Source organism: Nannobrachium achirus (assembly GCF_963921795.1).
Source record: "Nannobrachium achirus genome assembly, chromosome: 3".
In the NCBI taxonomy this organism is placed as follows: Eukaryota; Metazoa; Chordata; class Actinopteri; order Myctophiformes; family Myctophidae; genus Nannobrachium; species Nannobrachium achirus.
Genome location: NC_137812.1, coordinates 74,516,063 through 74,588,151, shown reverse-complemented (window position 1 = coordinate 74,588,151; position 72,089 = coordinate 74,516,063). Strand labels below are relative to the sequence as shown.

Sequence of the window (72,089 nt, the reverse complement as noted above, 5' to 3'; positions counted from 1 at the left end):
GGTGCCGAGCGACTCGGAGCGACTTTTATATAAAAGCATTGTTTAAGATTTTAATATGTGTTTATAGACGGAGCGAAATGGTTAGCTTACCTCAGCTAATGTCCACACGTAAACCGTGAAAAAAAAGGATACGATTATGACGTCACCTTTAAACCAGGGCTTCCTGTTGACAACAGGCCTCTGCTAGCGTTAGCCTCAATGCAACCATCCGACCCTCACGTAGCTTCACTAGGTCGGATTTTGATTCTGAAACTTTCTGTGTGGCATCTATATACGTCCCGATGCCCATACCAATGGTGGTTTGAGACGATCAAGCACGAATTGAACAGTATTGAGCTGAAATGGTGACCGGCGGCCCGTCCATGTTAAGTCAATGAGGACCAAGTCAGCGTCTCATCCTGTTATGTGGATTTAAACAGGCTTAACACGGGACCATGTCAGTGTATGGTGTATGGTGGTCTCTAGTGGTCATCTGGTGGTATGGTATGATGAACGTGCATTCGTTAAGGTGGTCTGGTTAAGGTGGTCTGGGGGGATACAAAATAGCTATTTCCTGGCGTTATAAGCGCACATTCATATTCATATTTTGGAAATCTGGCCCTGTATGAGTTAATGGCATGCATGTGAAAATAATAACAAACTTAATGCTTCCTATGGTTAATATGAGCATCAAATCAATATTTCAAATGTGTTTGTGTTTTGTTTTTTTGCACATGCATGCCATAAAAATTACACATGACATTTATGACATCATCAACTTGCGACAGGCATTTCCCCTACTGAGTGAAAGATTAGCTATTTCCAGAAGAAATAAAATATTTAAGGTGTTTTTAATTTTACATTGTAGTTATAGAGGACAATTATAATGTTTTAAGACATATTTGTTGTATTAATCAGGGATCACTTTAATATCGGTTATCGGCCTCTTTGATCACAACAAATCGATATCGAGATCGAATATGAAAATCCCATATCGGTCAACCCCTAGTATATATCAGAACAAATGGTCCCAGGATATATTGCACAAAAACCAAAATTGAGAACATTTGTTATGATAAAAAGCAGTTATGCTTGTGAAAAGTATGTGAAAACATGAAAACATGTGAGGTATATTTATTTTGTTTTGGCATTTTCTTTTCTTTTCTTCCTTTTTCTTTTCTTTGTATTATTATTGTTGTGCAGTCTCCAATCTCCAGTGATTGAATGTGGTATTGTTTATTCATGTTTGGTGTCTTATAATCCTTAGTCTTGGAGGATTTAACTTGATATCACCTATAGGCGTCCCTGTTTTCACTGTTCTTTTGTTTTCTATGTTATTGTAGGTGTTTTTAATTTATTGGTGTCTTCTCTGCAACTGTAGAGCTTATTTTTTACCTTGTATCTCTGCAATTGTAGAGCTTACTTACTTTTTTATGTTTATTTTATTGAGTATTGTGTATCTGTAAAGCACTCTGTGCACTCGTGCTGTGAAGATGTGCTATATAAATAAAGTTCATTCATTCATTCATTCATTCATATGTGGGCTTTTGGAGACATAGGTAACCCCCTCCATTTGTGCCTCTGGTTACCCATACTTGTAGCCTGATTTCAGACTCAGCGCTGGAGCTTGAGTCTGACATTGTCCCCATTGTAAGCGATTTCTCAAACTGGTTCACAGCTTTAATGGGTCCCTGATTGGCTTGTCTCGTTAGGCCCACCACCACCTCCGAGGCTCTGACTCTCATTGGCCTGGTACTGCCTTATACCAGAGAAACTATAGGTTCATATTACAACACCAGACCAAGAGAAGCAGTCCGCTCAGAGAGTGGGCGGGTCTATGGTCTGGAGCCAGGCAACCATACTTGTACAACTTCCTTCTACTCAGATTCTGAGCTGGGCTGACTTCTGGCCCAGAGATATAAAGGGTTCTGCCCAGAAGTTCTTCTCGCCCCCCTAGTGAGGAAAAAAAGAACTTCTGGGAACTCAAATTATATAATCCCATAAGGAATAGACAGACAGACAGTTCTAAATAGTATCTACATTATCATTTGAGGTCAGGATTAAACTCTTTTTCACAATATGTTCATCTATAGTAACATGACCCAAATGGAGATTCCAGGGTTTAAGGAGTTAAAAAATAAACATTTAAAGATCAAATAAATCATTGTAAATGTGTTGAATGACATGTTGTTTATTTCTACAGGTTCTGGTATCCTGGTTACCCTACAGGCAAAGGAGGCCATGACTGTGTTGGCTATGCTAATAGTGGAGGGTCTAATAGAGGATGGTATGACTATCCATGTTCTACCTCTTACCGTTGGATGTGTGAAAGAGTTGTTCAGTGAAATCCTCATGGTCACTGTATCACCTCTGTACTGAAACATGGATTAATATCATTGTTAAATCAACACTGAAACATGGATTAATATCATTGTTAAATAAACACTGAAACATGGATTAATATCATTGTTTAATAAACAGAGGTTGAATAAAGGTTTTACCGTGTTCAATCAATCATTATTGTAACATTATTATTACCATTATTTTTATGTAATGGTTCTCTTTTTGGGCTTTTATGCCTTTATTGAAAGGACAGTAGACTGACAGGAAATGGGGGGAGAGAAAGGGAGTGACACGTGGCAAAGGCAAGTCCCCAGACACCAGGGGGAGGCCTGAAGCCAAATTGACATGGTGGCCGTTTGAGGTACTGCAGCTTTTTAATGGTTGGGGCCAGAAACATGAACACGCATCTAGGCTTCTTTGTATTGACAGCGCATCCATGAACACAAATGATGACGCAAAACGCATCACTTAGGCCCCACTACGCCACGTTTCAACCCCGTCACATAGGCCCCACTATGTCACGTTTCAACCCCGTCACATAGGCCCCACTACGTCACGTTTCAACCCCGTCACATAGGCCCCACTACGTCACGTTTCAACCCCGTCACATAGGCCCCACTACGTCACGTTTCAACCCCGTCACATAGGCCCCACTACGTCACGTTTCAACCCCGTCACATAGGCCCCACTACGTCACGTTTCAACCCCGTCACATAGGCCCCACTACGTCACGTTTCAACCCCGTCACATAGGCCCCACTACGTCACGTTTCAACCCCGTCACATAGGCCCCACTACGTCACGTTTCAACCCCGTCACATAGGCCCCACTACGTCACGTTTCAACCCCGGAAGAAGGGGTTGAAATTTGGCTTCATGCGCTGGGTGAGCAACTCAATACAAGTGGACAGAAGGGGATATCTGGTGTCCTCTCTATTCTTCTTATAACTCTATGGGCAAAGGTCATCCACATTGGGAATCGAACCGGCGACGCCACCATGCATCCATGCCTATGTGACAATGACTAAGTGGTATGAGCCCGGACCAGTAGGCCAGCTCAGTGGTTCTCTAAATGGGGTCTGGGGACCTCAAGGGGTCCTTGGAGGGGATTCCTGGGGGTCCCCAGCTAAATTGGTTGATACAGCCTCACAATCATGTTGGATGTTCAGACATAGCAGATCTACAAGCTCACAGCATGTCACTTTGTGACACACTGAGCTTGTAGATCTGCCAATTTTTAATTTCTTAAAACATCTTCACACTAAAAAAATAAATAAAAAACAACCCAATTTGGGTTGTATTATACCTCAACCGCTGGGTAACTATTGCACCAACCCAGCAGTAGTAAATCTGACCCAGCAAGATGGGTAGGTCCATTTTAACCCAGTTATATATTTTACCATATCCTGGGTCAAATTAACTGCACATCTGAGTAAATCCAACCACTATCATTTAGTATATACTCCTCCTAAATGCTGGGTCAAATAAGGAACAATTATGGGTTGTTTCAATCACTTAATTGTGTTATATATTTTACCCAATCATAGCTTAAACTAGAAAAGAAAATTTCCAAGAAATTTTAAGTGTGCCTGCAGCTCGCTAAGTCTGTGCAACCTTGTGTAGCGGTTGGTGTTAGCATTAGCGTTACATTTTTTAACATTAGCATTTTTTGCATAAGCTTTAACATAACAGAGGGGGCGGGGCTTAATCAATTACAGCTCATCCCTATTGGCCGGAAAAAGACCAAAGTTGTGTGTGCATTTTAAAGTTTAAATCACGTTGCTAGGCAAAAGTATGGCAGAGTTATGTGGCGCCAAAGTTTCTGGGTTTTTGGGCGTAGTTTTTTGCGAATTACATCGCAATCGTATCGCGGATCGGAAAGAAAAGTAATAGCACACCATTCCCGGCCGAGCCGCACATTTTGATGTATATATTGCGGGGGTGGCGTAAATCGTGCGGCAGTTATTACATGCCGAAGTTTCCCCCATTCTAAGTCAATGGGGTTTTTTGGCGTCATTTTTTGCGAATTACGTCGCAATGGTAACGCGGATCGGAAAGAAAAGTAATAGCACCCCATTCCCGGCCGAGCCGCACGTTTTGATGTATATATTGCGGCAGTGGCGTAAATCGTGCAGCACTTATTACGTGCCGAAATTCTGTCGGAACATATATATATATATATATATATATATATATATATATATATATATATAAGTATGGCGGATTACAATAAGTGTTTTGCCATTGCTTTGCATGGCAGGCACACTTAATAAAACAATTCTGGGTTTATTCAAGCACAATACATTTGTTATTACTTTACGGTCAAACCACAGTTTAACTACAAACCTATAGCAAAATACCATAAATACCATAAAACCATCGGTACTAGAGGTCCTGGTAGGAGATAAAACCATCAGTACTAGAGGTCCTGGTAGGAGATAAAACCATCAGTACTAGAGGTCCTGGTAGGAGATAAAACCATCAGTACTAGAGGTCCTGGTAGGAGATAAAACCATCAGTACCAGAGGTCCTGGTAGGAGATAAAACCATCAGTACTAGAGGTCCTGGTAGGAGATAAAACCATCAGTACTAGAGGTCCTGGTAGGAGGTAAAAAATCATCACGTCATGATGATGAGGGGGAAAAAATGCTGCTGGCCTGCTACTAGGCTGCAAGTTCTGCCCTGCAAACATAAGATCAACTCTCACGTTCTGTTCAAGCACAAACTAGTGACATGACCTGTTATGCCAATAATAGCCTATATGATCTAGCCTGTTATACAGTAGATATATTTTTGATGGAATTTAAAATCATATTCCATATGGATACAGTTTTCCCCAATCATAATAAAATACTCCACACAAGAAATGAGACCACACAGTGTAATTCCGTTTTGTGTTGAAGTTTAGTCAGAGTTCAAAGTTAACTAGAAAAGAAAATTTCTACGAAATTTTAAGTGTGCCTGCAGCTTGCTAAGTGTGTGCAACCTTGTATGTGTTAACATTAGCATATTTGTTAGCATTAGCATTTGTTAGCATTAGCATGTGTTAGCATTAGCATTTGTTAGCATTAGCATTTGTTAGCATTAGCATTAGCGGTTACGTTTTGCGCGTTTGTGGTGCCCCCTATGGGTCGAAGTGGAAATGCTTTTGGGTATATGTTCAGTATAGCGCCCCCCACTTGTGGTTAAAATTTGGTGTTGACTGGATGTTTCGTTTGTGATTTATGGCTACTTCTTACAAAACGGGCTCCTCCCGCTAACTTTGGAACCCTGTTACGGAAGAACGGTATGGACTATCAAAATATCGTTTAAATATATTTATCGCATGAGTCCATAGATCGTGTGTATCGATTTTTGTGACATTTGGAGAAAATATGTAGGAAAAGGAGCAAAAAGTGTGTTTTGAAGAAAATTCAAAATGGCGGAAAATCTATCCTGACGCAAATGGGCGTGGCCTATATGAGGAGATGCGTCATGACCCAAGGAATCCAGGGAAAAAGGAATTTTAATTTTCCGACCCACGGTTCAAGAGTTACAGGCCGAAAGGTAAAGTGGACTGTTATAGCGCCACCATGAGGCCAACTGACGAAATGATTTTTCATTTAATCCTTGATATCATTATAAATCTCCTCTCCAAGTTTTGAAACTGTAGCCCCTATGGTTTGCGAGAGAAAAAATATTGAATGTGAGTTTTTGCGATTCCCATTATAAGTCAATGGGTAAAATTAATTCACTAATAAATTAATATCAATTAAACGATACAACTTTTCTCTTAGAAAAGTAATAGCACACCATTCCCGGCCGAGCCGCACGTTTTGATGTATATATTGCGGCGGTGGCGTATATTGTGCGGCAGTTATTAGCGCACCAAATTTGTGGCGTCATTAATTAATTAAGTATGGCGGATTACAATAAGTGTTTTGCCATTGCATGGCAGGCACACTTAATTATACTGTAGGCTACCGCAGGCCTACAGTAGAGAGCATTTTTTCACCCATGGTTTTCTCTCTCTGAGTACAAGGCATAATGAATTCACATATATAAGTGAGTGTACAGCATAAAATACATTAGTCACATTATGATTGGACAAAGTTAAACATAACACAGTGGGCATCAGATGTTTTCGTGTTGTTGGCCCCAGTAGCAAGGCCAGATATCATGGCTTGGTAATATCATTTTGTTATCCTGTATCCTGGGCATAATGACCTGCAGCAGACAGATCTATTTGTCCCAACACAGTATGGCATTGACGTTTAACACTGAAAATGATATCTTATACATTTTAATCTTAACAATAACAGATATATTCTCAGATCATTATAGCCGACCCTTGTTTTCCATACTTAAGCTAACTAGCCAAAGTTCTAATTGCATGCAGAATAATTTTTGCATGTAGGCTAATGTTCATACTTCACCCATTCATAATAGTCCTATACTACTTATTTTTTCTCCTGTTCTACTTCCTATGTATATATGCTTGACTCCTCTTGCGCATTTGCTTGCTATTGATTAGTAATTATATATTCTGCACACCTGCACATATTTAAGCTGCTACTAAAAATATAAGGTAGTGTTTTATTGTGTTTTATTATACTGTTTTATATTGGCTTGGGAGGCTCTAGTCAGAGTTCTGTTGTCTCTTTCACTTGCTGGTGGCTGGACTTTGTTTCCAGAGCTACTATTTGTGTTGTTGTAAAACCTAACCTAACCTGCATGTGACTGCACGCCGTGGAGCGTAGGAGGCGCCCGCGATTAGGCCAAAATAACTGCTAAAAAACATCCAAAAACACGTGGGCGGGGGGGGGGGGGGGGGGGGGGGACCACCACTAAAGGAGAACAAAAAGGAGAACAAAACCACTCCACAAAAATCTTAATTGATAAAAGGTGGCATATTTTACTCTATTCCAAAATGTACAATTTGAGTTCAACAGCGTTCCACGGATGATTGATTTTTGATTGAATATTTATTAGCAGTTTGCACAGGAAAAGCACAAGCACATAGACATCGAAGGGGGCTTGAGCCCCTGCCCCTTTAACTGTCTGTAAAAGGTTCCCTCTCCAGACCATAATGCACCATTTACTATGGTGAAAGAAATGCAAATGCCTTCTTCTTTCCATGCCATACCTGAAGGCAGCATTCAAGAGAATTGCTTCGTCCAAACTCTGCTGAACTTGAATTCAGCGTCTCATGTTGAAAGAATTGCCACATCTCCAGTATTGACTTGATTATGCTTAGTTCAGTGTGGTATCAAGCACCGGAAATAGCCGACCTCCAAGCTCACAATGTGTCGCAGCGTGATGCGTTGTGAGCTTGGAGGTCTGGTATTTAGAAATGTCCCTTTTAGAAATGTCAGCCCCTGCCTCTCTAACATTCTCTGCACGTCCCTGCCCAAGACACACATCAGATACAAGGTCTGCTAATAGGATTTAAACCCAAGACATTGGGGACCTTGGTACTCAATGTATTGAGAAATGTATTGAAATGTATTGAGAAATGCAGGCAACTGTATTTACTCTAATGGTAAACATCAAATGTTTATAATTGTGAAACAGTTCTGCCTTGAGTCACAAAGACCTCTGAAAAACAGTTTGTGCCAGCAGGACATTGTGTTGTTAAAATGTTTCATAAATATCCCCCAATAGCAAGTAATGAATTTCTGCAGCATGTTTAACAGTGTGGACCTGCCTCCAAACATACCAGGCCTCAGAGAGGATCCCAGACCTCAGGTTGGAAACATCATTCCAGCCTTACAGACTACCTTTGCCAAACCCCTGAAATACATAGAATAGTTATGACTAGGACAACATATTGTGTAGGCTCTGTTATCGTATGTTTTGCAGTTTGAAATTGGCAAATGTTTCCAAAAAATGTAAAAGTAAATTTTATGAATATCCTACCTGACCTGGCGGAGACCTGTTTTTGCCAGGTCATTCAAGATTTGTGTTGTTAAAATACTTAAAAAAATATTTCCAAAAATGTTCAAATCGTTTTCAAGACATTTTGAAAATGGCAGATCTACAAGCTCACAACGTGTCAGATTGCAACACATTGTGAGCTTACAATACCTCTCCCTGTGTTATTTTGTCCTACTCCTGAATGACAGCTGAATTTCCCTCCCGGGGACCAATAGAGGTTGATCTGATCTCATGTCACCTTATTGTATCTGATCTTGACCTGGTAGTAGGGTTGCCACCCGTTCCGTAAAATACTGATTCGTCCCGTATTTGAGAAGGAAATGTTGCGTTCTGTATTGAACCAATACGGAACGCAGTTTGTTCCGTATTTTCCAAATGCCCATAAAGGTCCCTTCATTTAACAATAATGAACTGGCAGCCAGGGGCATCATAGCCTCTTACAGAGTGGAGGGGCGCGTGCATCTATTTCCAAGATGGCGCCGTGGCATGGCGACACGCTGAGAGCTGCTCTTGCCTTGTTGCTGGTTTTTATGTTGTATGTCACTGTTTTTGCACGTAATGCGTCCTGTACGATGACCTACGATCGCCAGACGTTACTGGACTTGAGATTTGTTGCCTCGGACGTTTTCAGACCGGATTTGCCGGGAGAACTGTATAACAACAACAGCAGCACGGTTCCACCATGGCGTGGCCATAGGAGGAAGAGAGGGAAGCGAGGGGGTTCACTAGTGAAGCTACGTGGACGCCCTTCGCGACCACCCATCCCCAGCATACTGTTGGCAAACGTCCAAGCGATCGACAACAAGATGGACGACCTCCGAACCCGGCTACGCGTTGAAAGGGATATAAAGAACTGCTGTGTGCTCTGTTTCACGGAGACGTGGCTGAAGGCTGACGTTCCTGACAGGGCGGTACAGCTAGATGGCTTCTCTGTGTTCCGCACGGACCGTTCGATGGCAAACACGGGGAAGACGAAAGCGGGCGGTGTTCTGTTTTACATCAACGACTCTTGGTGCACTAATGTGGATATAGTCTCACACCACTGCTCGTCGGTGCTGGAGCACTTAACACTACGGTGCAGACCGTTTTACCTACCCAGAGAATTTCCTTGTGTGTTGCTGACGGCTGTATACATCCCACCAGAAGTGAATGCATCCGAAGCTATGGATGAGCTAAGCGATGTCATTTGTAAGCAGGAAAATAAGCACCCGGAAGCCATTTCAATCGTGGCGGGGGACTTTAACCACTGCAACTTGAAATCGGTGTTGCCGCACTTCTACCAGCACGTTAAGTGCCCAACAAGGAAGGTAAGGACGCTGGATCACTGTTATTCCACCATCAAGGATGCCTACAAAGCGGTCCAACGGCCCCACTTTGGGAGATCTGACCACCATGCGGTGCTACTACTACCTGCCTACAAGCAGAGAATGAAGAGCGAGCAACCCAGGGTGAGGTCTGTACAGTGCTGGTCCACAGATAATGTATCTAAACTCCAGGGCTGCTTTGAATCGACAGAATGGTCCATCTTCAAAGACTCAGCCACAAGTTTGGATAACTATGCTGACACTGTCACCAGCTATGTTAAATTCTGTGTGGATAATTGCATCCCAGCGCGAACCGTTCGCTCCTATCCCAACGAGAAGCCGTGGATGAACCAGGATACTCGTCTGAAGTTGAGGGAGCGCCGAGCCGCCTTTCAATCTGGGGATGAGGAACGGTACAAAAAATCCAGATACGACCTGAGGAGGGCGATCAGAGACGCTAAGAGACAATATAGGGACAAACTGGAGAACAACTATAGTGGCTGTGACGCACGGCGTATGTGGAGAGGGCTGCAGGCGATTACGGATTACAAACCGAAGCCGGCTGTTATTAACACCTCGGACTCTCTACCGGACGAATTGAATAACTTTTTCGCCCGCTTTGAATCTCACAACACGGACCCAGTTACACCGGTGCGGGGTACACCCGGTGCGGTGGAGCTGCAGGTGACACAACGAGATGTGAGTAAAACTTTTAAAAGCGTTGGGACTCATAAGGCGGCCGGTCCTGATGGGATTGCCTCACGTGTCCTTAAGTTGTGTTTTGACCAGCTTTCGGGAGTCTTTACTGACATTTTCAATATGTCCCTGTCATTGTGTGTGGTACCGTTGTGTTTCAAGGAAACCATAATTGTACCCAGAGCAAAGAAAAAACCTGTCACCTGTCTTAATGATTATCGCCCTGTGGCTTTGACCTCTGTTCTTATGAAGTGTCTGGAAAAAATGGTTATATCACATATAACGCACATTATCCCTGCCAATACTGATCCATTACAGTTTGCATACTGTGCAAATAGATCAGTCGATGATGCTATTTCTCTCGCACTACACATTGCCTTGAAACATCTGGAGAATAAGAACTCTTATGTCAGACTACTCTTCATAGATTATAGCTCTGCCTTTAACACGATTGTACCATCTAAGCTTGTGTTGAAACTCAGGGGTCTTGGTCTGGGCAGTAGTATCTGCAACTGGCTGTTTGACTTTTTGACAGGCAGGCCACAATCTGTACGAATAGGGAACAAGCATTCATCTAAGATATTGACCAGGACTGGAGCGCCCCAGGGCTGTTGCCTCAGTCCCTTGTTGTATAGTCTGTTCACCTATGACTGTGTTGCCAGGTGTGGCAATAATTCTATTCTCAAATTTGCAGATGACACCACGGTTATAGGACTAATATCCAACGATGATGAGAGGGCCTATAGGAGGGAAATTGAAGAGCTAACCCTATGGTGCCAGAATAACAATCTCTCTCTAAATGTTAGTAAAACAAAAGAGATCATCGTTGACTTTAGGAAATCTGAAGTCAATCACAGTCCCGTAACCATAAATGGTTCACCTGTAGACATAGTGGACAGTTTCAAATTCCTGGGTGTTCACATAACAAACTCACTCACATGGTCTCAAAACAGCGAAGGTATCCTTAAGAAAGCGCAGCAGCGATTGTACTTTCTGCGGCGCCTCAGGAGATTTGGCCTAAGCACCAAGGCTCTTGTTAATTTCTATCGCTGTACCATAGAAAGTGTATTGACAGGATGCATAACAGTGTGGTTTGGTAACGTGACTGCTCAAGACAGTAAACAGTTACAGAGAATTGTGAAGAGAGCTGCCAAAATCATTGGCACAGAATTACCACAGCTACACACAATCTATAACACACGCTGTAAGAAAAAGACAGAGAACATCTTAAAGGACAGCTGTCATCCCGCCCATTCCCTGTTCTATCTCCTCCCATCAAAAAAACGTTACCAGAGCATCAAATCTCACACCACCCGTTTCAGTAATAGTTTTTATGCTCAAGCAATCAGGTTGCTTAACGAAGAGATGGAAGCGAGACGTAGGTAGTCATGTGCAATATACGCAGTTTTTAAACTGTACACTGTCACACTGTATGGTTGTTTTGTTGTTTTTTGGGTTGTCCTGGGTGACCTGTTGTTGTCGTATTGTTTTGTGTGCAATAAGGCTGAGAGTGCTCTTGGCACAAGCATTTCATTGTTTGTCTGTACTTGTATGGATACGCATTTGACTAATAAACCGAACCTGAACCTGCATGAGCCGCGCAGCGCGCGCGCGAAAATTGGTTAACAATCGGGAACGGCACACAACACTTTCCCTTTGCCTCTCTCCACATGCACCAGCCAGCAAGATAGTCTATAGTAGATGGAATTCTTGGTACCAACACTCCAACAGACAGACAACACCAGTGTCATATAATCATTCAGTTCCAAAAGCTTTTCAGTTAATCTACTTAATTTTACACCACTCTGTCTACTACAGCAAGCAAAACCAAACGTTTTAGCCCGTGAACCAAGAGAAACTAAACCCAAACAAGTAGAAGTGAAAATAGCCAATCTACAAGCTCACAACGAGTCGCTTCGCGCTGCGTTGTGAACTTCTAGATCTGCTATTTTCAGGACCCATACAATGTGTCCGCGACGCGACCCACGAATCGATCCCGACCCCAGTGTTAGGAAACAGTGGTTCTGGTTCACGTAGCCACTAGCCCACAACAGTGTACATTAGCCAGCAGGCAGCATAGCATTAGCATCCATCATCATTACTCTAACTCTAATATATAGCCACGACTCACCAAGTGTTGAGTTAGGATGAGAGGATGAGAGGAGCAGAGGACGATGTTTAATGCCTTTATAGCCTACATGGTCTTGTCTTGGTGTTCTGTTTATATTCCTTTATGCCTGTGTTGTTAATTTCACCATGAGTCCATGACGCATGACGACAGAGAGGTAAAGGTGCTTCCTATGAAAGCCATTTCCTCTCTGCACAGAAGCGCATTTCAAAACAAGAGTCTTTATTTTATTTTTTTCATATACAATCGATCATTCAACATGTTTATTTTGAAATTGTCCTGGAAATAGAAGCCTCTACTACGCGTTTGTGTTGATGAGAGCCATCTTGCAGCGCAGAAAAAAAAAAAAAAAAAAAAAAAAAGCACCCGGCCGGCCAAAAAGGTGGGGGGGATGAGATCACGTTTTTATGAAAGTGGGGGTGTCCCGTCGTACTCACAATGAATGGTGGTGACGCGCCTGCTGGCAGCACTCGCGGGAGGCAAGCAGGACATCCACATCCAGTGGCTCGGTGGCTAGAGTTCTCAACGGGCCTGGAAATTAAGGCCCGGCCCTAAATGGGTCGGCCCGAGGCCCTACCCGGCCCTACCTAAATGTCGGGTTGGGTTCGGGTATGGTCGGGTTCGGGCAGAATTTGAGAACTCTAGTGGTGGCAGCACCTGGTCACCGTCTTTCAGTCTGTGTCCATGGACTGGAGTCCACTTGTAGCCCGGCCCGGCCGGCGGCCGCTGCCTGCAGTCATTTACGCTGCGTTGCGGTGAGCACCGCGGATTTACCACACAAGCGAGCCGCTCTGCAAGCTTGAGTGTTTCGTTATGTAATAACAACACTCTAATAGTTCACAGAAGAGATGTGTAAATTCAATAGGAGACGTTTAAAAACACAAAAAGCGTGAGCGCACCAAACTCTCTGTGTGCCTCATGTCAGGTTGGTGGGAGGAACCAGCAGCAACCAGCAGCAACCCCTCTACCAGGTCAAGATAAGATACACTGTCAGGTTGGTGGGAGGAACCAGCAGCCAGCAGCAACCCCTCTACCAGGTCAAGATCAGATACAATAAGGTGACATGAGATGAGATAAACCTCTATTGATCCTGAGAAGAAATAACACAGGGAGAGGTATTATAAGCTCACAACGTGTTGCAATGTGACACGTTGTGAGCTTGTAGATCTGCCATTTTAAAAATGTCTTTGAATTTGAATATTTTATTTTTTAAACATTTCAACAACACAAATCTTGAATGATCTGGCAAAAATGTATATGAACTAGAAAAATGCTCCTCGGAGCACAGGTCTCCGCCAGGTCAGGTAGGATATTCATACAATTACAGTTGTCATATTTTGGAAAACAATTGCCGATTTCAAACTGCAAAAAGCTTACACAATATTGTGTGTTAGTTATAATTACATAGGGCGCCCGGAATGCACGCCACCGTGCGACCAGAAGAGGCGTCCCTTATTTCAGTTTCTGAAAGGTGGCAAGTTAACCCTACCTGGTAGAGGGGTTGCTGGTAGTTGCTGGTTCCTCCCACCAACCTGACACAGGCGCACACAGAGAGTGTTTGGTGTGCTCGTGCTTTTTTGTGTTTTTTAAACATCTATTGAAGTTACACATCTCTATTAACTATTAGGACACCATCACACATATGCGTGAGACATCTTCTCCGTATTGTTTGAGAATGGGGGGGGGGGGGGGGGGGGGGTCACGTTGTTTCATGTCTCTTCCAAGTCGCTTGGCTTGAATCTTCTTGTCTCTTGGCTAAGAGATTTGCAAGAGACAAAAAACCATGTGACTTACATAGAAAATGAATTGGACCTCCCCCCTCATTCTCAAACAGGGTCCGCTCAATATCCCGACACCCGCTGTTCCGACTAGCGTCGGCAGGTTAGTTACTCGTCACGGTTACTGAGGTTATGTTTAGAGTTAGGGTTAGTTTTAGGAATACCGGCCCGTCGGCACACTGATGCGGACCCTTCTCAAACGATACGGAGAAGATGTCTCACTCATATGTGTGATGGCGGCCTTAGAGTGTGGCGCTTGTAGAGCGGCTTGCGGGGTAAATGCACTGTGCTCAGTGCAGTGTATATGACAGACAGTGCAGTGTATATGACAGACAGTGCAGCGTATAATTATGACAGCAGGTTGCATTGGGAAAAGTACAGTTTCATGACATTACAAATGTACAAGGTGGTCGACTAAAAGGAGATCCTATAGTCTCTTAAGCTTTTTGGTTTATTTGGAACCACCTGATGTATCTCATATAACATTGAAAGACAGATGGATAGAACAGAGTACTTTGCATTGATTAGCATCAATAACAAAAAGGGGGGGGGGGAGGGAGCAGTCATTAAAAAAAGGGGAATTTGGGAAATACGGAACAAACCGCGTTCCATTCCAAGGAACAATTTCAAAGCCCGATGCGACCCAAAGCCCGACAGATATGTGAAAAAATGTGCGGGTCGGATCGGGCTGAGAGGTCGTCTCGGGATAAATCTTTAAACTCTAACCCAGAGCACACTTCTCCACGCCTCCATCCAATAAGATAATACCTCTGTCACTGCCCCCTGGACCAATCAATCAATACCTCTGTCACTGCCCCTGGACCAATCAATCAATACCTCTGTCACTGCCCCCTGGACCATATCCAACCAATCAATGTTCTGAACATCCAATAAATACTCATGCTTAATGCTTCTCTTCAGTCCAGGCTTCAGTTCACCATGAAGGGTGCTTTGCTTCTCCTGCTGCTCTGTGTGTCTGCAGAGGCTGACGACCTCCGCTGGGAGGTCAATGAACTGTTCCAACAGCTGAAGAGCCAACTGGAAGGACAGACTGCAGGTCAGTTTACCTTTCAGCGGTGGTGGAGAAAGTACTCACATTTTTTTTTTGTACTTTTTCTTGAGAAAAAGTATCAATACTACAATGTAGAAATAGCCTACTCCGTTACAAGTGCAAGTCCAGAATTCAAAATGTACTTGAGTAAAAGTTTGATGTTTGAAAATAGCCTAGGTATAGAATAGGGCTAAAGTGGATTAATCTCTGTTTTATAATATAAACATTTATATCTGCAAAGTAACTAGTAACTAAAGTTTTCAAATAATTGTGGTAAAAGTGCAATATTTTGAGGTGTAGAGTAGAATAAAAGTACTAAAAACTGCAAATACTCAAGTAAAGTACAAATACCTCAAAACTGTACTTAAGTACTGTTGTACTTAGTTACTCTACACCACTGCCTTTCAGACTAGCCGCAAATTGCAACACTCTCCAATTTTTGCAATATGTCCCATTGGCAGCCAACGCATCCAAACAGTCTGATTGCGTTAAACCAGTCAGTGGATCTCAACCTGTGGGTCGGGACCCCCAAGGGGGTCCCCAAATTATTTTGGGGGGTCCCCAGATGATTAGCTTAATGGGAAACAAAACCAACTAAAAGTTTAAGTGCACATTTCTAAAGTGACAATTGATGGACTTTTTTTTAATTAATACCTATGAAATGACAAATTAAACATTGGCCAAATTGCCAAATATTAGAGGCAGAAATGTTGAAAATAGTAGATCTACATGCTCACAACGCCTCGCAACTATTTTCAGGCTACTTTTTAAATCAACTACAATTATTTTTTGACTAATATTACAAGACATACTGTACATTAAAGGAGTACTAGTCCTGTACCCGGGGGGTGTGTACAGTATGAGGGATTCAATGTAGGAGTCTCAGAAGTAATGTTGGAGCAGATCTTTATGCCCATATATGGTGGTCCATGTTGGAGTGCCCGTTGGGCAGATATTTATGCCCATATATGGTGGTCCATGTTGGAGTGCCCGTTGGGAGGATATTTATGCCCATATATGGTGGTCCATGTTGGAGTGCCCGTTGGGCAGATATTTATGCCCATACATGGTGGTCCGTGTCCAGGCCAGTCTGTGATGTCAGTACTATGACGTCAGAGTACCATGCAGACAGACGGTTACCATGGCGGCGAAACTGTGTAGTATCAGTGATGTCAGCATGCAGATGGTCAGACGGACGGACAAACGGACAGACATTCGCTAAATGAATAGTTAGATAGTACACCATTAGTAGTACGACATTTTATTTCACAAGACTTCTTGTTACTTAGGGGAGGCCATGAGGCTGGCTGTAGTTTCCTCCCCCTTGCTGACGTCAGCAGGGTTTAACACCATGGAGAATTGAGTTCACTAATATATATATACTAGAGGGTCGCGGCCCTTCGGCCGCTCACATCTAGTTAAAAAAATAATAATAATACAAAAAAAAAAAATTGGGGGGGGGGGGGGGGGGGGGAACTATTGTGGCGGAACTATTGTGCCGCAGCACGTTTCCGGTCGGACATATTTGACCGCCGGACGCACTTCTCGGAGGGGCTGCGCCCAAGAGGGCGATAGCAAGAGGGTGCAAAAGACCTGTACTTCCCGTTTCTGCATGACGTAGGGGAGACACCTTTTTAGGAGGCAGAAGCAGGTTGGAGTCTATTCATTTACAATGGGAGAGCTAACGTGAACACAGAGCAAAATAATAGTTCAGAAGCTATAGTCACTGAACTAAATATTGGACCAGATCATCACAAGCCACATAATATTAACAAAATTGTCATACTAAAGTGGCTTTTTTTAGCGACACAACTGAGAAAATCAACTTTATTATTGCTCTTTAGCTGTCCCAGCCAATAGCACCCACACACTCTCGCGGGATCTATAGCACCAGTAAACAGGACGTGTGCGAGATTTGCCGTCAGAGCCGGCGCCCACTTAGGAGTCTATTTGTAGGATTTGTGTACCATGTCGCACTCTAGTGGATCCAATGAGGATGAGCTATCTTCATTAATTAAATATCTTTGGCTGCGCTCTCTAGCACTTGGGTGACTGAAAATAAAAAACTACCACTACGCCTGCATTTATCGTTCATTTTGACCGTTATATTCTCTCCCTTTTTTGGCCAGGAGCGCAACACTTCCTCCCCCTGCTGCCAGCGGGGGTTCTATTGTCTTCCTCCCCCTGCTGCCAGCGGGGGTTCTATTGTCTTCAGAATTTGAATTAGCATTTCAATTGACCTCTCAAATAGGCCTACTCTCGCAGCGCAGCCCAGCATCCGCGCCGAGGGCGAGGCGCTTTGTATTATAGCAGACTAAATTGTTGAGTTTTGAAAGTCACTTTAAAACAGTTCGGTTTTGCATGCAGGAATAAATCAATGATCAGCGTCTTTGCGCACAGTGCGCCATGCAGTTTGAGTGGTTATAGACACGTTTGTTTATCCAGAAACATATCTTTTATGGCTTTGTTTTATTTACGGTTTGGGAGATTCAAGGCCAACACAGCAGGGCGCACCGCGCTATTGATTATGCGGTGAAAGGCAAGGTAATGTTATGTCCCGACATCACGCACGCATGCATGCATGAGAGAGAGAGATATGCATTATATCCATTATGTAAAAGAATGACGCTTTTATTTGTCCCCACAGTGTGAGAGAGATGTAACTCCTGTGAGCGTAAAATGAAACCAAATGGACCCGTACGGTTCCATTTGGCTTAGTTTTGTTCATTGACAATATAGGGTATTTTGTTACACAAATAGCCAATCTTCTACAAGCTCACAACGCCATACGAAGCGAAGTAAAAGAATTACGCCTTCATATGTCCCGATTTTCATTCGTATTAGCTATTATTAGACAACTCACAAAACCAGCCAATGAATCATGTTTAGGTAGGCTACTGTGATGGGGAGGCTCCCTCCATTCCGACATGTTGCCACTCCGACATGTCGCCACTCCGAAATTGACTTCTTATTGTCGGACATGTCGGAGTGGAGAGATTGAACCACTGTGATGTCCCGACATCACGCAGGCATGCATGCAGAGAGGGAGGGGAAAGAGAAAGAAAGAGAGCGCTCTCGATAGTTAAATATATATATAATAAAATAAGGTTCCATTTGCGCAAATTGGGCTCGGGAGAAAGAGAGAGAGGGAACGGTGTAGCAGAGATAGACAGAGCGAGGCAGAGAAATGATGAGAGAGAAAGAGAGATAATTCACATTCTCTTCACTCTGTAAAATGTTCACGTAGTGTTTTTTGCTTAGGCATGTAACAATGAAAAGCAAATGATTATCCATTAGAAATTAAACGTGCAGGACACAAGTGTCGGGTGCAGTGGTGAAAGTGGTTTGAAATTCTTGCCGGAACTGTCATAATTTGGCCGCGCGGCGAAGCTGCGCGGCCGGAAAAAAATTGGGAGGCTCTAATCCCCCAAAACCCCTGAAATGCATAGAAAACTGCATTTTGGGAGGCCCACCTGCTGCCCTTCTATAATAAAGCCTCTTCATATTGTTCATTGTTCCATACAGAAGGGTAAGCATATATATATATATTATTATTACCCTTATTATATTATTACCCATATTATTATTAATATTATATAGTTATCTAAAGTAACTAAGTACATTTACTAAAGTACTGTATTTAAGTACAGGTTTTAAGTATAGCCTAGCCTAGCCTACTTTACTGGAGTATTTCCAATACTTTTAATTCTACTCCACTACATTCCCAGATGCAGAATTGAATAATTTTGGTCTATTCTGCATTTATTGCCGCATGCAGGCATTGCAGGCACAGACACGAGTCCTCCTAGAGATGGGATTTATGGCTCTTTGAAGTGAGCCAGATCTCTGGGATCCGTTCCTTTCAAAGAGCCGTTCAAAAGACGTCGGCCTAGAAAGGAACGGCTCCCTACTGTGAACTGAATCATATCGTTCATTTCAAAGAGACGTTCAAAAGACTCGATTCGTTTGCGAACGTCCCACCTCTACCCGCTCCGTGTCAAACAAACACAAACAGACTGGATCACACTGACCTACACCCACGGGAATAATTTAGAAGCACTTTATCAGAAAATATAACTAGTAACACTTGTGTACTGTATGTTAATCTGACTTTAGTATAGGCTATTGTTTTCTTCCTGGACGTGCGTTTGTGGCAGGTTAATTAACATGGGATTTTGACAGCTGGCTTCTCCTCTTCTTAACGGAACGCCGTTCCGGCCCCAAATGTTTTAACGGAACGGGGGTTCCGGCCGTTCCGGCTCACTTTCACCACTGGTCGGGTGCCTATACTGTTTGGTCGGCACCCATGTCACCGTGACATGCGTGCCCGTCTAAAAGCCGTCTCCACTCGGACAGAACAGGCTGACTGCACCGGGAGGGACCGGTGCAGCGTGTGCCGTGTAGGCCTATCTATACAAGCTATTCATTTTGGCCGATAAATTATAGATCACCCAGTTGTTCTTTCTATGTATTATTAGCTGAAATGATGCTTAGCTTTTAGAAACACGCTGTACAGTGGCAGCAGCGTCGCACTTCTCCCGGTCATCAAGAGCATCATCTCCCCGCAAATGATTGCTCCTGCACGGCTAAAATAATAATAGGCCTACATTATATACACCATAGCGATTCTCATAATTAATATTATATTGATACTATTTATGAAATAAAACATTTCCAGGTAGTGGTTTTAATGTCTTTGCTAAGCTGACAGTGAAATGCAAATGATCCATTACCTTGAACAAAGGCGCACTCCGGGAGCGCTAAAGGTGTGAACTCTCTTAGGAGGGGGAGAACTGGGGGAGAGCGGTCTTTTCTGCCGATAATTACCGTCAGAGTGGTATAATTGTATTTTATTTCATAATTAGGAAACGTTTCAGAAGGGGAAAAAAAACGAGAACATATATCTTGAGTATTTAGGAAAAGTCATGGAAGGGGAAATTTCTGAGACCTTCACAGGGAGAGTTATTGCACTTTGAAATCTCAAAATCGGCCTGAGGGACCGGTTAGTCACCCGTGTGCTAGGGGCTGTGTGTGTGTGTGTGTGTGTGTGTGTGTGTGTGTGTGTGTGTGTGTGTGTGTGTGTGTGTGTGTGTGTGTGTGTGTGTGTGTGTGTTCTGGCTACGCCCCCCTCGGTTGTTGAAATTGGATCCGCCGGTCCCATAGCTGGGAATACGAGCCAATCACCGGTCACCATGGCAAGGGGGGGCCAATGATAGAGTTATGGGCGGTATTCCCTATGTCCTCCCTACCTACGTCTGATCTAGCTATGAGTTGAAGTGGATGTAAAGGGGGCGTGAATGGGCTTGGAAGTGGGATGCGGCAATAGGAGGAATGTAATAATAGATATATATATTTGGTATTTGTCACATTCCTAAGACAATAATTTACGGATGGAGACTCTAATGCATTTGGGTCCCCATCTGGAATCAATGGGGCTAAATTTACTATAATAAAATGTTCAAGTTTATTCAAACTCAAGTCTTCATGGCGTGAGTAATTAAAAAAAAAAAAGGAAAAAAAGAAAAAAACAGTGACATCATCATTAGGCAGATTCTTTTTTTTACAATAAATTTCAAAAGATATTTCCTTTTTTTATAAACGGCTTCCATTATAACATTGCAACTTTTCAGGAATAGAAAGCCTGTTGTTTCTGTCAGCTTGGATTCCCCATTGATGATGTCACTGATAGACAGGTTTCTGAACTGCCCACAGCCCTCCTATGAGACACAGAACAATTAGAAAAAAATTGTCCTATTTTATCATGAACATTAGTGAGGACTGGTTATATGAAGATAGGTGGAAAAGTGGTGAAGCCTTTAAGCAAAACATGTGAGTAATTTTTCCTCCACTTGATATGTTCTTTTATTATCCTGTCTTTTTTTTTCAGATATGGCTTCCAGATTGTCCGCGAGTGAAGTCAAGATGGAAGAGTTCCAGACCAAACTGAATGAGAGTGAAGTCAAGATGGAAGAGTTCCAGACCAAACTGAATGAGAGTGAAGCCAAGATGGAAGAGTTCCAGACCAAACTGAATGAGAGTGAAGCCAAGATGGAAGAGTTCCAGAAGCTACTGCAGGATCTGCAGAAACACAAAGGTATTGAGAATAGAAGAAACAAAATAAAAACAACACCTAAAAAGTCTGAACTGATGCTGTCCAGATTGACATTCCTCAGATTCACATAAAAACCGTGCACAAAAAGTAAGGAAACTTGACTTTCGATTAGTCTCCTTTGCAACAAGGTACAGCTTGTAAGCATCAGGCATTCGTGGAATGAGCAACACAGCTAAACGTGTGGGTAGCGCCGACCCAAACTTTGCCAAAATGGCCTTCAATACTGTTCTGTTGGTGTTCACCTTTGTTGCTTGGAGCATTGAAGATTGCACTCTCCCACAGTAATAAGGAAAAGAAAACAACACATATTGGCCATGTATAAACTTTATTAATGTTACACTCAGTGTCAGGGTCCCAACAGCTTGGCTCCTCCTCCTCATGCTGGTCACCAACCTGTGGGATGGCATCCCATTCCTCAACCAGGATGGTTGGTCACTCTAGCACGTACAGCTCGCCCAAGCTGATCCCACAAGTGTTCAACTGGGTTGAGGTCTGGACTCACGGCAGGCCATTCCATCCTCTCCACTCCCACATTCTGGAGGTTCTCTCTGATGATCCTGGCTCTGTGGGGGCGAGCGTTGTCAGCCAAACGTGCTACCCACACGTTTGGCTTTGTTCCATTCCATGAAAGTCTGTTGCTTACAAGCTGTACATCGTTGCAACTGTTTTTCATATAATTCAAAATAGTGGGAGATCTTTTCTATAGGTCTGAGGTCAAAAGTCAAAACACTAAAGTTGTTCCGCATGAGGATATGGATGTTGTACATGTAGTTCTAGAGTCTATAATGTGAATTATCTGGGTCAAACCCAGTGTATTGCTGCATGGTTTATGATTGCTTCTCCTTCTTACAGATGTTGAATTGGTGAAAGACGACCTGGCCAACCTGACTGACCGTTACAATCAGCTTCAGTCCAGATACGATAAAACCACTGAACAGAAAGAACAGCTTCAGACCAGATTTGATGAGCTTCAGTCCAGATACGATGAAACCACTGACAGCTATAAACAGTTGAACTCCACATGCAACCCAGTCACTGAAAATCCAGAAGACCGGAAGTGGAGGCTGAAGAGGCTGTGTGGTCAGTGAGACATCAGTGTTTTATTCTCTGTTACATCATGTTAATCATTTATCATTAATCTGAGCAAATGGAGAGAAGAAAATGCTGGCGTGACTGACTTTTTATTTTTAATTTTTTACTTTGTTTATTTCACGGGGCAAGATCATTAAGGTTGAATAGACTTTATTGACAAGAATGGAAGCATACAATATAGCAAGCAGCAGAGACATATGCGCAATATATATATAGCAATACGGTAGCATCCTATAGCCTAAGCAGCAGCATGAATATACAGCATAAACTAGACTACATGCGGAGCATCAAGATTGGCGATGGATTCGGCTAACGGATCATGTGCCGCGTCCACGATAAATGATTAAGCTATAATCATCTATACGTGACTGAAGCTCTCCGCGGTCACATGATCCGAGACCCCCAAAGAAGGAAGGACGGCGTCCTAACCCCCCAAAACACGTGTAGCAGGGTGGTATTTAGTAGATTGCCAAGACAACGCCACTTAGGGAGTTTCGCCCTAAGAGATAGTTATATTAAGAATGTAGCTAAAGGGAAACCACCTGGACATTAGTTACTCCCTGCAAGGTTCGTTGTACATATAGGGGTTTAATTAACCTAGGCAGAAACAGTGGTTATAAAGGTACAAAAGCTTTATTTAATTAAGGCATAATCATATCACAATCAATCAATAAAAAGGATCCGTCAAGAATAAAATATATATCAGTGAGTGTCAGAGAATATCACAGGTTGGGTGGTAGACTATACCAATCCCGAACTATGTTGGACCTGGCTCCTATAGAATACCATATCAGTGTCTCTTTGTCTACCGCCAAAGTAGAAGCATAAATCAACAATAAATCAAATCAAAGCAAATTCAAATAATACCAAAACCATGCGAATAATCAAACCAGAAACAAACTCAATTAATAACAAAAACAGGAAAGAATGGATTAACAAAATATAATAATAACAAAAATAAAGAAACAAAAGAAATACTATCAGAATAACAGAGGCGATTAAACTCAGAGTGACTTCATTGGGAACTAACCCGCGGGGGTTTCAACAGGTATGGCTCAATGAACAATTAGTCTATCTGTGGACTGTTCGCACCACCGTGCAGCGGTCATTCGTTGTGCGTGGGTTAGCGAACCCTCGGGGGCTTGCAACATGTATCCTAGATTAACGGCTATGGACGGCTCGCACCATAGTGCGCCTGTCGTCGTGACGGGTGAAGTTGTATACGGGCGTTCTTGTGTACCAATTGGAAAGAACCGGCGGCTGATTCGTAGCGGCCAGTAGCCAACATCAAGAGCGTGCAAAGCAGCAGTTGCGTCCTGTAAATAGAGACGCGGTGGCATTAGACCACTTAACCAATACAGTAGAATAGATCACTGAGAAAAGAGCAGAGAGACTAATATTAAACTCACCACTATTTGCAGAGGCAGAGCACACACGCTGTGCCCTTAACCAGGTAGCCAGGCAGGCAATACAGACACTGAAAGAATAAAGCCCCACGTTACATTTCTGTGATACCAAATGAACGTGTTATGCTGTGGAGAGGGAGGATACAACGTACCATTTAAGTGTGCTTCACTGGCACCACCGTGACGGTGACGGGGGCTCCCGAAGGAGACAATACAGAGGCTAGAGAGAAGGAAAAGCGACACGGGTTCAAGTTCACTGTCACAATGCAACACACAGCAATGTTGGAGCAGCCAGATGGAGAGAATCTACCTGTACAACAGCGACCGACAGGCATGCAGGTAGGGCAAACAACGTGAGCCCACCTGCGTGTCAAGATGACCAGGACTGCGGTCCAAACAAGCCGTGTGTGGCCACAAACAAACAACAGAGGATAGCGCGCGCCAAACACTGCTGCCTAAGTACCGCTGCCCATCAAACCCGCAGCACGGGGGAGGCGGGCATGAGGGCGGACCGAAGGAACGTCATCCTGCTACAATTCATCCCCCCTAATTGCGTCGTCGTCCCGACGAAGAATTCCCAAACGGAATTGTACCAACGCCCTGGGACTCTGAAATCTATGAAAAGCTGAGACAGCATGCGATGCTGCATCCGGTGCTCTATCCACGGCCTGTGGAAGGTGATACGGGTTGGAATGCTGTCCAGCTGTATGCCTCATGGTTCTCCGCTGGACCGCTTCCCGACTACCGCATGGCTCCTCATGTTGCGACAGTGGTCTAGGGAGTGGAAGTGCCCTCCTGGGCTCGACTAAGATGGTAGGTCCCGTCAAGTCCACAGGCACAACCGCAGATGGTTGCGAAGCCACCAGCTCAGTGGGGGCCGAAGAATGGTCATCGGATCCCCCACACTCTGGACTCACCTGTTGCTCACCGTCTCGCTCAACAATCCGTTCGTCCGTTTGAGCAACAGCAGAATCTCTTACTTGCGCATCCGGGCGTGCATCTGGCCTATCAGGCCCAACCGAACCGTTCTCCGGTTGGCCAAAAGGATGCCGGGGAACCCCTGCTAAGGGTACCGGTCGGGACTGGGGCCTTTCCGCGACCGCCAGGACCCAATCACCATCGTACTGGTCTTCACTCACCATAGCTGGTGGCCTCTCAGTCGGTTGATCGCTTGGGGGAGTAGTGACCGGGGATTCCCTCCCAAGCCGTGGCTTGAGAAGACTGCGGTGGACCCTCTTCACCTGATTTGGTTCGTCCACCGATACAATGGTGTATTGACCCCCATCAGATGTGGGCGCCCTTGTTACCCTATAGACCTCGGGATGCCACAGATCATGAATTTTATGGCGACCCCGCACCCCAAGGTCGCGAAGATACACCAACTGCCCTTCCTGTAAGGGCGGGTCACGGACCTTTTGGTCATGGTATGCTTTTCGGCGATCTGCCACAACCTTCAACCGATCCCGCGCTCCGTCAAAGGCAATCTGGAGCCGAGTCTGATGTTCAATGACCCAGTCGTTTACGCTACCTGCTACTGGTTCAGAAACTCTTCCCAACAAGAAGTCCACGGGTAGACGCGGTTCCTGGCCAAACATCAGAAAATAGGGGGTCTCACCCGTTGCCTGATGTGGGGTAGTGTTGTAACAGAAAGTCACCTGTGGGAGACAGTCAACCCAGTCCCTCTTTCGAGAAGGAGGCAGAGTCCGCAACAGATCATGCAGCGTTCTGTTGAACCGCTCACATTGGCCGTTGCCAGCCGGATGGTACGGGGTAGTACGGGACTTTTGGATTCCGTAAAGACCACAAAGTTGCTGAATGAGGGACGCCTCAAAGCTCCGGCCCTGGTCTGAATGAATGCGACCAGGGACCCCCAGTTTATAGAACCATTCTTTGACGAGGACCTGGGCGACAGTAGAGGCCCGTTGATCCCTTGTGGGAATCGCCAGTGTATACTTGCTGAACACATCAGTGAGGACCAAGACATTGTCCAACCCTGTCCGAGAGGGTTCCATGATAGTGAAGTCAATAGCCACAATCTCATTTGGCCGAGAAGCCAGCAAGTGGCCCATGAAACTTCGTGTGGCCGGTCGGGTGTTCTTGGCCACCTGACACCGTTCGCATTCTAAGCACCAGCGAGAGACCTCAGCGGACATACCGGGCCAATAGCACCGCTGCCGCACCAGTTCTGTGGTGCGCTGGACCCCCTGATGCCCATGGTCCTGATGCAACTGTGTCAAGACTTTTTCCCTCAGAGCTGCGGGCAAGACCAACTGGAGGAACTCCTCTGCTCCATCTGGACGGAACACCTTACGGTAGAGCACGCCTTCCCTCTCCACTAACCTATTCCATTGGCCAAGCAATGACCCTGCTGCCGCCGACAGTTGTTTGCGTTCCAGAGGTCCTGGACGTGTCCCCTGTCTCCAGTACCCTAGAGCCTCTTGAATAACCGGGTCAGCAGCCTGTAAGGTCTGCAAATCAGACAGGCTATGACCCGGCAATGCTGTAATGGTGGCCTGGGTAGCCAGGAACACTTGCTGCTGTAGCCCAGCCCTCTGAAGCTCTGTTGGGAGGGATATACCAGGAACCAGCCCCTGAAGTTCCATCGTCCCTCCTGGGTGCTGTCGAGACAGTGCGTCAGCATTTCGATTGCTCTTCCCTGAACGATACTTAATCTCGAAATTGAATGATGCCAATTCACTGGCCCAACGCTGCTCCACTGCACCGAGTTTGGCCGAAGAAAGGTGGGCAAGTGGATTGTTGTCGGTATACACCATGCACCGATGTCCCAGTAAGTAGTCGCGGAATTTTTCGGTCATGGCCCACTTGAGCGCCACAAACTCCAACTTCATGGAGCTGTAGTTGGACATGTTGCGCTCAGTGGGTTTAAGGCCGCGGCTGGCAAAAGCTACTGGACGCACCTTCCCCCCCTGCTCCTGGGAAAGGACAGCGCCCAATCCGCTATGACTGGCGTCTACCTCAAGTATGAAAGGTAAGGAGAAGTCAGCGTACGCCAAGACAGGTGCGGTTGTCAGCTTATTCTTCAAAGTCTCGAAGCTTAGCTGGCACTGCTCAGACCAGTGGGCAGAAAAGTTTTTGTCCGAGATTCTTCGAGTGGCCCTTTTGGCTTTCGTCCCATCCAGCTCTGCGGTAAGTGCATGCAAAGGGGCCGCTATTTTGGCAAACCCCTCCACAAAGCGACGGTAATAACTAGCAAAGCCCAAGAATGAACGCAATTCTGTGACAGTGGCCGGTTTACGCCATTCGGCAACAGCCTCGATTTTACCGGGATCTGTGGACACTCCCTTGCTGGAGATGACATGACCCAAGTACTGGACTTCGCTTTTGAAGAAAGCACACTTCGACAACTTGGCTTTCAAGTTCTCTCGTTGCAGTCGGCCAAGAACCACTTCCATCCGTTCCAGGTGCTGGGCTACAGTGGAAGAGAATATAACAATGTCATCAAGATAGAGAAGCAGGGTCTGACATTGCTGGTCCCCGAACAGCCGCTCCATCAGTCTCTGAAAAGTTCCGGGGGCATTGCAGAGCCCAAATGGCATTCGATTCCATTCGAAGAGGCCAAATGGGGTGCAGAAAGCGGTCTTATCTCGGTCCTTCTCAGCAACTGGAACTTGATTATACCCGCTGGTCAAATCCATAGCGGAGAACCAGCGAGCTCCAGCCAGGGCATCCAGGGACTCCTCTATCCGAGGCAGTGGGAATGCGTCCTTCCTCGTCCTGGCATTTAGCTGCCGGTAGTCAACACACATACGGAGACTACCATCTTTCTTCCTTACCAAGACTATAGGGGACGCGAACGGGCTGCTACTCTCCCGGATGACACGTGATTCCAGTAGCTGGTTGATGTGGTTCTTTGCTTCTTCGTATTCGGAGGGGGGTATGCGCCGATACCGCTGCCGAACAGGAGCCTCGTTGAGTAGTTGAATCTCATGAGAGATCAGCTCAGTGCACCCCAAGTCCCCATCATGGGTTGAGAATACCCCACTGTACTTCTGAAGCAGCTCTCTAGCAGGGCCCTGATCTTCACTGGGCAGGGCACCCAAATCAAGAGTCTCAATCTGCTCGTGTATGGAAGAAGACGCGGTTTGAGATGAGACAGTAGCTGTGACTACTTCAACTTCTGTAACGCCTGATGGCAAAGTGACCATGGTAGAGCTACTCACCTGGCCCACGATAGTACGAGGATAAAGCAGCACGTCTACAGTCCCTACGTTGACCACCGGGACGTAGACTGTGCCTCGAGTAATTGCCAGCAGAGCTGGAGAGGCCAGCAACCCTGCTGGTAAACCAGACTCTGGGGGCTCAAACAGAACAGACGTGGAAAACTGCTGCTCCATGCATGTTGCAGCCACCAGCTTCATCGTGCCCCCAGGGATGCGTTGAGCACGCCTACCGCGGACCTTAACTCTCCCAAAGTCGACCCTAACCGGTTGAGTTTCCGTCCTATGACACTGCTGTAAGGCCTTCACAATGGAACTGGGGGCCTGCAACACAGATGGAGTTTTAAAGAGAGCAGCCCCATGCTGGCCGAAGAGTTCCCGGTAGCGTCGACTAAGAACGTTCATCCCTAGAACCCCAGGAGCCTGGGATGCAAGCATATTTGGGGGATCATTGACGATTAACACCCCACATTTGGGAACAGACTTCCCACACAGCTCCACATCTAGCTCTAAGTAGCCAACATAAGGAATGGGAAGGCCGTTAGCCGCGCTCAGTCGTAGCCAATTGCAGGAGCGAAGGCGATCCTGACCCCACGGTTCAAAATGCTGCAGAAAGAAAGACTCTGTTATCGTAGATACCATGGACCCGGTATCAATTAAGCAGGGGACAGGTGTTCCACCCATGCAGACATCCAAGTGAGGACAGGAGGAAATCAAGCTGGATATCCTACTTGCCTCAGCGGGACCACTTAAGCCGATAAGGTCCCCACCCAAACTGTGGCTCAACAGTTCGGGGGGTGCCAGTTTTCCGCTGGTGCGGGAGCATGTCGGTCCCTACCCAACGGTGGACCAGCAGCAGAGTGGCGCTGGCCATAGGAAGAACGCCCTGAGACCTCACAGTCCCTGGCGAAGTGACCGGGCTGTTGACACCTCCAACAGGTCACCGGACCACTCCTGGGTGGGTGACTTGGAGGTTTTGTGCCTCTTAGGAAGGCCACAGTCTGTGTAAGATCGTTCAACTGCTCCTGTTGTCGCTTAAGCATATCCATTACCTCTCTAAATTCTGAGCTCTGTGGCGCGTCCCTGCTTACAGGACGTGCACCACCGTGAACAGCATACTGAGTGCCATAGGCTGCAGGAACGGAATTACTACGACCCCTCGCGCCCCCTGGCATGCCCTCCCGTTCCCACCGGATCGCTTCCTCTCGTATCTCCAACAGAGTACTGGTTGGACTACGACGCACTAATTGCTTCAATTCCCGTCTCAGGGAATTGTCCAAAACGTGTTCAGTAAACTGATCACGTAACAAGACCTCAGCATTTAACATGGTGGAAGGCGCACGCTGCTTGACCCTCTCCATCAAGCTCATGAGAGCGAGAGAGAATTCTTGTAGTGTCTCTCCATCTTGCTGCTTCCTGCAAAAGAATGCCTCCTGTAAAGCCACATAGGACTGTGAACACCCATATAAGTCTCTCAAGATGGCAATAATTTTGTTGGGATCCTCCCTCTCCACAGCAGGGCGATATTTTATCTCTTCTCGTGCCTCTCCCTCCAAGTGATCAAATAAAAAAAAAGCCTGGTCTTTGGTCGACAGATAGCGAGCGCGCATACAAGTCTGTGCCTCCTCGATCCATTCATTAATATTTACACTTGACTTGCCGCTAAAATACGGGCACTTTCTAACTGACGGCACAAAGACCAACCTCTCTGGTACGCTACCATTAGTATCACTTGAAGATTGTGCCACGGGGAGTGGAGCGGGCACCTCGGAGGCAGCATGACTAGAATGTGACTGTGAATCTCTCTGCTCCTCTCTCAGTGACTGATTCTCCACTCTGAGCTGTGTTAGCATCTCTTTGAGCTGCTGTAGCTCCGCCTCCATCATAAGTCAGAAAAATGTTCAACACTTACAATCAAATTGGGCGATACACAACCCAGGTCCTGGAACGGAAACTGGGGCGCCTGCTCGGGTGACCAAAGGGTCCTCTCCCGTCCAGTGACGCACACTGCTGCTTTGCTTTTAAAGGAAAAATGCTCGTTAACCAAAATACACACCCAATACCACAACTTCCCCCTCCACATAAACCTGTATTGTTCTTCAGATTTAAACAAAACAAGAACTAAACCCAAAACAAAAACAAAAAACTACCACAGAGAGAAAAAAAAATAAGAACAGACAGAAAGAAGGAGAAAAAAAAATAACCACGTTTCTGCCTTTAATTTGTACGATCCTGCCGACCCCGTCAAAATGTAGCAGGGTGGTATTTAGTAGATTGCCAAGACAACGCCACTTAGGGAGTTTCGCCCTAAGAGATAGTTATATTAAGAATGTAGCTAAAGGGAAACCACCTGGACATTAGTTACTCCCTGCAAGGTTCGTTGTACATATAGGGGTTTAATTAACCTAGGCAGAAACAGTGGTTATAAAGGTACAAAAGCTTTATTTAATTAAGGCATAATCATATCACAATCAATCAATAAAAAGGATCCGTCAAGAATAAAATATATATCAGTGAGTGTCAGAGAATATCACAGGTTGGGTGGTAGACTATACCAATCCCGAACTATGTTGGACCTGGCTCCTATAGAATACCATATCAGTGTCTCTTTGTCTACCGCCAAAGTAGAAGCATAAATCAACAATAAATCAAATCAAAGCAAATTCAAATAATACCAAAACCATGCGAATAATCAAACCAGAAACAAACTCAATTAATAACAAAAACAGGAAAGAATGGATTAACAAAATATAATAATAACAAAAATAAAGAAACAAAAGAAATACTATCAGAATAACAGAGGCGATTAAACTCAGAGTGACTTCATTGGGAACTAACCCGCGGGGGTTTCAACAGGTATGGCTCAATGAACAATTAGTCTATCTGTGGACTGTTCGCACCACCGTGCAGCGGTCATTCGTTGTGCGTGGGTTAGCGAACCCTCGGGGGCTTGCAACATGTATCCTAGATTAACGGCTATGGACGGCTCGCACCATAGTGCGCCTGTCGTCGTGACGGGTGAAGTTGTATACGGGCGTTCTTGTGTACCAATTGGAAAGAACCGGCGGCTGATTCGTAGCGGCCAGTAGCCAACATCAAGAGCGTGCAAAGCAGCAGTTGCGTCCTGTAAATAGAGACGTGGTGGCATTAGACCACTTAACCAATACAGTAGAATAGATCACTGAGAAAAGAGCAGAGAGACTAATATTAAACTCACCACTATTTGCAGAGGCAGAGCACACACGCTGTGCCCTTAACCAGGTAGCCAGGCAGGCAATACAGACACTGAAAGAATAAAGCCCCACGTTACATTTCTGTGATACCAAATGAACGTGTTATGCTGTGGAGAGGGAGGATACAACGTACCATTTAAGTGTGCTTCACTGGCACCACCGTGACGGTGACGGGGGCTCCCGAAGGAGACAATACAGAGGCTAGAGAGAAGGAAAAGCGACACGGGTTCAAGTTCACTGTCACAATGCAACACACAGCAATGTTGGAGCAGCCAGATGGAGAGAATCTACCTGTACAACAGCGACCGACAGGCATGCAGGTAGGGCAAACAACGTGAGCCCACCTGCGTGTCAAGATGACCAGGACTGCGGTCCAAACAAGCCGTGTGTGGCCACAAACAAACAACAGAGGATAGCGCGCGCCAAACACTGCTGCCTAAGTACCGCTGCCCATCAAACCCGCAGCACGGGGGAGGCGGGCATGAGGGCGGACCGAAGGAACGTCATCCTGCTACACACGCAACGCTCCGAATCCATGAGCAGTCTTAACCGATCGGTGAAGATGGCTTAGCTTCCGCGGTCCTAACAGCCTGAACACAGCTTTGTGAACAGAAGCGCGAAATAACTAAACTGACAACTATAGCAAACTGACAACTATAGCATACATTTGCTATGCACCCCAGTACTCAGAAAACGGCTCCTTTAAGAAGCCTGGCTTGTGCAGCAACCTATTAATTTAATTAAACTCTCCCCCTTCCCAACACACCTTGCTTTGCAGAAGAGAACGCCATAAAACGAAGGGCTCTGTCCCTCCGCGAGACGTACTTCTTTTAGCGATTACTGCTGAGCTGAAGCAATTGAAATATGTACTGACTAACTCTGAACTCTAGAGCGCTATTGTATACTAGAACGAGCAAGCAGGGAATACGCGGCAGTACCAAAAGTATTAAAATTTAGCAGCTTGCCTAAAGCCAACCAATGATAAGAAAGGTAGCCTTAGTGAACTTTTTAGCGGTGCTAAAGTGGACATGAGCAACTAGAAATAACACTAATTAAAGACCTGTGAAGCGCAACAGAGCAGCACGTAAACATGCAACATCAGGGGCGGGTGCCCCGATTAAACGCAGCAGCAGCAGCATAGTGAAACCCTATGGAACAACCCTGCTAATAGTGCCTGCAGCACTATTAGCATCAGCAGCAGAAGCGTTAACTGAAGCGCGTCCAACTCCAGCTTGGAACCATCACGCTTCGGACAGTCCTGTGTTGTGTGTGCTTGATAGCTGGGTGTGCAGGATCGGGCCGCAAATCTGGCAGCTCTCTCCGGGGGTCGTGTGACGAGGACGTCGGGCAGACAGCCCGGTGTTCAGCATGGACATGAAAGGACAGAAGGGAGAGTTAGTTCTGCGACTGACACTGGTGTACCTTCCCTGATTTGACTGCGAGCTGCAGACTTCAGAGGCCATGTGCTAGTCACATCTTAAGCCTGGCCTTGGTGACCGCATATGCTTGCTGCAGAAAATACAATCTTAGCTTTAGCTGACCATAACAATGAAACCACGCCTAGGGTCGCTGACTTTTAGGATCACCGAGAAATTTTCGCAGCCCACAGAGCACTCTGCTGCAGAGTCTGCTGCTGCACATATAAGAATCTCCACGAGATACACGACTTGACCTTTAAAGGCAAGCTATGCAAGCCTAGAGAGCGGCTAAAGCCCAACATTCAGTACAAGTAAGTCGCTGCTATGTAACTATGATTGCCTATTATTAGCAAGCTTAGAGAGCGGCTGAACGCTCACAGAATCGAACAAGCAAATGCGTTGCCATTTACCTGCTAGAGTGTGGCTCCTCAGGGCATCTGGGAAAGCTGCAGCTGGCGAGAGGAATGGAGTTCCCACCGCTGGTGCTGAAACTGCAGCTTCCCATGTTCCCTTGCGACCTGGCGGTGACGACGGTCACAGCCTGACAGCGCCCCCGGAAGATGGGCCGGCACCACAGGCTTCCAGCACGACGCAGCGCTGGTTCATGCTCATGGTAGCAGCAGTAATAGCATTAACTGATGCTGTAGCGGCTGGACGGGCAGCCGGACGGGAGGGCCGACAGGCAGGTGGGAAGGCAGGCAGGCGGGCTGGCGGGCAGGCGGGCGGGCGGGCAGGCTGGCTGGCAGCTCATGGTAGCGGCAGAGGTAGCGGAAGCTGCAGTTGGCCCTCTCCAGTGCTAACCGACTCCTGACTGGTCTCATGGAATTATACAGTAGTGGACGAAACTATAAAGATAAACATGTTAGCAGAAAACACTCAGCCGCTGCAGCGCGACGCTGCCATGATGACATGCTGTAGCAGCCGCTATGCAGCAGCTCCAGCAAGAAGCTGACAGGACACACATGATGTTAGCAGCAACATGTAGCAGCCGTGGCCCGAAGCTATAAAGAAAACGCGATTTAGTGGAACATGTAGCCGCTTTAGCATAAAGCTGCAATGCTAACCTGATGCCGTGTCAGGGGCAGGGTTTCCTGCAGCACTTTACAGGCCAGGCGCCCCGCCCGGCCTGAAAACCCCCCCGCCCCCCCAAGGGTCTAAAAAAAAAAAAAAAATTTTTTTTTTTTTTTTTCAAAAAAACTTTTTGGACCTCCAACAATGTACTAGGCATGATCGCGATCGCGAAATTGCATGTTTAACCCCCATACCAACCCTATCTTTCAAACATGGCAGCCATGTGAAGTTACTTGTGCCTCACTGGCAGAGCAGCGCATGCAGCTGCTTAATTGACGGTCGTTAACTTCTTTTGAAGTTCTCTGAGAGCCGAGCCTAGGTCAACTTGACAGTGACACAGCTGCACAGCGAGTCGTAGATTGCGTAGAGAGAGAGAGAGAGAGAGAGAGAGAGAGAGAGAGAGAGAGAGAGAGAGAGAGACCTCTTCTCATTTACTCACAACGAAGTAAAGTACAAATACCTGAAAATCTCCTTTGTACAGTATAAGTACAGTAGGCTACTTAAGTAAATCTACTTAGTTACTTTACACCAATGTTGTTTTTTTACTGTGCTGTAGACTTCTATTTATATGGCACGAGTGCTGGTTGATTAACCTGGGGGAAAAAAAAACAAGTTACACTGTCCTGTGAAAAACGTAGTTATTCAATGTTGAATAAATGTGGATGATAGCATGTAGTTGTGTTTTCCGTCATCATGGGCACTTTCATGTGTTTTTATAGGGCAAAAATAAGAATTAATATTAAAAATTAAATGAATTAATTACTCGAATTCATTAATTAATTATCAAAAAATGTCGGCGCACGCGCTTTGCGCGTGCGCCATGAGATCCCCCCCTGGTCAAGACTTTTTCCTGCAGGAAACCCTGAGGGGGCATGCCGCAGCTCCGGCCTGGAGCTGTAATGATAAATATGTTAGCAGAAAACCTCAGCAGCTGCAGCGCCATGCTGCTATGGCGACCTGCTGTAGTAGCAGCTATGCAGCAGCTCCAGCACGAGCTGAAAGGATAGAAATTATGTTAGCAGTTAGACATGTAGCAGCCGCAGCAAGAAGCTATAAAGTAAAACACGATTAGTGGAACCTGTAGCCGCTTTAGCATAAAGCTGCCATGATAACCTGATGACGTAGCCGTGGGCCTGCAGCCACTCCGGCCTGGAGCTGAAATAACAAACAAGATGTTAGCAACCAACAAGTATTAGCTTTAGCATGAGCTGAAAGAAAACATTATGCAGCATTTTTCCAAGCATCAGCCTTAGCTGTAATAATTAGCAGTTATGATAGCACGCAGCCGCAGTTTGAGTGGAGCTAACAATAGCTGAAACTATAAGAGACATTATAGTATCTGACTGTAGCAGCGGCAACAAGAGCCACTAGCACCATGTGACCATTTTAGCCTCCAAGATAGCAGCGCAACGGATAAGGAGAAATCCTGGATATGAACAAGATGTTACGACAGTCATGTAGCAGCTTAAACATGAGCTGTAAACCAGCACTGAAGCCAAGTGCCGCGGCTACGGAAACACCACTAGAACATACAGTGTGCTATGTGACCCAAACTATAACCTTAGTTTGAAACAAATTTTAAAATTAAATCCCTTTTACTTCTGATACACTGGTAGCAGCTTTAACATGCAGCAGTAACGATAACTTGATGGTGTAGCAGCGGACCAGAAGTGCTTTAGCCGGGAGCTGTAATGACACAAATAATTTAGTATCAGACATGTGGCAGCTGAGCATGAATAAGCATGGTGTCAGCATCCTACAAGCGGTAGCATCAGTTGTAATTATTAGCGGCAATTACAACAGCATTAGCAGCTTGGGTAGAGCTAGCCTCAGACGGAACCACGGAGACATGACAGTATCCAACTGCGGCAGCAGCAACAATTTGCCTATTTTACATAGCATTTAATATAGCAGAACTGCTGACAACTTAGAACTTATCAAACCCTGACTAAAAGCTTGCGGTGCGAGGAAGCTGATGAGCTGCAGCTGATGGATGCTGAAACTGAAAGAGAATGTTTAGCTGGAGCTACCGAGCATTTAGAGAAGACTACGATTCCCTGCATGCACTAGCGGGTTCAACTGGTGACGTCAGGACAGACAGGCACGAGTGCGTTAGCGGAAGCAAAACATTGTTTGCACGTAACTGTGGCACCTATGCTTGCGCCCTGATGAACTACTGATGAAGCAGTAGTTAGAAGTAGACCTCAGCCGTGTTTACCACAACAACGAACCCAGCATTTATGCCATAAGCCTTGCCTTGAACCCAGCCTGGACAGCCGCTAATCTTTAGCAACGTTAGCGAAGCCCATAAGCACCTTTAAATTAGCTTTAGCAACAAACACTTGACATGCTAGAGAACTACAAATCCCATCCCCAGCGCTTAGTATGCGCTGACGACGCCATGCCGTAAACCATCGCTTGACGTGAACTCGGCAGGCTAGCTCGGATGCTAGGTGAATGCTGCCGATACCTACAAACAACCTACCAACTGAATCCTCCTGGCGGAATTCATTACTGCTACGGGGCCGCGGCCCGCCGCTCTGTGCCTTGGCGTGGCTAGCACGTTGTTTTACCAGCTAACAGCATCCTTACCGAAGTAGCCGGCCAACAATAGCCACCGGCTATGTTGCTCCACGCTAGCCGATACGGCCCGCGCAGTCGCAAAACACTGTCGCTATTATCGACAAACCCAACGACTGAGATTACATTAACTCATGGTAGCCCAGAAAGCCCACCGGGGCACGAGTAGTTAGCATTTAGCCCGTAGCCACAGCCAACTTTCTATGATCCTGAGTTTACCTTTAGCCACGTTAGCAAAGCCCGTAGCACCTTTGAATTAGCTTTTAGCCACAAACGACTGAAGTACAGAATTCAGCTAGGCACCAGCAACGTTAGCAAGAAATATGGACCTTGAAACAGTAGTTAGAATTCAGCGATTACCAGAAAACAATCTCAAACTTCCCATACAACCTGGCCAAGATCACAGCTTCTTGGTTTGGCAGCTAAGAACATGAATTAGGCGATAGTAAATAGCGGAAACAGCCAGAAATACTCAGCCAAGTTTGGGCACCCTCTCCTCGCAGTGGGCAGCAGCACAGCTACCTGCAGCCACAAGTGTGGCACCTGAGTGCCTCCTGCAGCGCTGAGTTTAGCAACTGAAGCACTGCAGGGTTAGATACCCTAGATATACTCTGAGTGGGGGGGGGCGGAATATAATACTCCGCCCACCTGGGGGCGCGCGCCAACCTCTTAAATCTCACCCCCCGAACCTGCTCCGTCATTCTTCCTGCGCCTAATTTTATTTTCAAATGAAGCATTTAAGGCAATAAAGTGCTACAATAATAGCAGTAGCAGCTTTTTTTGTACAAACATCAAATATACAACAAGTGATACAAGGATTGCATTTTCACCCAAAACAACAATAAGAAATATAGGATAACTTTATTCTTTTTGTTTTTAGAGACTGGTGGTTTTACATACGATGATCTTGATGGAGTGTGTTACTACCTCTCTGCATCTACTGAGAAGAAAACCTGGGGTGAAAGCAGACGATTCTGTAAAACCAGACAAGCTGACCTGATGATTGTGAACAGCCAAGAGAAACAGGTGTGTGTGTGTGTGTGTGTGTGTGTGTGTGTGTGTGTGTGTGTGTGTGTGTGTGTGTGTGTGTGTGTGTGTGTGTGTGTGTGTGTGTGTGGTGTTGATTTTGTCAGCACATTTTGATCTTTGTCTAGTTTTATTTGATGAAAATGTCATTATATTTAGTCTTAGTTTTAGTCATTATAGCTTGTTTTTTGTGTAGTTATTTTCTGTTTGTCAATAAACAAAGGATACCAAAGAATATATATATATATATATATATATATATATATATAGACCCTGTGGCAGACCTAAGACCAGATGGAAGGATTATATCTCCAGACTGGCCTGGCTCGGTATACTCCCAGAGGGAGTGGAGGAAGTTGCGCAGGATAAGGAAATCTGGAAGTCTCAGTTGGAACTGTTACCCCCGCGACCCGATTCCGGATAAGCGGTTGAAGATGGATGGATGGATGGATATATATATATATATATTATAGCTGGGCCGATATCAGCGTTAAAAATATTGTGCAGTAAAAAATATCGTTAATCGCTATTCTCAAAGTTGGGTCTGGGAGCTGGATCTACATAGTGAGCAAGCTATGAATTTCACTTTGATATTTTTGATATTTTGCGCGGATGTATTGTCTTGGCAGCGGCTCCGTGGACCCCCGGCTCTTTTCACAAAAAACAGCGTAGCTCTGGAACGCCTGGTCGTGGAGGGGCTAAAGTCTGTCTGTTCACTTCAATGTGCATGTTAATGTCACACTGTCATTGGCTGCACCTGTGTGCTGTGCTAGTTTTGATAATGAGACTTCAGCTTTCCTATATTCAGTTGCCCTAAAAAGTTTGTTTTCAAGCCTTTCATGTTTTGACTGCTGTCATTACCAACACACAACGAGTTGCATGCATGTCCAATGCTTCCCAAAGGAGACCTCGACAAGACCAAGGTTGTTTGCACCTTGAGCTTCATGTTTAATTGAATAAACAGAACCCCGTTCTCAAGGACTTACTTCTGGTCATTATTTATGAAGCACACACATATTTTGAATGCCTTTGGCAGACTTCAAATGAGCCATTTTAATCGCGATTAATCACAATTAACTCCAGGATCGGAGTGCGATTAATCGCGATTAAAGAAATGAATCGTTGCCCACCTCTAAAACTTACTGATTGTAGCTTTAAGTAACCACAAGCTTTTCTTCCAGGACCTTGTTGACCTTGTTGTTCACAGCGGCACCCATGTGTGGATTGGTTTGACTGACAGAGACACAGAAGGATCCTATAAATGGGTTGATGGAACAACAACTGTGACCTCACCAACGTAAGACTTTACCTTCATTAATAATAGGCTAATAATAATGATAATAATAATAATAAATGTGTTAAATAATGACAAATATTAGTCTACAGCCTATATTCTATAGGGCAGGGGTTCCCAAACTTTTTTTGTCTCAGGGCACCCCATGAATATTCTTTCTCATCCGAGACACGCACCCTTACATTATATCATCATTGTCGGGTGGAAACCTTGTCCAAAACCTTCTCTTTTTGAGTTATTATTTTAAAAACGATTTAAAATAGTGAAAATAGCCGATCTAGAAGCACACTGCTTGTAGATGGGCTATTTTCACTACTTGTGTGACACTTTTGTATGATGAAGTAGGGCTTTTATTTTACCAAAAAACATAGACATTTGAAACTTGGAGATACAAGGTTTTTGCCTGACAGTGATGATATTGATAATTTTCACTCCCAGCACCTTATATTTATAGCATATTTTAGCGATTATGTTTTGAGGAAAACATTGAGATAATAGCCATTTTGGTTAGATCTGACTGAAGATAACTTTGTACTTCAAGTTTAAATTCATACTAAATTATCATTATAAAGTAAATTCCAAATATTATCGAATTATCTCGCGGCACCCCTGGACTGCCATCACGGCACCCCAGGGTGCCCCGTCACCCACTTTGAAAACCCCTGTTCTAGGGTGATGCGGCGACTAGATATGAGCCTCTAGAACATTTAGGATAGGAAAAATATATAAATTAATTAACCACTTAACCACTATTTCAAATTGGGGTATTTTTTTGTTTGTTTCATACTTGAAATGCATATCGGTTCTTAATATCGGTTATCGGCCTCTTTGATCACAACAAATCGATATCGAGATCGAATATGAAAATCCCATATCGGTCAACCCCTAGTATATATCAGAACAAATGGTCCCAGGATATATTGCACAAAAACCAAAATTGAGAACATTTGTTATGATAAAAAGCAGTTATGCTTGTGAAAAGCATGTGAAAACATGAAAACATGTGAGGTATATTTATTTTGTTTTGGCATTTTCTTTTCTTTTCTTCCTTTTTCTTTTCTTTGTATTATTATTGTTGTGCAGTCTCCAATCTCCAGTGATTGAATGTGGTATTGTTTATTCATGTTTGGTGTCTTATAATCCTTAGTCTTGGAGGATTTAACTTGATATGTGGGCTTTTGGAGACATAGGTAACCCCCTCCATTTTTGCCTCTGGTTACCCATACTTGTAGCCTGATTTCAGACTCAGCGCTGGAGCTTGAGTCTGACATTGTCCCCATTGTAAGCGATTTCTCAAACTGGTTCACAGCTTTAAAGGGTCCCTGATTCGCTTGTCTCGTTAGACCCACCCCCACCTCCGAGGCTCTGACTCTCATTGGCCTGGTACTGCCTTATACCAGAGAAACTATAGGTTCATATTACAACACCAGACCAAGAGAAGCAGTCCGCTCAGAGAGTGGGCGGGTCTATGGTCTGGAGCCAGGCAACCATACTTGTACAACTTCCTTCTACTCAGATTCTGAGCTGGGCTGACTTCCGGCCCAGAGATATAAAGGTTTCTGCCCAGAAGTTCTTCTCGCCCCCCTAGTGAGGAAAAAAAGAACTTCTGGGAACTCAAATTATATAATCCCATAAGGGATGGGTCTTTTTGACAAGACACGGAAATAAAAATTCATTCATTCATTCATTCACACACACACGCACGCACGCACGCACGCACGCACGCACGCACGCACACAATTTGTGTGTGCAGACAGACAGTTGGTGTACAATCAGTTAATGTACACAGACGATTAGATGACAGACAGACAGACAGACAGACAGACAGACAGACAGACAGACAGACAGACAGACAGACAGACAGACAGACAGACAGACAGACAGACAGACAGACAGACAGACAGTTCGTTTATATCTAAATAGTATCTACATTATCATTTGAGGTCAGGATTAAACTCTTTTTCACAATATGTTCATCTATAGTAACATGACCCAAATGGAGATTCCAGGGTTTAAGGAGTTAAAAAATAAACATTTAAAGATCAAATAAATCATTGTAAATGTATTGTAATGAATGACATGTTGTTTATTTCTACAGGTTCTGGTATCCTGGTTACCCTACAGACAAAGGAGACCATGACTGTGTTGGCTATGCTAATAGTGGAGGGTCTAATAGAGGATGGTATGACTATACATGTTCTTACTCTTACCGTTGGATGTGTGAAAGAGTTGTTCAGTGAAACCTCATGGTCACTGTATCACCTCTGTACTGAAACATGGATTAATATCATTGTTTAATAAACACTGAAACATGGATTAATATCATTGTTAAATCAACACTGAAACATGGATTAATATCATTGTTAAATCAACACTGAAACATGGATTAATATCATTGTTAAATCAACACTGAAACATGGATTAATATCATTGTTAAATCAACACTGAAACATGGATTAATATCATTGTTAAATCAACACTGAAACATGGATTAATGTCATTGTAAAATCAACATTGAAACATGGATTAATATAATTGTTTAATAAACACTGAAACATGGATTAATATCATTGTTTAATAAACAGAGGTCAAATAAATGTTTTAACGTGTTCAATCAATCATTATTGTAACAATATTATTACCATATTATTTTTATGTACATCAGTTGTTCTCTAAATGGGATCCGGGGACCCCCAGGGGTCCTTGGAGGGGTTTCCAGGCGTCCCCAGCAAAATTGGTTAATATACAGCCTCACAATAATTTTTACCCCTTTTATTGTGGATGGTGGCTATTAAAAAATAGCAGATCTACAAGCTCACCGCGTGTCACTTTTTCGTGACACGCGGTGAGCTTGTAGATCTGCTATTTTTGAACAAAGTTTTTAATTTCTTCTCCAGGGGGGTCCCTGGAACAAAAATGTCACATGTGGTTCTGTGGCCAAATACACTTTTATAAATTATTAAAATTGTTATATACATTAATTTGCATTTATAGAAATGTTATTTTATATTCGTTCATTTGGGGTCCTTGACATGAAAAGGTTTGAGAACCACTGTCAGAGGGCTCCAACTGGACCCTTACAGGTCTGTAACTCTGAGAGTGTACAAATGGAACCAAATGGACCCTTACAGATCTGTAACTCTGAGAGTGTACACATGGAACCAAATGGACCCTTACAGGTCTGTAACTCTGAGAGTGTACACATGGAACCAAATGGACCCTTACAGGTCTGTAACTCTGAGAGTGTACACATGGAACCAAATGGACCCTTACAGGTCTGTAACTCTGAGAGTGTACAAATGGAACCAAATGGACCCTTACAGGTCTGTAACTCTGAGAGTGTACAAATGGAACCAAATGGACCCTTTCAGCTCTGTAACTCTGAAAGTGTACAAATGGAACCAAATGGACCCTTACAGGTCTGTAACTCTGAGAGTGTACAAATGGAACCAAATGGACCCTTATGGTTATGTATTGTTATTGGGGACCCATGGCCTAATCTAATGCATATCAAAATGGGTCTCCTTGAAATGAATCAGTTTGAGAAGCAAAGCACAAACATATTCATCAAACTGTTCAAATATGAGCTTCATTTTAGGGAACACTGCTGAGTGCTGTTATGTTTCACTCACAGAATCACCAACTCCTGAATGTCAAGATGATCCAGTTTATTCAAACAAAGCATGAATAATACGTCTAAAAGCAGGGGTCTTCAACAGGGGGTCCGGGACCCCTAGGGGGTCCTCAGAGTTATTACAGGGGGTCCGGGACCCTACAGGGGGTCCGGGACCCCTAGGGGGTCCTCAGAGTTATTACAGGGGGTCCTTCAAATCTTCGAATCCTTTTTATATTAACATTTTGAACCGTAGTGTCCATATTCTGAGAACTGTAGCCAAAAATAGCAGATCTACAAGCTCACAACGCTGCGAGGCATTGTGAGCTTTTAGATCGGCTATTTTTGGCAAAGGGTTTTGGTGTATGGGGAAAAAGAGCAGACTAAAGGCCTCTCCATACTTCGACCGAAACCGCCGTTTTCGGTCAAAAGGTCCTTTTCTACCATAAAATTATATCCCTCGGGACTTCTGAAAAGCATTGAACCGAACGAGAGTTCGGAAATTTGCACTTCGGAAAACACAACACACCGAACATTTCGGTCGAAGTATGGAGAGGCTACTTCGACCGAAACCGCCGTTTTCGGTCAAAAGGTCCTTTTCTACCATAAAATTATATCCCTCTGGACTTCTGAAAAGCTTTGGACCGAACGAGAGTTCGGAAATTTGCATGTCGGAAGACACAACTCACCGAACATTTCGGTCGAAGTATGGAGAGGGCTTAAGTAAAGTTTCGGTTTCAAGTGGTTAAATATCTGAAAACACAAATTGACATGAATCCAAAATACACTGATGATTGTGCTGTCAAACAATGAAACTATATGGAATCTATGAACAGGTTGTGGGGGTCCCTGCTTCATCTCTCTCTCAACTAAGGGGTCCTTGGCCTGTAAACGTTGAAGACCCCTGGTCTAAAGCATGTCCAAACAGAGATATTGTGTCATGTTGGCTCACTGGAAACACTCTGCTACACCAGAGGGTCTCAAAGTGTGGTCCAGGGACCCTCGTGGGTCCTTGAGGGGTTTCCAAATGGACCCTTACAGCTCTGTAACTCTGAGAGTGTACACATGGAACCAAATGGACCCTTACAGGTCTGTAACAGTGAGAGTGTACACATGGAACCAAATGGAACCTTACAGGTCTGTAACTCTGAGAGTGTACACATGGAACCAAATGGACCCTTACAGCTCTGTAACTCTGAGAGTGTACACATGGAACCAAATGGACCCTTACAGGTCTGTAACTCTGAGAGTGTACACATGGAACCACATGGACCCTTACAGCTCTGTAACTCTGAGAGTGTACACATGGAACCAAATGGACCCTTACAGCTCTGTAACTCTGAGAGTGTACACATGGAACCAAATGGACCCTTACAGGTCTGTAACTCTGAGAGTGTACACATGGAACCAAATGGAACCTTACAGGTCTGTAACTCTGAGAGTGTACACATGGAACCAAATGGAACCTTACAGGTCTGTAACTCTGAGAGTGTACACATGGAACCAAATGGACCCTTACAGCTCTGTAACTCTGAGAGTGTACACATGGAACCAAATGGACCCTTACAGGTCTGTAACTCTGAGAGTGTACACATGGAACCAAATGGACCCTTACAGCTCTGTAACTCTGAGAGTGTACACATGGAACCAAATGGACCCTTACAGCTCTGTAACTCTGAGAGTGTACACATGGAACCAAATGGACCCTTATTTGTACACTCTCAGAGTTATGGGGGTTCTTTAAAAAAAAAGGGGGGGGGGGGGGGAAAGGAAGAGGCCTAATATGGCTGCTGCTGTGCATAGAGCAGGGGTGTCCAAACTGTGGCCTGGGGGCCACATGCGGCCTGATGACAAATGTTATACGGCCCACAGCTCCATTCCTAAATTTTATTCTAAACGTCCCACCAGCACCGTCCAATAAGAATGTTTTATAGTAGGATTCCTTGTTCCACCGTCCAATAAGAATATTTTATAGTAGGATTCCTTGTTCCACCGTCCAATAAGAATATTTTATAGTAGGATTCCTTGTTCCAGCGTCCAATAAGAATATTTTATAGTAGGATTCCTTGTTCCACCGTCCAATAAGAATATTTTATAGTAGGATTCCTTGTTCCAGCGTCCAATAGGAATATTTTATAGTAGGATTCCTTGTTCCACCGTCCAATAAGAATATTTTATAGTAGGATTCCTTGTTCCACCGTCCAATAAGAATATTTTATAGTAGGATTCCTTGTTCCACCGTCCAATAAGAATATTTTATAGTAGGATTCCTTGTTCCAGCGTCCAATAAGAATATTTTATAGTAGGATTCCTTGTTCCACCGTCCAATAAGAATATTTTATAGTAGGATTCCTTGTTCCAGCGTCCAATAAGAATATTTTATAGTAGGATTCCTTGTTCCACCGTCCAATAAGAATGTTTTATAGTAGGATTCCTTGTTCCACCGTCCAATAAGAATATTTTATAGTAGGATTCCTTGTTCCACCGTCCAATAAGAATATTTTATAGTAGGATTCCTTGTTCCACCGTCCAATAAGAATATTTTATAGTAGGATTCCTTGTTCCACCGTCCAATAAGAATATTTTATAGTAGGATTCCTTGTTCCAGCGTCCAATAAGAATATTTTATAGTAGGATTCCTTGTTCCACCGTCCAATAAGAATATTTTATAGTAGGATTCCTTGTTCCACCGTCCAATAAGAATATTTTATAGTAGGGTTCCTTGTTCCAGCGTCCAATAAGAATATTTTATAGTAGGATTCCTTGTTCCAGCGTCCAATAAGAATATTTTATAGTAGGATTCCTTGTTCCAGCGTCCAATAAGAATATTTTATAGTAGGATTCCTTGTTCCACCGTCCAATAAGAATATTTTATAGTAGGATTCCTTGTTCCAGCGTCCAATAAGAATATTTTATAGTAGGATTCCTTGTTCCAGCGTCCAATAAGAATATTTTATAGTAGGATTCCTTGTTCCACCGTCCAATAAGAATATTTTATAGTAGGATTCCTTGTTCCACCGTCCAATAAGAATATTTTATAGTAGGATTCCTTGTTCCACCGTCCAATAAGAATATTTTATAGTAGGATTCCTTGTTCCACCGTCCAATAAGAATATTTTATAGTAGGATTCCTTGTTCCAGCGTCCAATAAGAATATTTTATAGTAGGATTCCTTGTTCCACCGTCCAATAAGAATGTTTTATAGTAGGATTCCTTGTTCCACCGTCCAATAAGAATATTTTATAGTAGGATTCCTTGTTCCACCGTCCAATAAGAATATTTTATAGTAGGATTCCTTGTTCCAGCGTCCAATAAGAATATTTTATAGTAGGATTCCTTGTTCCAGCGTCCAATAAGAATATTTTATAGTAGGATTCCTTGTTCCACCGTCCAATAAGAATATTTTATAGTAGGATTCCTTGTTCCACCGTCCAATAAGAATATTTTATAGTAGGATTCCTTGTTCCACCGTCCAATAAGAATATTTTATAGTAGGATTCCTTGTTCCACCGTCCAATAAGAATATTTTATAGTAGGATTCCTTGTTCCACCGTCCAATAAGAATATTTTATAGTAGGATTCCTTGTTCCACCGTCCAATAAGAATATTTTATAGTAGGATTCCTTGTTCCACCGTCCAATAAGAATATTTTATAGTAGGATTCCTTGTTCCAGCGTCCAATAAGAATATTTTATAGTAGGATTCCTTGTTCCACCGTCCAATAAGAATATTTTATAGTAGGATTCCTTGTTCCAGCACCGTCCAATAAGAATATTTTATAGTAGGATTCCTTGTTCCAGCGTCCAATAAGAATATTTTATAGTAGGATTCCTTGTTCCACCGTCCAATAAGAATGTTTTATAGTAGGATTCCTTGTTCCACCGTCCAATAAGAATATTTTATAGTAGGATTCCTTGTTCCACCGTCCAATAAGAATATTTTATAGTAGGATTCCTTGTTCCACCGTCCAATAAGAATATTTTATAGTAGGATTCCTTGTTCCAGCACCGTCCAATAAGAATATTTTATAGTAGGATTCCTTGTTCCACCGTCCAATAAGAATGTTTTATAGTAGGATTCCTTGTTCCAGCACCGTCCAATAAGAATGTTTTATAGTAGGATTCCTTGTTCCACCGTCCAATAAGAATATTTTATAGTAGGATTCCTTGTTCCACCGTCCAATAAGAATGTTTTATAGTAGGATTCCTTGTTCCACCGTCCAATAAGAATATTTTATAGTAGGATTCCTTGTTCCACCGTCCAATAAGAATATTTTATAGTAGGATTCCTTGTTCCACCGTCCAATAAGAATATTTTATAGTAGGATTCCTTGTTCCAGCACCGTCCAATAAGAATATTTTATAGTAGGATTCCTTGTTCCAGCACCGTCCAATAAGAATATTTTATAGTAGGATTCCTTGTTCCAGCGTCCAATAAGAATATTTTATAGTAGGGTTCCTTGTTCCACCGTCCAATAAGAATATTTTATAGTAGGGTTCCTTGTTCCACCGTCCAATAAGAATATTTTATAGTAGGATTCCTTGTTCCACCGTCCAATAAGAATATTTTATAGTAGGATTCCTTGTTCCACCGTCCAATAAGAATATTTTATAGTAGGATTCCTTGTTCCACCGTCCAATAAGAATATTTTATAGTAGGGTTCCTTGTTCCACCGTCCAATAAGAATATTTTATAGTAGGATTCCTTGTTCCACCGTCCAATAAGAATATTTTATAGTAGGATTCCTTGTTCCACCGTCCAATAAGAATATTTTATAGTAGGATTCCTTGTTCCACCGTCCAATAAGAATATTTTATAGTAGGATTCCTTGTTCCACCGTCCAATAAGAATATTTTATAGTAGGATTCCTTGTTCCACCGTCCAATAAGAATATTTTATAGTAGGATTCCTTGTTCCACCGTCCAATAAGAATGTTTTATAGTAGGATTCCTTGTTCCACCGTCCAATAAGAATATTTTATAGTAGGATTCCTTGTTCCACCGTCCAATAAGAATATTTTATAGTAGGATTCCTTGTTCCACCGTCCAATAAGAATGTTTTATAGTAGGATTCCTTGTTCCAGCACCGTCCAATAAGAATATTTTATAGTAGGATTCCTTGTTCCACCGTCCAATAAGAATATTTTATAGTAGGATTCCTTGTTCCAGCGTCCAATAAGAATATTTTATAGTAGGATTCCTTGTTCCACCGTCCAATAAGAATATTTTATAGTAGGATTCCTTGTTCCACCGTCCAATAAGAATATTTTATAGCAGGATTCCTTGTTCCACCGTCCAATAAGAATATTTTATAGTAGGGTTCCTTGTTCCACCGTCCAATAAGAATGTTTTATAGTAGGATTCCTTGTTCCACCGTCCAATAAGAATATTTTATAGTAGGATTCCTTGTCCCACCGTCCAATAAGAATATTTTATAGTAGGATTCCTTGTTCCACCGTCCAATAAGAATATTTTATAGTAGGATTCCTTGTTCCACCGTCCAATAAGAATATTTTATAGTAGGATTCCTTGTTCCACCGTCCAATAAGAATATTTTATAGTAGGATTCCTTGTTCCAGCACCGTCCAATAAGAATATTTTATAGTAGGATTCCTTGTTCCACCGTCCAATAAGAATATTTTATACTAGGATTCCTTGTTCCAGCACCGTCCAATAAGAATATTTTATAGTAGGGTTCCTTGTTCCACCGTCCAATAAGAATATTTTATAGTAGGATTCCTTGTTCCACCGTCCAATAAGAATATTTTATAGTAGGATTCCTTGTTCCACCGTCCAATAAGAATATTTTATAGTAGGATTCCTTGTTCCACCGTCCAATAAGAATATTTTATAGTAGGATTCCTTGTTCCACCGTCCAATAAGAATATTTTATAGTAGGATTCCTTGTTCCACCGTCCAATAAGAATATTTTATAGTAGGATTCCTTGTTCCACCGTCCAATAAGAATGTTTTATAGTAGGATTCCTTGTTCCACCGTCCAATAAGAATATTTTATACTAGGATTCCTTGTTCCACCGTCCAATAAGAATGTTTTATAGTAGGATTCCTTGTTCCACCGTCCAATAAGAATATTTTATAGTAGGATTCCTTGTTCCACCGTCCAATAAGAATATTTTATAGTAGGATTCCTTGTTCCACCGTCCAATAAGAATATTTTATAGTAGGATTCCTTGTTCCACCGTCCAATAAGAATGTTTTATAGTAGGATTCCTTGTTCCAGCGTCCAATAAGAATATTTTATAGTAGGATTCCTTGTTCCACCGTCCAATAAGAATATTTTATAGTAGGATTCTTTGTTCCACCGTCCAATAAGAATATTTTATAGTAGGATTCCTTGTTCCACCGTCCAATAAGAATGTTTTATAGTAGGATTCCTTGTTCCACCGTCCAATAAGAATATTTTATAGTAGGATTCCTTGTTCCACCGTCCAATAAGAATATTTTATAGTAGGGTTCCTTGTTCCACCGTCCAATAAGAATGTTTTATAGTAGGATTCCTTGTTCCACCGTCCAATAAGAATATTTTATAGTAGGATTCCTTGTTCCACCGTCCAATAAGAATATTTTATAGTAGGATTCCTTGTTCCACCGTCCAATAAGAATATTTTATAGTAGGATTCCTTGTTCCACCGTCCAATAAGAATGTTTTATAGTAGGATTCCTTGTTCCACCGTCCAATAAGAATATTTTATAGTAGGATTCCTTGTTCCACCGTCCAATAAGAATATTTTATAGTAGGATTCCTTGTTCCACCGTCCAATAAGAATATTTTATAGTAGGATTCCTTGTTCCACCGTCCAATAAGAATATTTTATAGTAGGATTCCTTGTTCCAGCGTCCAATAAGAATATTTTATAGTAGGATTCCTTGTTCCACCGTCCAATAAGAATATTTTATAGTAGGATTCCTTGTTCCACCGTCCAATAAGAATATTTTATAGTAGGATTCCTTGTTCCACCGTCCAATAAGAATATTTTATAGTAGGATTCCTTGTTCCACCGTCCAATAAGAATGTTTTATAGTAGGATTCCTTGTTCCAGCGTCCAATAAGAATATTTTATAGTAGGATTCCTTGTTCCACCGTCCAATAAGAATATTTTATAGTAGGATTCCTTGTTCCACCGTCCAATAAGAATGTTTTATAGTAGGATTCCTTGTTCCACCGTCCAATAAGAATATTTTATAGTAGGATTCCTTGTTCCAGCGTCCAATAAGAATATTTTATAGTAGGATTCCTTGTTCCACCGTCCAATAAGAATATTTTATAGTAGGATTCCTTGTTCCACCGTCCAATAAGAATATTTTATAGTAGGATTCCTTGTTCCACCGTCCAATAAGAATATTTTATAGTAGGATTCCTTGTTCCACCGTCCAATAAGAATATTTTATAGTAGGGTTCCTTGTTCCAGCGTCCAATAAGAATATTTTATAGTAGGATTCCTTGTTCCAGCACCGTCCAATAAGAATATTTTATAGTAGGATTCCTTGTTCCACCGTCCAATAAGAATATTTTATACTAGGATTCCTTGTTCCAGCACCGTCCAATAAGAATATTTTATAGTAGGGTTCCTTGTTCCACCGTCCAATAAGAATATTTTATAGTAGGATTCCTTGTTCCACCGTCCAATAAGAATATTTTATAGTAGGATTCCTTGTTCCACCGTCCAATAAGAATATTTTATAGTAGGATTCCTTGTTCCACCGTCCAATAAGAATATTTTATAGTAGGATTCCTTGTTCCACCGTCCAATAAGAATATTTTATAGTAGGATTCCTTGTTCCACCGTCCAATAAGAATGTTTTATAGTAGGATTCCTTGTTCCACCGTCCAATAAGAATATTTTATACTAGGATTCCTTGTTCCACCGTCCAATAAGAATGTTTTATAGTAGGATTCCTTGTTCCACCGTCCAATAAGAATATTTTATAGTAGGATTCCTTGTTCCACCGTCCAATAAGAATGTTTTATAGTAGGATTCCTTGTTCCAGCGTCCAATAAGAATATTTTATAGTAGGATTCCTTGTTCCACCGTCCAATAAGAATATTTTATAGTAGGATTCCTTGTTCCACCGTCCAATAAGAATGTTTTATAGTAGGATTCCTTGTTCCACCGTCCAATAAGAATATTTTATAGTAGGATTCCTTGTTCCACCGTCCAATAAGAATATTTTATAGTAGGATTCCTTGTTCCACCGTCCAATAAGAATGTTTTATAGTAGGATTCCTTGTTCCACCGTCCAATAAGAATATTTTATAGTAGGATTCCTTGTTCCAGCGTCCAATAAGAATATTTTATAGTAGGATTCCTTGTTCCACCGTCCAATAAGAATATTTTATAGTAGGATTCCTTGTTCCACCGTCCAATAAGAATATTTTATAGTAGGATTCCTTGTTCCAGCGTCCAATAAGAATATTTTATACTAGGATTCCTTGTTCCACCGTCCAATAAGAATGTTTTATAGTAGGATTCCTTGTTCCACCGTCCAATAAGAATATTTTATAGTAGGATTCCTTGTTCCACCGTCCAATAAGAATATTTTATAGTAGGATTCCTTGTTCCACCGTCCAATAAGAATATTTTATAGTAGGATTCCTTGTTCCACCGTCCAATAAGAATGTTTTATAGTAGGATTCCTTGTTCCACCGTCCAATAAGAATATTTTATAGTAGGATTCCTTGTTCCACCGTCCAATAAGAATATTTTATAGTAGGATTCCTTGTTCCACCGTCCAATAAGAATATTTTATAGTAGGATTCCTTGTTCCACCGTCCAATAAGAATATTTTATAGTAGGATTCCTTGTTCCACCGTCCAATAAGAATATTTTATAGTAGGATTCCTTGTTCCACCGTCCAATAAGAATATTTTATAGTAGGATTCCTTGTTCCACCGTCCAATAAGAATATTTTATAGTAGGATTCCTTGTTCCACCGTCCAATAAGAATATTTTATAGTAGGATTCCTTGTTCCACCGTCCAATAAGAATATTTTATACTAGGATTCCTTGTTCCAGCACCGTCCAATAAGAATATTTTATAGTAGGATTCCTTGTTCCACCGTCCAATAAGAATATTTTATAGTAGGATTCCTTGTTCCAGCGTCCAATAAGAATATTTTATACTAGGATTCCTTGTTCCAGCACCGTCCAATAAGAATATTTTATAGTAGGATTCCTTGTTCCAGCGTCCAATAAGAATATTTTATACTAGGATTCCTTGTTCCAGCACCGTCCAATAAGAATATTTTATACTAGGATTCCTTGTTCCAGCACCGTCCAATAAGAATATTTTATAGTAGGATTCCTTGTTCCACCGTCCAATAAGAATATTTTATAGTAGGATTCCTTGTTCCACCGTCCAATAAGAATATTTTATAGTAGGATTCCTTGTTCCAGCGTCCAATAAGAATATTTTATACTAGGATTCCTTGTTCCAGCACCGTCCAATAAGAATATTTTATAGTAGGATTCCTTGTTCCAGCACCGTCCAATAAGAATATTTTATAGTAGGATTCCTTGTTCCACCGTCCAATAAGAATATTTTATAGTAGGATTCCTTGTTCCACCGTCCAATAAGAATGTTTTATAGTAGGATTCCTTGTTCCACCGTCCAATAAGAATATTTTATAGTAGGATTCCTTGTTCCACCGTCCAATAAGAATATTTTATAGTAGGATTCCTTGTTCCACCGTCCAATAAGAATATTTTATAGTAGGATTCCTTGTTCCACCGTCCAATAAGAATATTTTATAGTAGGATTCCTTGTTCCACCGTCCAATAAGAATATTTTATAGTAGGATTCCTTGTTCCACCGTCCAATAAGAATATTTTATAGTAGGATTCTTTGTTCCAGCGTCCAATAAGAATATTTTATAGTAGGATTCCTTGTTCCACCGTCCAATAAGAATATTTTATAGTAGGATTCCTTGTTCCACCGTCCAATAAGAATATTTTATAGTAGGATTCCTTGTTCCACCGTCCAATAAGAATATTTTATAGTAGGATTCTTTGTTCCAGCGTCCAATAAGAATATTTTATAGTAGGATTCCTTGTTCCACCGTCCAATAAGAATATTTTATACTAGGATTCCTTGTTCCAGCACCGTCCAATAAGAATATTTTATAGTAGGATTCCTTGTTCCAGCGTCCAATAAGAATATTTTATACTAGGATTCCTTGTTCCAGCACCGTCCAATAAGAATATTTTATAGTAGGATTCCTTGTTCCACCGTCCAATAAGAATATTTTATAGTAGGATTCCTTGTTCCACCGTCCAATAAGAATATTTTATACTAGGATTCCTTGTTCCAGCGTCCAATAAGAATATTTTATAGTAGGATTCCTTGTTCCACCGTCCAATAAGAATATTTTATAGTAGGATTCCTTGTTCCACCGTCCAATAAGAATATTTTATAGTAGGATTCCTTGTTCCACCGTCCAATAAGAATATTTTATACTAGGATTCCTTGTTCCAGCGTCCAATAAGAATGTTTTATAGTAGGATTCCTTGTTCCACCGTCCAATAAGAATATTTTATAGTAGGATTCCTTGTTCCACCGTCCAATAAGAATATTTTATAGTAGGATTCCTTGTTCCACCGTCCAATAAGAATATTTTATAGTAGGATTCCTTGTTCCACCGTCCAATAAGAATATTTTATAGTAGGATTCCTTGTTCCACCGTCCAATAAGAATATTTTATAGTAGGATTCCTTGTTCCACCGTCCAATAAGAATATTTTATAGTAGGATTCCTTGTTCCACCGTCCAATAAGAATATTTTATACTAGGATTCCTTGTTCCAGCGTCCAATAAGAATATTTTATAGTAGGATTCCTTGTTCCACCGTCCAATAAGAATATTTTATAGTAGGATTCCTTGTTCCACCGTCCAATAAGAATATTTTATACTAGGATTCCTTGTTCCAGCACCGTCCAATAAGAATATTTTATAGTAGGATTCCTTGTTCCAGCGTCCAATAAGAATATTTTATACTAGGATTCCTTGTTCCAGCGTCCAATAAGAATATTTTATACTAGGATTCCTTGTTCCAGCACCGTCCAATAAGAATATTTTATAGTAGGATTCCTTGTTCCACCGTCCAATAAGAATATTTTATAGTAGGATTCCTTGTTCCAGCGTCCAATAAGAATATTTTATACTAGGATTCCTTGTTCCAGCACCGTCCAATAAGAATATTTTATAGTAGGATTCCTTGTTCCACCGTCCAATAAGAATATTTTATAGTAGGATTCCTTGTTCCACCGTCCAATAAGAATATTTTATAGTAGGATTCCTTGTTCCAGCGTCCAATAAGAATATTTTATAGTAGGATTCCTTGTTCCACCGTCCAATAAGAATATTTTATAGTAGGATTCCTTGTTCCACCGTCCAATAAGAATATTTTATAGTAGGGTTCCTTGTTCCACCGTCCAATAAGAATATTTTATAGTAGGATTCCTTGTTCCACCGTCCAATAAGAATATTTTATAGTAGGATTCCTTGTTCCACCGTCCAATAAGAATATTTTATAGTAGGATTCCTTGTTCCACCGTCCAATAAGAATATTTTATACTAGGATTCCTTGTTCCAGCACCGTCCAATAAGAATATTTTATAGTAGGGTTCCTTGTTCCACCGTCCAATAAGAATATTTTATAGTAGGATTCCTTGTTCCACCGTCCAATAAGAATATTTTATAGTAGGATTCCTTGTTCCACCGTCCAATAAGAATATTTTATAGTAGGATTCCTTGTTCCAGCACCGTCCAATAAGAATATTTTATAGTAGGATTCCTTGTTCCAGCACCGTCCAATAAGAATATTTTATAGTAGGATTCCTTGTTCCACCGTCCAATAAGAATATTTTATAGTAGGATTCCTTGTTCCACCGTCCAATAAGAATATTTTATAGTAGGATTCCTTGTTCCAGCACCGTCCAATAAGAATGTTTTATAGTAGGATTCCTTGTTCCACCGTCCAATAAGAATATTTTATAGTAGGATTCCTTGTTCCAGCACCGTCCAATAAGAATATTTTATAGTAGGATTCCTTGTTCCACCGTCCAATAAGAATATTTTATAGTAGGATTCCTTGTTCCAGCGTCCAATAAGAATATTTTATAGTAGGATTCCTTGTTCCACCGTCCAATAAGAATATTTTATAGTAGGATTCCTTGTTCCACCGTCCAATAAGAATATTTTATAGTAGGATTCCTTGTTCCACCGTCCAATAAGAATATTTTATACTAGGATTCCTTGTTCCACCGTCCAATAAGAATATTTTATAGTAGGATTCCTTGTTCCACCGTCCAATAAGAATGTTTTATAGTAGGATTCCTTGTTCCACCGTCCAATAAGAATATTTTATAGTAGGATTCCTTGTTCCCTGCATGTTGTCTTATTCTGAAGGAGTCAAAGAAACACTATTTTATTGTGTTTTTTTCCTTTCATGTCTGGTTACATTTGGTAATGTGAGTTATTTGTGTTTTTGTTCAAAGCAAACACCTGACAAAAGACCATTGATATTAAATATTGATGATATTGTAATTGTGATGCATATGTAGGCTATATGACACTTTGTTATGGTCTGACTGTACATTTTATCAGGAGATATAGTCGGCCCTTGGGTGTTTTAATATTTTTTAATTTGGCCCCCTTTGCAAAAGGCATAGAACAGAGGTCTTCAACAGGGGGTCCGGGACCCCTAGGGGGTCCTCAGAGTTACTACAGGGGGGCTGCCAAATCTTTGTGCGATAGGATAATGTTTGCTTTACATGAATCGCTTGAACCCTATAGAATCCCTATTCTTAGTGGAACAAGCGTGAGGCGTTGTGAGCTTGTAGATCGGCTATGTTTTGGCACAGTGGTTTGGTGTAGAGGGGAAAAGGGTGGCAGACTGGTAGGTATTGACAGTTCAAGCTTGCTAAAAACCCCAGGGCAAAAATCCACTCGTCCGAGACAGTTTGCCCTCCAGGCCCCCAAGCTGTGGAATAAACTCCCTGTCGCACTTAGAACAACGGACTCACTCGCTAGCTTTCAACGTGGACTGAACCTCACCTTTTCAGACTCCACCAAAACCCTTAGCACTACTGGAAAATCAATGTCCATACATGAAGCTAGTTATAGCATTTGTTTTTTAGGTTTTTTAGAAACCTTTTTTATTTTATTTGTCTTTACAGATTATACTGTTTTCTAGATTCATTTGCATTTGTTATATTGCTGTTGATGTACTGACATTTGTTTATTATTGTGATATTTGATCTGCTTATTGTAAGTTGCTTTGGATTAAAAGCGTCTGCTAAATGCCTAAACTGTAAACTGTAAATGTATGAAAATACACATTAATCCAGCCTACACAGATGATAGTGCTGTCAAAGTCTAAGCTGTAGAAGAAATCCATGAACGTTTAAAAATCTGCAACACAATTTTACAAGATATGTAGTAGGGGGTCCCTGCTTCATCTCTCTCTCAGCTAAGGGGTCCCTGCAGCTAAGGGGTCCCTGCTTCATCTCTCTCTCAGCTAAGGGGTCCCTGCTTCATCTCTCTCTCAGCTAAGGGGTCCCTGCTTCATCTCTCTCTCAGCTAAGGGGTCCCTGCTTCATCTCTCTCTCAACTAAGGGGTCCCTGCTTCATCTCTCTCTCAACTAAGGGGTCCCTGCTTCATCTCTCTCTCAACTAAGGGGTCCCTGCTTCATCTCTCTCTCAACTAAGGGGTCCCTGCTTCATCTCTCTCTCAACTAAGGGGTCCCTGCTTCATCTCTCTCTCTCAACTAAGGGGTCCCTGCTTCATCTCTCTCTCAACTAAGGGGTCCCTGCTTCATCTCTCTCTCAACTAAGGGGTCCCTGCTTCATCTCTCTCTCAACTAAGGGGTCCCTGCTTCATCTCTCTCTCAACTAAGGGGTCCCTGCTTCATCTCTCTCTCAACTAAGGGGTCCTTGGCCCGAAAACGATGAAGACCCCTGGCACAGCCCTGCCTGTCTGCCCCCAAACAAACAGGTTTTGTGATTGTTGGGAATTGATTACATGATAATATATATATAGATAGATAGATAGATAATTGATTACATGATAATATATATATAGATAGATAGATAGATAATTGATTACATGATAATATATATATAGATAGATAGATAGATAGATAGATAGATAGATAGATAGATAGATAGATAATTGATTACATGATAATATATATATATATATATAGATAGATAGATAGATAGATAGATAGATAGATAGATAGATAGATAGATAGATAGATAATTGATTACATGATAATATATATATATATAGATAGATAGATAGATAGATAGATAGATAGATAGATAGATAATTGATTACATGATAATATATAGATAGATAGATAGATAGATAGATAATTGATTACATGATACAGTCACCTGTGCATTTAGTCTCAATGTCTGTAAACAAGAAATGTGTCTATAGCGCTGAAGGCTGAATCCGGCCCTCGCAGCGCGAGGCGTTGTGAGCTTGTAGATCTGCTATTTTTGGCTTAAGTTCTCAGAATATGGACACTATGGTTCAAGTGGGTTAAAATAGAAAAGGAGAAAAAAAAAGCTTCTATCACACAAAGATTTGGAGGACCCCCTGTAGTAACTCTGAGGACCCCCTAGGGGTCCCGGACCCCCTGTTGAAGACCCCTGGCTTATGATGCACAGTAGTTGGAGCCCACAACTTCTCTTTGCAGTTTGCACCAGTTGCGCGTGGCGGCCACCAGGGGTCGCCCTCGCACCACCGGACTACAGTCTGTCACCCAGCGCTAGAGGTGGGACGTTCGCGAACCAATCGAGTCTTTTGAACGGCTCTTTGAAATGAACGATAGGATTCGGTTCACAGTATAGGGAGCCGTTCCTTTCTAATGAACAGTGATGGGAAAAGTACTCAATTTCTTTACTTATGTAAAAATATCAATACTGCAATCAAGTAGAGGTTTGGAATGTTAATGTACTTGAGTAAAAGTAAAAAAGTATTGGTATCAAAATGTACTTAAAGTACCAATATTAGAACATACTCATTATGAAGAATGTCCTGTTTCACAGGTTTTCCAATGAGTCAAATGTTGAAAAATAATTGTGCAACGTATTGTGAGCTTGTAGATCGGCTATTATCAAATGGTAGGTTTGTTTGTACCTATATATGTCCGAAATAAATGTATGAAGGGTTGAAGTTATTTGTAATTATAATCAAATCTACAAAGTAACTAGTAAAATGAGCCTCTTTTGAACGGCTCTTTGAAAGGAACGGATTCCAGAGATCCAGCTCACTTCAAAGAGCCATAAATCCCATCTATATTACACACACTGAGTTGCCAGGTTGTGTCTGTGGTGAGAGAGAAACAAGCAAACCCGTCCAGCCAGGGTCCATGAAAACAAACACAGGAAGAAGTAAGTATTAAAACACATTCTACCGATTTAAACACATAATATAGCATATAAAAGCCTAATGTAGATCTGCTAGTTTATTTGAATAGCAGCTCTTCCAGAATAAATGTGGAATGGTATTTGAAACTTTTTACACCAAACTTGGCCGGTTTGGTGTAAACTTGGTGTAACTTTGTTACTAGCTGTTACTGTTAATTGTTACTGTCGTGTGTCTTGTAAATATCTATGTCACAGTTTTTTTTTTTTTTTTTTTTTTTTAGTTTCAGTGAAATTGAGAACAGGAGCGCTCGTCGTGCGGCGCGGATGAGATACATAAAAGTGGTTCCTGTGGCGAAAAGCTAAGGATCTCCTTTTAGTTGACCTTCTACCAGTGAACTGTAATGTCATTAAAGGGATAATTCACTTTCAAAAAAATATTTTGTCATTTTATCGTCTAATCAGGGGTTTGAGTCACCAGAAAAAAACGACAGTTGTTTTCAATGGTTAAAATGGAATTAGCCTTATTCACGGCCCGCCCACTCAGCATCCCCAGGGTGCTGAAGTCACATTTTGAAGGGGAAAATCCTACTATAGCCTATAGAGTTAACACAGAAATCACAAATTTAATGCAATTTCCGAATAGTAAAGTATAAAATACGGCTAGCATGATCAAGAACACATGATAGTAAAAGGCACAAAGCATTATTACTTTACCGTTCGAAATTATGATTTGTTGGCTTTAAGTCCAGCTATTTCTGTTATAGTTTCCCCTTCTAAATTGATGTCAGCACCCGGGGGATGCTGAGAAATTTGCTGAGTGGGCGGGCCGTGAATAAGGCTTAATGGGTTTGTATAGGAAGGTCCTGGAAGGGGGAAATGGGGGGAAATTATTATCAAATATCTAAATACTGAATGAAGAAATTCAAAAACTGTAGACGATAAAATGACAAAAAAAATTGAAAGTGAAATATCCCTTTAAACAGTACTGTACCTTTTCCTATGCAACCTTCTAATAAAGTCTTCAATGCCTATTATAACTACACTGTAGAAAACAAGCACAATAAAACGCAACCAGCAACTAATATTTGCAAGCAACTCTACAGTAAAAAACAAGCCCAAAGTAGCTTACAATGAACAGACGTGGCAACGCTGGTGGCAGACTGCTCTGTCTTCTTCTGTTGGTTTAATCTGGAAGGATGGACGTCTGAAAGCCAGCGACTAGCGCCCTCTACAGGCCAGGTTCCCAAACCTTTTAGCTGGAGATGAAGGGACCATTATGGGGGCAGTTCTCCCCTGTTGTTGTTTAGACAGTCTGTGTTACACATTTCTATTGTTGTTTAGACAGTCTGTGTTACACATTTCTATTGTTGTTTAGACAGTCTGTGTTACACATTTCTATTGTTGTTTAGACAGTCTGTGTTACACATTTCTATTGTTGTTTAGACAGTCTGTGTTACACATTTCTATTGTTGTTTAGACAGTCTGTGTTACACATTTCTATTGTTGTTTAGACAGTCTATGTTACACATTTCTATTGTTGTTTAGACAGTCTGTGTTACACATTTCTGTTGTTGTTTAGACAGTCTGTGTTACACATTTCTATTGTTGTTTAGACAGTCTGTGTTACACATTTCTATTGTTGTTTAGACAGTCTGTGTTACACATTTCTGTTGTTGTTTAGACAGTCTGTGTTACACATTTCTATTGTTGTTTAGACAGTCTGTGTTACACATTTCTGTTGTTGTTTAGACAGTATGTGTTACACATTTCTGTTGTTGTTTAGACAGTCTGTGTTACACATTTCTGTTGTTGTTTAGACAGTCTGTGTTACACATTTCTATTGTTGTTTAGACAGTCTGTGTTACACATTTCTATTGTTGTTTAGACAGTCTGTGTTACACATTTCTATTGTTTTTTAGTCAGTCTGTGTTACACATTTCTATTGTTGTTTAGTCAGTCTGTGTTACACATTTCTATTGTTGTTTAGACAGTCTAGGTTAGACATTTCTATTGTTGTTTAGACAGTCTGTGTTACACATTTCTATTGTTGTTTAGACATTTCTATTGACAGTAGTCAGACATTAAGGGTTAGGGTTAGAGTCAGACATTAAAGGAGTAGTTCACCCCCAAAATCACTTTTATCTATTGATTAATCAATAGATTAATTTTTTTTAGAGATGTTACCGATCAATCGGCAATGGATCGGATCGGGCCGATCAAAGCGTGATCGGCGATAATCGGTGGTTTAGATCAAAAGGTAAATTCACCGATCCGATCGGATCGGTGCATCCGATCAACCAGCCGTTCAGTATGCCCACTTGAGGCCATTTTGGGGTATTTGATTTCCACAGTGCTGAAGGAATAATTAGTTACTGCTATGATAATAAATACATAGTAATGCTGGTAAATAACTATAAGGCAAATATATAAATTAATTCATGAGTGAATGAATGAATTAAAGTTAAAACATTAACATTTAGAAAATATAAATAATAACTTGATCGGATCGGTGATTGATCGGTATCGGGTGATCAAACTTTTGTGATCGGTGCTCGCTGATCGGTTCCAAAAAACCTGATCGGACCATCCCTACTTTTTTTCTATTGATTAATCATACCATGGAGACTTGAGTTCAATAATATGTTTTGCTATTTGTCGCATTCCTAAGACAAAAAAATGATTATAGTAAATTTACCCTGATGGTTTCCCCATCCAGTGCATTTGGGTCCCCATCCGGAATCAATGGGGTTAATTTAGGCTACTATAATCACAATGTAAATGAACGTAAACAGAGGAACACACACACGCATGCAGCACCTGTGTATGTGTGTGCGTGTGCCCACCCCCTGCCCTCCCCACGCACACACGCACCGCACATGCAGATTGTGTGTGTGTGTGTGTGTGTGTGTGTGTGTGTGTGTGTGTGTGTGTGTGTGTGTGTGTGTGTGTAAGTGTTAGCCGGGGAGCCACAGGCCCAAAAGCTCAAAGAATAGGGTTGTACCTGTGACGTCATGACATACTTTTATTTTAGTTTTTTCTATTCATTTGGTCATTAACTCATTCCCCGCCTCCCCCGATAGTCCCGAGAAAATCCCAATGTCGTTCCCCGCCAGGCCCGATAGTCCCGAGAATTTGCTTTTATATAATGTAATGTTTAATTACACTCTCCCCCAGCTCGTGACAAATTTTTATCCTTTTATCTTACAGAGAACCTAAAATATCACACATCAAAGTAAGTGTGTTTGAAAAAAAGACTGTAATAATGTATAAATTGCAATACAAATGCATATAAATCTCCCCATAACCCACAGTGAACTGGCACAGTGACGGCGGAAAAAAAAGAGAAGAAAAAAAAAGTGTGAGAACAGCTGTGTGTGTGTGTGTGTGTGTGTGTGTGTGTGTGTGTGTGTGTGTGTGTGTGTGTGTGAACATCTCTTAGCTGGCTGGTGGTCCACGGACCACTGTCTGTTTCAGTGGTCCCCCTGTCCTGATCAGCACAGTGCTATCAGAGTCTCTGATTCAGAGATCTGTCTCTCTCTCTCTCTCTCTCTCTCTCTCTAGATACAAAATAATTATCGCCAATTCGCCATATAAATGCTTCTAAAACATACCTGAGAATGATGATGGTTGATTAGAATCCACAGGTTATAATCCATATATCCAGGCTATAATATATTGTTTTGTAATGGTCCACAAGCAGCCAAGCAGGCCATTGGCGCCAGGCGGTCCTTTGCAAAGGGGGGTCCCTGGTCGGCTTTCTAACAGGGGGTCCGCGGGCCCAACGCTTCGCTCCGCAGAGCAGTGGGAACACGATAATCAACTCTTACAAAATCAATCAATAAAACTGCCCGATTACATAAAGTTCACGACGCGATCCAGTTGAGTCAGAGAGAAGTGAAGTGGTCCCTGGAAGGGGGTCCGTCCTCTCATTACCCTGCCTGGTCTCCAGCCAACACTTCTCACGGACCACCACCAAAACTCCCACGCTCCCCCACCACGCTCCTCCCAAAAAGCAAGAGATCAACTAGTGTCGTTACTAACGAGCAAAGACGCAGAGGAGCTGTTTAGCAGGGCAGTGCAGAGGATTTTTTTAGGGGCAGGGGGAGACATTTTTCCAACATGTCCTAGAATGTGAAAATAGCAGATCTACAAGCTCGACTTTGATTGATTGATTGAAGACTTTATTAGAAGTTTGCATAGGAAAAGGTACAGTTTCATGACGGTACAGTTCACTGGTACAAGGTCTACTAAAAGGAGATCCATGAAAAGACTAAGCTTATTTCCACTGGAAACCATTGAAGTATCTCATATAAAATTGAATGACAAGCTCTCAATGTGTCACAGTCTCAGAGCGATGTGTTGAGCTTGTAGAGCTTGTAGATCTGCTATTTTCACATTCTAGGACATGTTAGAAAAAAGACTCATGCCCCCTTTTATGTCTATTTGTGTGTGTGCACCTGTACAGAGCAAAAGACAACCAGCAGACACACAGAGACAGAGAGAAAGCGCCCCCAAGTGGGGGCTCACAGAAATACTCACAGAAATACTGCAATATAGTATGTGAGTTTTTTGGTCAGATATAGCCAATAAAAATATTTTTCTCTGCATTTTTCTAAACAGAAAATTCTAAAAATAAATCCTATTACATAATTACATTAGTACACTTATCTGATAATGCCTGAAGCCATAAAGACACATCTCAAGTGAGTTATCCACTTGAAAACAGATCATTCACAAAAAGGTCAATAACTCCAATTATTTTGAATTTCCACCTGGATTTTGAAAAAACAAGGGGTTTGAAATGGCCAAAACTCTAGATTGCTACATCGTACATACAAAAAAATATTTTTTGGAGAGACTAGAGGATGTCCTCTTTTAATCCATGCACTGTATGACATTTTCGTGCAAACAGGGAATTTAGGAAAAATGTCTAAATATGAAGAAAATGCTTAAACAAAATGGCAGGGGAGCCTACAGTGAATGTTAAAATGGCGGTCAATGTGTTAAGGTACACAGAATGAGAGGCCTGCTCTTATGGCCATTTATATTCACTGTCCCATCGACTTCACTATACAGGAAAAAACACACCAACATAAATATGCTTTAAGTAGCATGTGAGGGGTCAAACTAAGGGTTCTTCATGATTCTGAATCCATTGCAAGCATTTGTTTTGCATGAAAAACATTCCTTGGGCTAGAAAACGGACCAAAATAATGTTGAAAAGTGATGACTCATCACTTTTCACAGGTTTGAGAGGCTGAAATCTAGCCCAAGGAATGTTTTTCATGCAAAACAAATGCTTGCAATGGATTCAGAATCATGAAGAACCCTTAGTTTGACCCCTCACATGCTACTTAAAGCGTATTTTCTTTTTTGTGTGTTTTCTCCAGTATAGTGAAGTCAATGTCATGTCTCTCCCCTTCTCCGCAGCCTCCACTGGCTCAAGGTTGCGGCCCGCACTGAATACAAAACACTGATGCTGACCTTCAAAGCAGCCAAAGGTATGGCTCCTCCATACCTCCAAAACCTGATCAACCCCTACACCCCCACCCGTTCACTTAGATCAGCCAACACAGGGATGCTGACAGAACCCTCGCTAAAAACTCCAGGGCAAAAATCCACTCGTCCGAGACAGTTTGCCCTCCTGGCCCCCAAGTTGTGGAATAAACTCCCTGTCGCACTTAGAACAACGGACTCACTCGCTAGCTTTTGCCGTGGACTGAAGACTCACCTTTTCAGACTCCACCTAAACCCTTAGCACTACTGAAAAAAATCAATGACCATACATGAAGCTAGTTAGCATTTGTTTTGTTTTTTTTTAGTTTTTTTTTAGAACTTTGATTATACTGTGTTTTTTCTAGATAGATATCCATTTGTATTTGTTATATTGTTGATGATGTACGGACATATTATCTTGTTTATTATTGTGATGTTATCTACTTATTGTAAGTCGCTTTGGATTAAAAGCGTCTGCTAAATGCCTAAACTGTAAACTGTAAACTGTAATGGGAAACCTTTTTTTGCAATGTTTCCGGCAGAGCAGGCCTCTCGTTCTGTGTACCTTATTGAACAAATGAATAGGAAAAACAAAAATTTGGAGTATGTCATGACATCACAGTCAGGTCTTCTCTCATTTTGGCACAGTAGCTCTCTGGCTGTGTGTGTGTGTGTGTGTGTGTGTGTGTGTGTGTGTGTGTGTGTGTGTGTGTGTGTGTGTGTGTGTGTGTGTGTGTGTGTGTGTGTGTGTGTGTGTGTGTGTGTGTGTGTGTTGTGTAATAATGGGTGATCACTGTGTGCTTTAATGCTTCTCTGATTTGTATTAAACAAGGTGTGAAACTGTGCACTGTTCTAAGGTTACCTTATACAGGTTTCTTTAGTCCGTTTCAATGTGTTTAGCTTTGTTTCTCTGACCTTTTGAATGTAGCACTTTGAGATCTGTCACAAATATAAAGTGTGCTACAAAATAGAATGTATTATTACCCCCCTCCTGCCCCCCCCCCTCCCTACCCTTTCCCTTGTCTCTCCCTCTCTCCCCCACTTCTGCCTCCCCCCCCTCTCTCTCCCACGTGAGTGTCTTGAGATAACTTGTTATGATTTGACACTCTAATAAAATTGAATTGAATTGAAAATTGAATTGAATTGAGTTACAGTCAGATTAAGGCTAAAAGGATAACACAATACTTTATTAGTCATAAATGTAAACAGAGGTACAGTCAGACATTAAGGCTAAAAGGATAACACAATACTTTATTAGTCATAAATGTAAACAGAGGTACAGTCAGACATTAAGGCTAAAAGGATAACACAATACTTTATTAGTCATAAATGTAAACAGAGGTACAGTCAGACATTAAGGCTAAAAGGATAACACAATACTTTATTAGTCATAAATGTAAACAGAGGTACAGTCAGACATTAAGGCTAAAAGGATAACACAATACTTTATTAGTCATAAATGTAAACAGAGGTACAGTCAGACATTAAGGCTAAAAGGATAACACAATACTTTATTAGTCATAAATGTAAACAGAGGTACAGTCAGACATTAAGGCTAAAAGGATAACACAATACTTTATTAGTCATAAATGTAAACAGAGGTACAGTCAGACATTAAGGCTAAAAGGATAACACAATACTTTATTAGTCATAAATGTAAACAGAGGTACAGTCAGACATTAAGGCTAAAAGGATAACACAATACTTTATTAGTCATAAATGTAAACAGAGGTACAGTCAGACATTAAGGCTAAAAGGATAACACAATACTTTATTAGTCATAAATGTAAACAGAGGTACAGTCAGACATTAAGGCTAAAAGGATAACACAATACTTTATTAGTCATAAATGTAAACAGAGGTACAGTCAGACATTAAGGCTAAAAGGATAACACAATACTTTATTAGTCATAAATGTAAACAGTGGTACAGTCAGACATTAATGCTAAAAGGATAACACAATACTTTATTAGTCATAAATGTAAACAGAGGTACAGTCAGACATTAAGGCTAAAGGATAACACAATACTTTATTAGTCATAAATGTAAACAGAGGTACAGTCAGACATTAAGGCTAAAAGGTGTTCAGTATGAAGACATGTTTAACCACCCCGGGCGGGTCGTATAAAAACCCGGAGTAATTTTTTGGTAAAATGAAAAACAAATCATAATAATGAATATTTTATACAGTATGTACAAAGTGTGTGTTTGTGTAGCGCACATCATCATTGCTCCAGATGTTTCCAGAATGAAGGCTGCTCCAGATGTTTCCAGAATGAAGGCTGCTCCGGTGCTGCTTGTGCTGCTGCTGTTGTGTGTGTGTGTGAGGTGGGGGTGGGGGCTCAGGACAGCCCCCCCTCCCTGAGCGATGTGATGAAGGAGGTCAAGGTGCTGAGAGGCATGGTGGCTGACCAGAGGGGGGACAGAGCAGGTTGGTTCAAAGCTGTTTCTCTGTGATATTCACTCACTCATTTTTCATTCATTCATTCACTCATTCACTCATCCATCCATCCATCCATCCATCCATGTTTCTTTGCTGTAACGTCAGAGGTCCAACTAGGTGTTGTGTAGCCATGCCAGCATCTGGGGTCCTTGTAGCCCCATATAGAACCTCACCCGTCGCTGCATACTGTTGTGCTCCGAGATGAGGTCCTAAAAAGATGGCGTAGCGATCGCTGGGACTGCCGCAACAACGAGTTGGAAAACACTCAAAATGACATTTTATCCAAAAAGTAAAGGTAGTTCCGAGCTCACAGACTGTGGTTTACCTAACCTCGGTAAATAAAACATCAACCACGGCGTTGGGAAAACGGTTTAAATGGCTTATTTAGTCTCATTAAATTCAGAAAAGCCCCCGGCGGCAGGTGCAAGTACTGCATCTTTCCCATTGTAGCAGATACAGTTTTCCCAACGCCGAGCTTGACAAGGAGGATACCGCACATTGTACCTCATCCACCCTTTCTTCTCTCTCCTTTTGGTATCTTTATCCTCCTCCTCCTTTTTTTCTTTTTTATTCTTCTCTTTTTTTCACAGCCGCCCCCATATTTACTTTAGAAAATATATATTACATTCTAAGAACGTTTCGAGTACCAGTTTGATACAAGAGCGAATAAGCGCTACACTTCTGGAATCCATGTGCGTCAACTTAAAGTCGGATCCAGGCCTAATAACTTTATCTAGCCGCCCCGTTGCCACCTCCTTGTTACATTTTCTTTTCTGAGAGACATTGTACCTCATCCACCCTTTCTTCTCTCTACTTTTGATATCTTTATCCTCCTCCTCCTTTTTTTGAGCGGTGGTCACACCGTCTCCATAGCGTGGCTGTGTGTGTCTGTCTGTCTGTCTGTATGTAGCCTCTGGTGTAGCCTGAGTACCCTGGGTGACCAGAGAGGTGCTGTTGAGTCTAGCCTGCCCTGAGCATCAACTGCAATACACACACACACACACACACACACACACACACACACACACACACACACACACACACACACACACACACACACCAATGGTTGTGGGCTTTGTGTCACTGACCCTTGACTTGTATAGATTTTATACTGCATATTATGTAGATATAGAGTGATAGAGTCTAGTATCAAAACCTCCACCGGCCGTCCGTCACGTCACACACGTCACACGTCACACGTCACACCTTTGCCCTGCTCATATCTCCGCATCAGTATGACATCACACTGCTGACATCAGTATGACATCACACCGTACACAAATGACCCTTATATAAGACCGGCATTATCTACCGACAGCTGCTATAAGCCAACCCTGGCGATAAGGTCTGAGTCGAAGAAATGCTTCTTTCCTGGCAAGAATTGCCCCTTTATACTGTAGGGCTCGTTTGTGTATTGTATGACATCACGCCACATCATCGGCTGAGGACTGTGTGATGTCATCATATCTCCATATATGGAGACATAAGTTGCTCATGCCCAAATATGGGCTGGTGAGGTCAGACTTAGTGTGATGCGTAGGTTATCTCCATATATGGAGATTCAACTTCAATGAGTAACTATTTGTGGAGATAAGCGACCAACGGTCGCTTATCTCCCGATTAGGGAGTCTTACTGGTATGTATAGAGTTATAGAGTCTAGAATGTTAATTATCTGGGTCAAACCCAGTGTATTGCTGGATGGTTTATGATTGGTTCTCCTTCTTACAGATTGTGAATTGGTGAAAGACAACCTGGCCAAACTGACTGAACGCTATGGTGACTTGGAGTCCAGATACCATCAGCTTCAGACCCAGTTTGATCAGCTTCAGGTCAGATACAATGAGACAATTGAACAGAAAGATCAGCTTCAGTCCAGTTATCAACAGTTGAACTCCACATGCAACCCAGTCCCAGTCACTGAAAAATGCAGAAGAGCGGAAGAAGAGGCTGAAGAGGCTGTGTGGTCAGTGAGACATCAGTGTGTTTATTCTCTGTTACATCATGTTAATCATTTATCATTAATCTGAGCAAATGGAGAGAAGAAAATGCTGGCGTGACTGACTTTATTTTTTATTTTTTATTTTTTTTACTTTGTTTATTTTATTTTCAAATGAAGCATTTAAGGCAATAAAGTGCTACAATTATAGCAGTAGCAGCTTTTTTTGTACAAACATCAAATATACAACAAGTGATACAAGGATTGCATTTTCACCCAAAACAACAATAAGAAATATAGGATAACTTTATTCTTTTTGTTTTTAGAGACTGGTGGTTTTACATACGATGATCTTGATGGAGTGTGTTACTACCTCTCTACATCTAATGAGAAGAAAACCTGGGCTGAAAGTAGACGATTCTGTAAAACCAGACAAGCTGACCTGATGATTGTGAACAGCCAAGAGAAACATGTGTGTGTGTGTGTGTGTGTGTGTGTGTGTGTGTGTGTGTGTGTGTGTGTGTGTGTGTGTGTGTGTGTGTGTGTGTGCGCGTGCGCGTGCGTGCGTGCGCGTGCGTGCAAGTGTGTGTGTGTGTGTGCGTGCGTGTGTGTGTGTGTGTGTGTGTGCGTGTGTGTGTGTGTGTGTGTGTGTGTGTGTGCGCGTGCGCGTGCGTGCGTGCGCGTGCGTGCAAGTGTGTGTGTGTGTGTGCGTGCGTGTGTGTGTGTAGATTTTGTCAGCACATTTTGATCTTTGTCTAGTTTTAGGCTATTTGATGAAAATGTCATTATATTTAGTCTTAGTTTTAGTCATTATAGCTTGGTTTTTGTACACACACACACACACACACACACACACACACACACACACACGTATGCGTGTGTGTACAGTATATGTTACAGTTAGTTTGGGGTAAGAGCGCTTGTTTTGTATTTCACCTCACACCCCTACCACCACCTGGATCAATTCACTTTGATAATCACTTATCAACACACCTGTATAATTCCCAGATGATGCCACAAGATGGCGACAACACTCCCATTCACTGTGGCTCACGCTTCACTGTGTAGTCATCACTCATCTGCGTCCCCTCTTTGTTTATCTACCAGCCTAGCTCAGCTGTGTTTAGCCATTAGCTTACTATGCCTAACTCTAACCCTAACCCTAACCTTAACCTCAGTAAAACAATGCCTAACCCTAACCCTGACCCTAAACCTAATATATATAATATATATGTATTAAACCTGGGCCGTTAACGGGAGACTCTTCGGCGGTAAAAAAAAAATATCGTCGTTAATCGCGGATCAAAGTTGGGTCTGGGAGCTGCATGCGCAATGATCACACACATGTCTCCCCGTTCTGTCTAGCTAGAGTGCCCTAAAAAAAGGGTTTTCAAGCCGCCTCCTACCACGTTCTGACTGTCGTGATCATTGCCGTCACAAACAAGCTGCATGTTTAAAGTGCTCCGTGTTGTTAAATGCTCCCCTATAAATCACTTGTGCAAGAAAGAAACATGTGTAAATCCGTTGATAGAAGTGCAGCAGCAGCAGCTCTGAGTCCCCACAAGGAAGCACAAAGTAGCCTACACTGTAAAAAAAGGGTTGTGCCTTCTCGTTCTGACCACCGCAAAAACAAGACTGAGTACACTGTCAAAAATATTTTGTAAGAATTATGTTTTTTTCTTTTTTTTCTTTTTTTTCATTATAAATAAATAGCCTACAAATAAAATAAACATGTAGCTGTTAATTAATATTATGGGCTCATTGGGCTGTTTGCAGACAAATACATTTACTGCACACAACATTTAGCTTGTCAAAGTGGTCTTGTTGGAGCGCCTCAGTGCGGCTGCAGAGTTAATGTGCAACTTCTTCCAGAGAGATTGATTGATTGATTGATTGATTGATTGAATACTTTATTAGAAGTTTGCAAAGGAAAAGGAAAAAAGGAAAAAAGGAAAGCCTTACCCAAGGCCATAAAGGAGTGTGGATCACTAGCATCCTTTAAAATTGCCCTGAAAAACCACTTACAGGCAGCAGCCGTTCGCAACTGGTAAAACAACAAACCTAGCCCAACCCTACCCTCCCCTGCCCCTTCTTTGTATATACTTACTGTTTGTTTAGACTTACTGTTTTCTTTTTTCTTTTTCTTTACATATCTACTGCATAGTACTGTGTTCTATTTGTCTGTCATTCAATGTTACAAGATACTTTAATGGTTTCCTGTGGAAATAAGCTTAGTCTTTTCATGGATCTCCTTTTAGTAGACCTTGTACCAGTGAACTGTACCGTCATGAAACTGTACCTTTTCCTATGCAAACTTCTAATAAAGTCTTCAATCAATCAATCAATCAATCAATCAATCAATCAATCAATCAATCAATCAAAAAGTAGTTTCATGACAGTACAGTTCACTGGTACAAGATCAACTAAAAGGAGATCCAAGTAAGCTTTTCGCCTTATTTACACAGGAAACCTTTATGTATCTCATATAACATTGAATGACAGACGGATAAAACTCCATCATCAATCATTTGCAAAAGGGCTCCCGCCTCCATCCTTGCAGGGGGCCCGCGATTTTCAGGGACGCCACTGATCATTGGCCACTAATTTTGAATGCCTTCGGCAGCCCTAAAATGAGCCATTTTAATCGCGATTAATCGCGATTAACTCCAGGATTGAGTGTGATTAATCGCGATTAAAAAAAAAAAAACGTTGCCCACCTCTAATATATATATATGCTATATATATATAATCTCCCTCATTCCATAGGGATATCCCTTCAGAGTAAAGCTCAAAGTTGGGTCTGGGAGCTGGATCTACATAGTGAGCAAGCTATGAATTTCACTTTGATATTTTTGATATTTTTGCGCGGATGTATTGTCTAGGCAGCGGCTCCGTGGACCCCCAGTCGGGGACCCCCTGGCGGCCCGGAGCAGTGCTTGTAGATCGGCTCTTTTCACAAAAAACAGCGTAGCTCTGAAACGCCTGGTCGTGGAGGGGCTAAAGTCTGTCTGTTCACTTCAATGTGCATGTTAATGTCACACTGTCATTGGCTGCACCTGTGTGCTGTGCTAGTTTTGATAATGAGAGGTCAGCTTTCCTAATTATTAACAGTTACTCAAGATCACTGCATGGACGTTCTGTATCCGAGCTCCAGAGTGCCCTAAAAAGTTTGTTTTCAAGCCTTTCACGTTTTGACTGCTGTCATTACCAACACACAACGAGATGCATGCATGTCCAATGCTTCCCAATGGAGACCTCGACAAGACCAAGGTTGTTTGCACCTTGAGCTTCATGTTTAATTGCATTAACAGAAACCCGTTCTCAAGGACTTACCGGTACTTCTGGTCATTATTTATGTAGCACACACATATTTTGAATGCCTTTGGCAGACTTCAAATGAGACATTTTAATCGCGATTAATCATGATTAACTCCAGGATTGGAGTGTGATTAATCACGATTAAAGAAATGAATCCTTGCCCACCTCTAAAACTTAACTGATTGTAGCTTTAAGTAACCACAAGCTTTTCTTCCAGGACTTTGCTGACAGAGTTGTTCCCAGCGACACCGGTGTGTGGATTGGTTTGACTGACAGAGACACAGAAGGATCCTATAAATGGGTTGATGGAACAACTGTGACCTCACCAACGTAAGACCTTACCTTCATTAATAATAGGCTAATATTATAATAATAAGTATGATAATAATAATAAATGTGTTAAATAATGACACACAGGCTATATTCTATATAAGGCAGGACACCCCATGATTCCTTTTTTTTCATCCGAGACACGTACCCTTACATTATATCGTCATTGTCGGGTGGAAACCTTCTCTTTTTGTGTTATTATTTTAAAAACAATTTAAAATAGTGAAAAAAGCCGATCTACAAGCACACTGCTTGTAGATGGGCTATTTTCACTACTTGTGTGACACTTTTGTATGATGAAGTAGGGCTTTTATTTTACCAAAAAACATACACATTTGAAACTTGGAGATACAAGGTTTTTGCCTGACAGTGACGATATTGATAATTTTCACTCCCAGCACCCCTATTTATAGCATATTTTAGCGATTATGTTTTGAGGAAAACATTGAGATAATAGCCATTTTGGTTAGAACTGACTGAAAATAACTTTGTACTTCAAGTTTAAATTCATACTAAATTATCATTATAAAGTCAATTCCAAATATTATCGAATTATCTCGCGGCACCCCTGGACTGCCATCACGGCACCCCAGGGTGCCCCGTCACCCACTTTGAAAATCCCTGTTCTAGGGTGATGTGGCGACTAGATGTGAGCCTCTAGAACATTTAGGATGGGAAAAATATATAAATTAATTAACCACTTAACCACTATTTCAAATTGGGGTATTTTTTTTGTTTGTTTTATACTTGAAATGCATATCGGTTCTTAATATCGGTTATCGGCCTCTTTGATCACAGCAAATCGATATCGAGATCGAATATGAAAATCCCATATCGGTCAACCCCTAGTATATATCAGAACAAATGGTCCCAGGATATATTGCACAAAAAACAAAATTGAGAACATTTGTTATGATAAAAAGCAGTTATGCTTGTGAAAAGCATGTGAAAA

General features: G+C 42.2%; 2 protein-coding genes across 3 annotated transcripts in view; both read left to right on the top strand.

Annotated features, from left to right (window-relative positions):
• Positions 1-2,476, top strand: part of LOC308281870 (uncharacterized protein) — a 27,474-nt gene extending 24,998 nt beyond the window's left edge. For both annotated transcript variants that reach the window (XM_080722199.1, XM_080722198.1), the window contains exon 8: positions 2,183-2,476. In XM_080722199.1, coding sequence (XP_080578325.1) covers positions 2,183-2,324 — 142 coding nt within the window. In that variant the 3' untranslated portion in view covers positions 2,325-2,476. The remainder of the gene's footprint in view (positions 1-2,182) is intronic.
• Positions 2,477-14,879: 12,403 nt separating this feature from the next.
• LOC308281872 (uncharacterized protein) lies at positions 14,880-41,178 on the top strand. Its single transcript, XM_080722202.1, has 6 exons — positions 14,880-15,199; positions 21,081-21,287; positions 22,158-22,385; positions 37,164-37,309; positions 38,491-38,606; positions 40,702-41,178. Exons 1-6 carry the CDS (start codon positions 15,043-15,045, stop codon positions 40,841-40,843), a joined length of 996 nt encoding a protein of 331 aa, XP_080578328.1. The 5' UTR covers positions 14,880-15,042; the 3' UTR covers positions 40,844-41,178.
• The last annotated feature ends 30,911 nt before the right edge of the window (positions 41,179-72,089 follow it).

Bases quoted from the DNA above. Each gene is read 5' to 3' on its own strand.
- LOC308281872 (XM_080722202.1), top strand. From the start codon at position 15,043: ATGCTTAATGCTTCTCTTCAGTCCAGGCTTCAGTTCACCATGAAGGGT. The intron at 21,288-22,157 runs GTATTGAGAATA...TCCTTCTTACAG, and splicing joins GGATCTGCAGAAACACAAAG to ATGTTGAATTGGTGAAAGAC. The intron at 22,386-37,163 runs GTCAGTGAGACA...TTTTGTTTTTAG, and splicing joins GAGGCTGAAGAGGCTGTGTG to AGACTGGTGGTTTTACATAC.